The following is a 62974-nucleotide window of genomic DNA, read 5'->3' as shown; positions in this document are numbered from 1 at the left end:
CACTAGATCGCGTGTTGGCCATGACTGCGGAGCTCTGGAAGCGCAGGTCGGTCTTGAAGTCCTGGGCGATCTCGCGCACTAGGCGCTGGAATGGCAGCTTGCGGATGAGCAGCTCTGTGCTCTTCTGGTAGCGCCTGATTTCTCGCAGGGCGACGGTGCCCGGCCTGTAGCGGTGGGGCTTCTTGACGCCGCCGGTGGCGGGCGCGCTCTTCCTCGCCGCCTTGGTGGCGAGCTGTTTGCGCGGCGCCTTTCCGCCGGTGGACTTGCGGGCCGTTTGCTTTGTCCGGGCCATGGCTACTGCGGATGCGGATGCGGCGTGGAGGATATGCGTGCGCGACGGCGTCCGGTGCTGCCTTGACAACGGGCCCGCGCGCCCCGGGTGCTGCGCTTATATGCCCTCGGTGCGCGGTGGTGGGGGGAGGGGAGGGCGGGCCGCGGGGCCCCAGAGTCTATATAGGGGGGCGGCGCGCGCGCTGGGCGCCACAACCGTAGCCGACTCGCTAGCGCCGGGTGAGGAGCTTGCCTTGCTTTCTGTTTTTTATATTATTGTGGTTGAGACGCTTGAAGAAGAAGAATGACAGGCCGCGGCAAGGGAGGAAAGGGGCTCGGCAAGGGTGGCGCCAAGCGGCACCGCAAGGTGTTGCGCGACAACATCCAGGGCATCACGAAGCCCGCGATCCGCCGCCTGGCGCGCAGGGGCGGCGTGAAGCGCATCTCTGGTCTGATCTACGAGGAGACGCGCGGAGTGCTGAAGGTGTTCCTGGAGAACGTGATCCGCGACGCGGTGACGTACACTGAGCACGCCAAGCGCAAGACTGTGACGGCCATGGACGTGGTGTACGCCCTGAAGAGGCAGGGGCGCACCCTGTACGGTTTCGGCGGTTAGGCGGTGTGAGACCGAAGGAAGGAAAGAGAGATAGATTGAAAAACGGCCCTTTTCAGGGCCACCACAGTGTTCGGAAGTTGAAAAGTGCGAAAGAGTCTGTGTTGCTGGTTTTTCTTTTCCTTTTTAGTCTACTTGGCCTTTTAGTTTTGTTTGGAGTTTTTTTTGACGTGGTGTGCGGTGCGGTTGGGAGGGAAGGAAGCGTGCCCTTGCGTTGTGTGAGCTCCTTCCTTCCTTCCTTCCCCTCCCTCTTTGCTTGTATGCTTCTTGTCGGTGGATGGGCTGTGTGTTGCGGCGCGGCTGAGCGCCGAGGGGTTATTTTTGAGGTGTGTTGTTGTGCGCCACGTGTGCTGGTTAATGGTCGCGAGACTGTGCGTGCGTGGAGTTGAGTGGAGGAGGTGGCCAAGTACGTGTGTACAAGATGGCGGCGCCTGTGTGTGTAAGAAGGAAAAAAAAACCGTACACAGAGAGAGAGAGAGAGAGAGAGAGAGAGAGAGAGAGAGAGAGAAAAGTGGTGCGACGAACGACTGGAATTCTGCTTTGGACGTAGGTTTGTGTGGTGGCCCTGAAAAGGGCCGATTGTGTTTTGTTTTTTGAGCCGAGGCGGCAAATGGCGCGCTGCGTGCCAAGGGAGCACGCGGCGGTTGCCGATTGCGCTGTCTCTCTTTTAGGCCTTCTTCTCGGTCTTCTTTGGCAGCAGGACGGCCTGGATGTTGGGCAGGACACCTCCCTGTGCGATGGTGACGCCCGACAAGAGCTTGTTGAGCTCCTCGTCGTTGCGTATGGCGAGCTGCAGGTGGCGCGGGATGATGCGCGTCTTCTTGTTGTCGCGGGCCGCGTTTCCGGCCAGCTCGAGCACCTCAGCCGCGAGGTACTCCATGACGGCGGCGAGGTAGACGGGCGCCCCGGCGCCGACGCGCTCGGCGTAGTTTCCCTTGCGCAGGAGGCGGTGGATTCTGCCGACCGGGAACTGGAGCCCAGCCCTGCTTGAGCGGGACTTTGACTTGCCCTTGACTTTGCCTCCCTTTCCGCGTCCGGACATGGCGATGGGCTAGTTTGGAAAGAAGCGAGAAAGAAAAAGCACAACGCCCCAAACGGTGCGAGCCGCAGCGAGTCGAGCAGCGGAGTGCGTGCCGGCGCCGGCGGGGTGGGGGTCCTTTATGGGCTCGGGTGCGGCGGCCGGTTGCGCGCGCGCCCCATTGGTCGGCGGCCGCAGCAGGGCGAGCTGGTAAAGGTGCGGCGGCGGCGTGCGGCGGGTGCCACTGTGTGGGGAGACGCTGACTGGAGCGGAGCGCCTGACTGACTGACTGACTGCGCGTGCCTGCCTGCCTGCCTGCCTGCCTGCCTGTTTGTTCGTGATGCCGCCCAAGACTAGCGGGAAAGCCGCCAAGAAGGCTGGCAAGGCGCAGAAGAACATTTCGAAGGGCGACAAGAAGAAGAAGCGCAAGAGGAAGGAGAGCTATGCCATCTACATCTACAAGGTGCTGAAGCAGGTGCACCCTGACACGGGCATCTCTTCGAAGGCGATGAGCATCATGAACAGCTTCGTGAACGACATTTTCGAGCGCATTGCGGCCGAGGCTTCTCGCCTGGCGCACTACAACAAGCGCTCGACCATCACGTCCCGCGAGATCCAGACCGCTGTGCGGCTCTTGCTGCCTGGCGAGCTGGCCAAGCACGCGGTGAGCGAGGGCACGAAGGCGGTGACCAAGTACACGAGCTCCAAGTAAGGAGGTGGCTCTTGGAAATAGGAGGCTCGTCCGCGGCGCGGCGAAGAAAAGAAAAAACGGCCCTTTTCAGGGCCACCAAAATGCCTTTGCGGGAAGGGCGGAATTGTTGTTGTTGTTGTTGTTGTTGTTGTGAGCGGGTGGACGGGCGGCACAGCTGTAGCTGTAGCTTGTGGTGTGGTGTGGTGCGGCGCCGGCGCCTTTGGTTTTGGTGTGACGTTGGGATACGCACTTTAGGCCACAGCCGGGTCGTGGGCGTGGGTGTTTCGAGACGTGTTGGTGTTAGGGGGGCGGATCGCTGGAGTTGGCTTGTTTGATATATATATTTTTTTTTTTTTTTTTGTCCCCTTTGTATGGTATGGCCGGAGGTGTGGAACGGAAAGCAAACCGCGATTGTCGGATGTCACACCGTTGGTGGCGAGGGTGAGAAACACGTTGCCGCCTACAGCTGCTTCTACGCCGAGCGGGTGGGTTAAGTTAGTAGTTGGTTGGTTGGGCGACGTAAAAGTGGAGCGTGGAGGTGTGTGTGAACGTGAGGAGACACGCATTGCATTGTATTTGTACGCGCGAGGTGAGTTAGGAGACCACGCGCCACGACGTACGGTGCCCTCTTTCGACCTGACGTCTGACGTCTGGAGGCGGTGTCGTCATTCTGGATGTACGTGTATTTTCCGCTCAGTTGAGTGAGGTGACGCGAGACGACGGCGTCGGTGGTGTTTTTGTTTTGTTGTTGGCGCCCCGGGGATGAAGAGGGGCACCCGACGGTAACGAGAGGTTGCACTTTGTGATCGGTCGAATGTCCGGGGAGCGAGGAATAGGGTGGGGGGTTGAAAAGAAACGCCAGTGTAGGGCAACGGGACGGTGAACGTTCCCGTGGTGTCGGAGGTGTGCAGTGGGGGGGAGGAAAAAAAAAAAGCGCGTAACGGCGCGGCTGCCGTGGTGGAAACGTTCTCTCCAACTGTGGTGGTGTCCCCTGTGTGTTTTGTTGTTCTCTATATCGTGTGTCCCCTCGCACAAGACGCTCTCTGGGCGGGTTTGATTCATTCATTTTTGCATAGTCACGTAGCGTAGAATGGAATGCGCAAGAGTTGAGTGAGACTGGCGACGGTATATGGTCTGAGCAGCGTCAGCTGCACTGCACTCCCCGGAAAAGAATCTTGGATGCCGTGCTAACTGAAATTTGGTGGACGGGGTTCTCAAGGCTGTTTTGCTATTTTCTTGTTTGTTTGTCTCTAGTTAAGATGGTGAAATGACGTCGAAGAAGCAGTATTGCAAATACTGTTATGGAAATGCCCTAGTTTGATGAAAGGAAATGTGTGTTGAATATACAGGATGGTAAAGACCAAGTGCGTTGAAAGAAACGTTGTGAAGGAACGAACGTTCCCTGAATTGGTTTCTTTTTGTTCCCGAGTTGTGTACAATGGACGACGGTTGTGCCATATCGCAGCATTGCATCATCCCCAGGTTTGATTTCAATTGAGCGATAAAAAAAGGAAAAAGAGAAGAACAAGAACACTATCGAAATGGTCTATGGTGTGTGACCCACAATTGTTGTCTTTAAATCACTTACCCAACCATGTCGTAAAAATATTTTTTTTTTTTTTTTTTTTTTTTTTTTTTTTTTACAGTGGCTGCCGAATGACCTAGATGTAACAGAGAGAGAGAGAAACACATGGCGTGTCAGATGTTTGTTTTCTTTTCCCCCCCCCCCCCCCCCCTCTCGTCAAGTGGCAAATGCGAACACCGTCAGCTGTAATTGACGATCGACACTAGTATGGCGCGAAAAGGGGGTGCGACCTGTGCAGTTGTGGGTGAAACTTTGGGTGATGGGCTGTCATGCGGCATCGCGTGCGTTCATTACCCCTCGGCGGCGGCGGCGGCGGCGGCGGCGGCGCCGCAGCTCCGTCCAGCTCGCGCTCTCGGAAACAACCCTCTCGTAATGCCGCGTCTCCTCCGTCACTGCAATTTTCAAAGGGAAACCTGTGTGGCCGGTGGGGGTGTGTCAACCGTTGGCCCTCAAGCTCCGCCGACAAAAAGTGTTGAGTGTATCCAGTGTGAGAGAGGTTGACGCTTTTCGTGGTGTGTGTGTGTGTGTGTGTGTGTGTGTGTGTGGCAATGTTTTGAAAAGTTTGCAACGTACGTTAAGAAGTGTTGACGCTGAAACTTGCGGGCTGTGTGGCCCTGGTGGTTGGCTGGCTGGAGACGCGGGCGTGTCCAGTCGGTCGGTTGTTGTGGCTGAAAGGTACGTATACGGTTCCGCCGTCCCGTCGGAACTGCGTCTGTCTGGAAGGTATGACGTGACGTGCAGTTTTTATTAGGTCAGCCCTTGTTGTGTATTGTTCCATTTGTTGCTCACTCGTCACCCGTATTTGGTGTGGCGATGTATGTGGACGTACTGCTGGATCAGTGTCAGGGTTTCCGTGGGAGGTGTTGGTTGGGTTGGATTTGCCTGACACGGCTGAGTCCGCAATTGGCCTGCCGTTCGTTGATGCGATATGTGGGTTCTGAGGAAGAATGTGTACGAGATAGTTGCCCCTGCCCTGCCCTTTCTTTCGCGTTCGTGTGTGCCCCCCTTGTTGTGTAGTGTGGGTTGAACATGGTTCTTTACCGAGTGGGGGGGAATGGGATGGACGGATCCGTTGCTGTTGCTGTCACCGTCAAGACAACGCACGCACGCACGCACGCACCCCTGTCCTACGAGAAGGTGTGTCAACCGGGGTTTCGGTAGTCGTGTGTGTAGGGGACGGGGAGAAGCAAAGTGGAGAGTGCGGCACGGGCAGAGAGTGGAATTGGGGCGCGTTGATGTTGGGAAACATGCCCCAAGGGTTGCGGGATGATGTGGCGGTGAGAGCGGGGGGCGGGGGAGAAAAGAAAAGCGAAAAAGAACTAAGGAAGAGGAGGAGGCGTGCGTGTGCGCAGTGGCGGGGCCCCAAAGACCTGTCGTGTGGTGTCGGCCGAACGCGAGCGCGAACGCGAACGCGAACGCGTGTGCGGGGCAGCGTCGGCACGGAGAAGCGAGGAGGAGAGAGAGAGAGAGAGCTGGTCTGATGGGTATTTTTTACCCCCTGTACTCGAAGGACCGGATCTGTCCTTGATCCCTGCCTTCTGTCTGATTATGTTGGGTAACAAAATGATGGGATGATAGGGTCTCTTGGGTGTGTGTAGATGTTTGTTTGTTTGAGTGAGTGTTATGGTGTTTGTATTTTATTTTTGTTTATCATGGTATGTTGTAGTTTGTGGTGTTTTGTCGTGATGGGAAATGTCGTTCTTGGGTCGGGTGGATTTTGGTCCCAGATTTCTGATGAGTGGGTGGTTCGAATCCGTGGTTTGGTGGAAAAAAAACAAAAAAAAAAAAAAAAAAAAACTTTATGGATTTTTCTTTGGATGATTTCCGGGATTTTGATTGAGTATGTTATGGTTTGTGTATATGTCTCGGTTTGTCTGGTACCGGCCGGCATCAGCAGTAATTCTGAAGTATTTGTTCTGCACCCTTTTTTACTCTTGTTATGTTTGGTGTCTGCGGCCATTGACGAGATTTTTCAGAGCCGTAAGTGATGGCTGGTTCCTATGACGGTTTTGAAGATTTTCTTTTTGGCGCGCATATTTATTCTGTTTCCTTTGATGATTGGGTACAGTCTGAATATTGCTGCTGCAGCCTTGTTACAAACGTGTGTAACATGGTCTCTAAATGTCAACCTCTTGTCCAGCTTGATGCCTAGATACTTTATTGTGCCTGACCATGGAAGATTGTTATTTCTGAGGCGTATATGCAGGTTAGGAGGTATTCTTTTTGAATGTGAATCGTATTGTATTGCTTGGGTTTTCTCCGCGTTTATTGTTTTTTTGGTTAGCCCATTTCTGGATGGATTGTAGGTGTTGCTCTATTTTTGTGACTCTATATTGCAGGTTAGAACTGCTGCGGTAGACTGCAGTGTCGTCTGCAAATAGTGACAAGTGTCCTCCCAGCTGTTTGTTTGTGTATATTGAGTAGAGAATGGGCCCCAGCACTGAGCCTTGCGGGACTCCAGCCTCTATGGATCTAGTGTTACTTGCCGCTCCTGGTACATGGACATAGAATGCTCTGTTGCGGAGAAAAGAAGCAATAATGTGGATGGGGCAGTTGTACTGGTGGAGCTTGTAGATAAGGCGTTATCCGAATGCTTTTCCAATGTCAAGCAGGACTGCTCCAGTACTGTGTCTAATGTTTCTGGCCTGACATATGTGCTCGACTAGTCTGGTCACCTGGTGGGTGGTGCTGTGTTCTTCGCGGAATCGGAATTGTTGTGGGATGATTATGTTGTTATCCTTTAAGAATTGAATTTCTTCAGTTCAGTTTGAATGAGCTTTCCGAGAACCTTTCCAAGGAAGTTGGCCTATAGTTTTGCGGAAATAATAAGTCCTTGTTTGGCTTTGGTAATGTGATGACTCGGGCCTGTTTCCAAGTAGTTTAGTCTGAAGCAAGCATTATATATTGATGTTAGATAGATAATTGATAGTTGCTGGAGGTAGGTGATGTAGTAGTTGCGGTTTGATGGAATCTGGGCCTGATGCCTTCTTAGGATGTGTGTATGTTTGTGATGTGATAAGATACGGGGTTTCTGCGTTTATTGGATTGTGAAAGATGTTCTGATCGGGGCACTTAGGATGCGGTTTTACCCTTCTGAGTACCATTTCCTGGTGGTCATCAGTTTCGTCATCTACCGCTTCTGGTGCTTGGAATTGCCTTTCTAGTGAATCCGCCAGTGCTTCAGCTCGGTCTGTGGGGTCGTTCCTTCCCCATGTAGATGTAGATGTTTCGTGTCTAGTTTACGAGTTTTAAGAAATTTCCAGAATTTTTCCTGGTCCCTTCCTGCTTCTCGTAACGTTTCCTCCCACGCCTCGCTACGGTGGTTTTCGGAGCTCTCTTTTTGATCCTCCCGGCCAATTGCTCTGATTTTCGTCGGTCGGCTGGGTCCCTGTAGTTTTGCCATCTCTTTCTGGCGCGCGCGGGCTGCGGTTGGCGCCTTTGGTGGCAACGGCCGGGGCAAGCAGCGGTGTGTGGTGTGGTGCGGGGCGGGCAGGGGCAGTGGTGGTTGACGGATGGCCTGGGGGCCGAAAAACGGGCCGGCCGGCGGACGGATGTTGAGAGAGGCGGCGCGCACGCGTCTCGCGCGGACACAGGCGCCACAGCGTTGATGATTGGAAGGAGGTGCGGTGCGGGGATGGGCCCAGGAAAAAAGACGGTCGTGGCCCCTGTCTTGGGTGCGTGTCGACGTCAGCACCGTCGGTGTGGTGTGGTGTGGTGTGGTGTGGTGTGGTGTGGTGTGGTGTGGTGTGGGCAGGGAGGGGGGAAAAGCGGGCTGCGGGCTGCGGGCTGCGGGCTGCGGGCTGCGGAGGGAATGGTGGTGGGGAGTAGGCACACATGTGGGCGGGCGCAAAATCGGCCGGTGCCCGTAAACCGCGGCGGGATATTGGGTGGAAAAGAGGGAAATTGTAGAAAGGAAAACAAGCGGAGGGGGCGAATGTGGTGGGGTGGGGGGACGGGCGGGGGCGAGGCGACAGCTTGCTTTTTCTTTTTCATTTTATTTTATTTTGTTGTAGTGTTTTTGTTTTTTTTTGTTTTTTTGCGTGTGTGTGGCCTTGGAGAGGCTGGTCTTGTCTGGCTTACGCTTTGGGTGCGTGTGTTGGTACTTTTTCGTTTTTTCTTGTTCTGCAGAGCAGGGGCGGGGCGGTGGGAACGGCTGGCTGGCTGTGCCCAGAGGAGGAGGAGACGCTGGCGGCGGGCCCGGCTCCTGGGGCTGCTGTTGCATGCGCTGTGCAAAGAAAGGAAGAGTGGGTTTGTTTGGCTGGTGAAGTGCATTATTTAAGTGTGGGCTTGCCGGCCTGGCTCCGATGCGCAGGTAGATAGATGCCGGCGGCGACCGCAGGCAGGCGCGTTGTGTGTACAGAGGGACGAGCCATGTGTTTTGCAAGCAGGACGTGGCGTGCCGAGTGGAGAGGAGGCGGCGGCTCGGCTCGGTTCGGCCCGGTCCGGCGGTGCCGCGCTGTTGTCGCGGACGTGAGCGCCCCCTGGCGGGCGGGTGGTTGGCGGCGGCGTGGTGGACGCGTGTGGCAGTTGTGTGCACGGGTTGCTTGGGCGAGTGAGCAGTGGCTGGCGGTGTTGGCGCGTCGTCGGGGAGGTATGTGTTGCGGCCGCGTCTGCTGCGCGCTGCGTCGTTGTGTCGACTGTGTGTGGGCGTGGGCACGTGTGCTCTGGCGAGGGCGTCGTAAAAAAGTGGGTCGCGGTGTGCGTGCGTAGCCCGTGATGATGTATTGTGCGTCGCGTCGTTGTGTGCGAAACGGATGCCGAGAGGTGTGTGGTGAGTGCGAAGCGCGAATGTGCGGCGTTTGGCGGTTTCGGTGTGTTTTCTGTTTTTGCGGCGTGAGAGTGGGGCTGGCTGGCTGGCTGGCTGGCTGGCTGTTTGTTGTTGGTGTTGCCTTGTGTGTGTAGGTTGATGGCGCGACGCGGAGGGGACGCCGTTTGCTGCGTGCCTTGCCTCGCGTGTGTTGGCGCGCCGTGCATGTGTTTGGGTCGTGGGGGCGGTGTTTTTGTTTGTATTTGGATTTTCATTTTTTGGCGTGTTGTGTCGTGTATGGCAAGGGCGAGAGGAGTAGTGCGGTAGTGTCGTTGCGGCACGGGCGTCTGGTGGGGCTGTGCGTCGTGGCGGGGAAGGTGTGTAGGTTGCGGCGATGCGGCGAGCCCAGCCCGTCGTTTGACGGTGTGCCGGGTGAGTTGCGCTGCGAATCGAGTGTGGCGGGAAGGGAGCTGCGTGGCGCCTGCGTCCGTTGGCAGCAGGGGCTGTGCCTTTTGAGAGTTTGTTTGATTTCGGGACGACGACGACGACGACTGGTTGGTTGGTGGGTGGGGTGGCGTGCACGTTTGTCGTACTGGGCGAGTCGATTGCCTGCCGGCTGGCGAAAGGTGCGCCGCCGCCCGTCTCTCGCGCTCTGTGTTGTTTTTTTTTTTTTTCTGTGTGTGTCGGCTGCGTTTTTGTTTGCGGTGCGCGCGAAGACGGTGGTGCCGAAAGTGTGCCGGCGTGGCGTTGCGACCGCGACGAGCCGCGGGCGCGCCATTTGGCTGGTGTTGCGTGAAGAGCGGCTGTGTACGGGTAGTGGCTGTAGCCGTACGTGTACGTGCACGTGCATCCGGCCCGGCCGCCAGCCCAGCCCAGCCCAGCCCAGCCCAGCCCAGCCCAGCCCAGCCCAGCCGAGTCGGGTGAGCGGAGGCCGACACGTGGTGGTGCTGTGCTCTCTCGGCTCGGGGGGGTTTGTGTGTGTGTGTGTGTGTGTGCGTGCGTGCGTGTGTGTCTCGTTCGCTCTCCGGAATCTGCTCGTTCTGCTGATCCCCGCCTGTCGGCGTCGTTTATTTTTACTTATTTATTTTTTACCTGTTGTTTGTTTTTCGACGTCGTCTTGCAGTTTTGTCCTTTGCGGCGTGCCGACGACCCGCCGCGCGACCTTATGAAACCCCAAAGCGTGGCGTGGCGTGGCGTGGCGTGGCCGAGCCGCAGCAGCTAAGGGGGTGCGGCCGCCTCGACGCCTTAACCTCCTAAACTTCTTTAAGCCGTTAACGCAGCCACCTAAACTAACGTAACCTAACGTAAGCCCTTAGGCCAACCCCCAAGTCGCCTTAACCTAACGTACGTGACCGCAACCTTAGCTTAACGCCTACGTTAAGACGTGACGTCACGTCAACGCTTAACCTAACCCTGACGCCTTCTTAGCCTAACCTGACGTAACCTAAGGTAAGGTAACCGTTGAAAGAAAGAAACCACCTTTGTTTTGACGTTGAGGCGTGTAAGGTCGGCTGTGAGGGCAGATTCGGTGTGTCTGTAGTTGGGGCTGGCTGGTAATTTATTTTGTTTGTTTGTTTATCGTTGTCTTGTTTTCGCCTGTGGCGGGGGGGTTGGCGCTCCGTCGGCCGGTGCCATGTTGCGCAGGCGGCGATCGTAAAAAAGTAGAAAAAAAAAAAGAAAAAAGAAAAAAAAAATGTGTTGGAAGGGCTGTGGGTGTTGGCGGGCGAGGCGAGAGGAGGAGGACGGCCCGCGGCCGTGGCCCGACGGCTGCGGGCCGATCGGGAAAACGGCGGAAGGCGATGGGGCGGCGGAGGTGCGTTTGTGCACGGCCGTCATCGCCGCACGACTCGGCTCGTGTGGCTGTGGCGCCGGCCGCGGTGGCCGGGCTGCCGCGGCGACGGTGTGGGAGTTTTGACGAAGGTTTGGCCATTGTGGCGGGTCGTCGGCTGGGGCTGTGGGGGCGGCATTTGGGCGGGGGCGGCGATTCTCGGCGGGCCGACCCAGGCTGTGGCGCGCGGTGGCTGCAGTTTGGCCGTGGTTTGCGGCGCCGCCGCGGCGACTGGTTGGCGACCGTGGTGTCGGTGTGTGTAGCCCCATCCTCGGTGGTTTGAATGGCGCGGGTGGTTGCGGCGCAGGTTGGGGGCTGCTCCGCGCAGGCTGTCGGACGTTGGGCGGTAGCAAGCGCGGGAGGCGCGGCGCGGCGGCGCGGCGGCGCGCCGAGTGGCGGCCGCTCTCTCGGCCGTCCGCGCCCGCCCGCGACACTGGCTGGGCCAGGCGCGTGCGCGGCTATTCTCTGCTGCGCGCCCCTCGCTGTTGTGCGTCGTCGAAGGAGAGAAGGAAGCGAAAGCAAGGGGAAAAAAGAAAAGAGAACAGGCAAAAGATGGCAGACCAGGCGGCTACGAACGAGACTGCCGCGGCACCCGCCGCCACCGGCACTACGAAGAAGGCCAAGTCTGCGTCGTCTGCGAAGAAGCCGCGCGCCAAGCCTGCGCACCCGCGCACCTCTGAGATGGTGACGGCCGCCATCAAGAGTCTGAAGGAGCGCGGCGGGTCGTCGCTGCAGGCGATCAAGAAGTACATTGCCGCGCACTACAAGCTGGACGCGGAGAAGCTGGCGCCCTTTATCAAGAAGTACCTCAAGTCGGCCGTCGTGGCTGGCGAGCTGGTGCAGACGAAGGGGAAGGGCGCGTCGGGCTCTTTCAAGCTTGCCGGCGCCGGCGGCGGGGCGGCCGAGGGCGGCAAGGCTCGTGGTGGCGGCGGTGGTGCGAAGAAGAAGCGCGCCGCTCCGGCCAGCAAGGAGAAGAAGGGGGCCCGTGCGGCCGGCGCAAAGAAGGCTGGCGGCGTGAAGGCGGCGACCGGTCGGAAGGCGGGCGCCGCCAAGAAGGCGTCTGCGGCGTCGGCCGCTCCCGCGGGTGCGAAGAAGGCGGCTGCGGCCAAGCCGGCCAAGGCCAAGTCGCCGTCGAAGGCGAAGAAGGCCGCCAAGGTTCCGACGAAGAAGCCGAAGGCGCCGCGCCCGAAGAAGGCGACGGCGACGCCGTCTAAGGCGAAGGCTTCGCCCAAGAAGAAGAAGTAAAAAGGGCAGGGAAGGGTTGGCGGTTGACACCGTCGCCTGGAGGCCGGCGCGCAACCAGAGGCTGTCGCGCGGTCCCGGACAAAAACAAAAACGGCCCTTCTCAGGGCCATCAAAGCACGTCGGGAAGGTGTTGATTGTCGTGTCGTGTCGTGGTCGGTCGGTTGCCTTGTTGTCTGTCTGTCTGTCTTGCTTGCTGGCGTTTGTTTGTTTCATGTGTGGATGGTGGTTGGATTGTGGGGTCGTTGGCGGGCGTGGGCGGCGGCGCCGCGGTTGGTGTTACACAAAGTGTATTTTACTTTTATTATTTTTTACCTATTTATTTTGCGCCGCGTTTGTTTGTTTGTTTGTCTTGGTGGTGGTTTTGGAATAGTCTTTTTTGCTTTGCTTTGCTTTCCGGGCGTCACGTTTTGTGCCGTGGCCTGTGTGGGTGGCGCTATTGACGCTTGCGACTTGGTTCGGCCGGTGCGGTGCTTTTTTCTTTTTTTTGGAAACGGCGGCGCCGGGCCGGGCCGGGGGTGGGACGACTGGACTGGAGAGTGAGTGGGGAACTAGTCGTTGCGACCGACAAAGTTTTGCTCGCGACGGAGAGACGTTAGTGGCCCTGAAAAGGGCCGTTTTGTTTGTTTGGCGGTGTGCGGGTTTAGGCGCGCTCGCCGCGGATGCGGCGCGCGAGCTGGATGTCCTTGGGCATGATGGTGACTCGCTTGGCGTGGATTGCGCACAGGTTGGTGTCTTCGAAGAGGCCGACGAGGTAGGCCTCGCTGGCCTCCTGCAGGGCCATGACTGCGGAGCTCTGGAAGCGCAGGTCGGTCTTGAAGTCCTGGGCGATCTCGCGCACTAGGCGCTGGAATGGCAGCTTGCGGATGAGCAGCTCTGTGCTCTTCTGGTAGCGCCTGATTTCTCGCAGGGCGACGGTGCCCGGCCTGTAGCGGTGGGGCTTCTTGACGCCGCCGGTGGCGGGCGCGCTCTTCCTCGCCGCCTTGGTGGCGAGCTGTTTGCGCGGCGCCTTTCCGCCGGTGGACTTGCGGGCCGTTTGCTTTGTCCGGGCCATGGCTGATGCGGATGCGGCGTGGAGGATATGCGTGCGCGACGGCGTCCGGTGCTGCCTTGACAACGGGCCCGCGCGCCCCGGGTGCTGCGCTTATATGCCCTCGGTGCGCGGTGGTGGGGGGAGGGGAGGGCGGGCCGCGGGGCCCCAGAGTCTATATAGGGGGGCGGCGCGCGCGCTGGGCGCCACAACCGTAGCCGACTCGCTAGCGCCGGGTGAGGAGCTTGCCTTGCTTTCTGTTTTTTATATTATTGTGGTTGAGACGCTTGAAGAAGAAGAATGACAGGCCGCGGCAAGGGAGGAAAGGGGCTCGGCAAGGGTGGCGCCAAGCGGCACCGCAAGGTGTTGCGCGACAACATCCAGGGCATCACGAAGCCCGCGATCCGCCGCCTGGCGCGCAGGGGCGGCGTGAAGCGCATCTCTGGTCTGATCTACGAGGAGACGCGCGGAGTGCTGAAGGTGTTCCTGGAGAACGTGATCCGCGACGCGGTGACGTACACTGAGCACGCCAAGCGCAAGACTGTGACGGCCATGGACGTGGTGTACGCCCTGAAGAGGCAGGGGCGCACCCTGTACGGTTTCGGCGGTTAGGCGGTGTGAGACCGAAGGAAGGAAAGAGAGATAGATTGAAAAACGGCCCTTTTCAGGGCCACCACAGTGTTCGGAAGTTGAAAAGTGCGAAAGAGTCTGTGTTGCTGGTTTTTCTTTTCCTTTTTAGTCTACTTGGCCTTTTAGTTTTGTTTGGAGTTTTTTTTGACGTGGTGTGCGGTGCGGTTGGGAGGGAAGGAAGCGTGCCCTTGCGTTGTGTGAGCTCCTTCCTTCCTTCCTTCCCCTCCCTCTTTGCTTGTATGCTTCTTGTCGGTGGATGGGCTGTGTGTTGCGGCGCGGCTGAGCGCCGAGGGGTTATTTTTGAGGTGTGTTGTTGTGCGCCACGTGTGCTGGTTAATGGTCGCGAGACTGTGCGTGCGTGGAGTTGAGTGGAGGAGGTGGCCAAGTACGTGTGTACAAGATGGCGGCGCCTGTGTGTGTAAGAAGGAAAAAAAAACCGTACACAGAGAGAGAGAGAGAGAGAGAGAGAGAGAGAGAGAGAGAGAGAAAAGTGGTGCGACGAACGACTGGAATTCTGCTTTGGACGTAGGTTTGTGTGGTGGCCCTGAAAAGGGCCGATTGTGTTTTGTTTTTTGAGCCGAGGCGGCAAATGGCGCGCTGCGTGCCAAGGGAGCACGCGGCGGTTGCCGATTGCGCTGTCTCTCTTTTAGGCCTTCTTCTCGGTCTTCTTTGGCAGCAGGACGGCCTGGATGTTGGGCAGGACACCTCCCTGTGCGATGGTGACGCCCGACAAGAGCTTGTTGAGCTCCTCGTCGTTGCGTATGGCGAGCTGCAGGTGGCGCGGGATGATGCGCGTCTTCTTGTTGTCGCGGGCCGCGTTTCCGGCCAGCTCGAGCACCTCAGCCGCGAGGTACTCCATGACGGCGGCGAGGTAGACGGGCGCCCCGGCGCCGACGCGCTCGGCGTAGTTTCCCTTGCGCAGGAGGCGGTGGATTCTGCCGACCGGGAACTGGAGCCCAGCCCTGCTTGAGCGGGACTTTGACTTGCCCTTGACTTTGCCTCCCTTTCCGCGTCCGGACATGGCGATGGGCTAGTTTGGAAAGAAGCGAGAAAGAAAAAGCACAACGCCCCAAACGGTGCGAGCCGCAGCGAGTCGAGCAGCGGAGTGCGTGCCGGCGCCGGCGGGGTGGGGGTCCTTTATGGGCTCGGGTGCGGCGGCCGGTTGCGCGCGCGCCCCATTGGTCGGCGGCCGCAGCAGGGCGAGCTGGTAAAGGTGCGGCGGCGGCGTGCGGCGGGTGCCAGGCCATTCCGAGGTGGGACTGCTAAGCGGACGGACGTGCGTCTACCTGTGCTCCGCGCCGCTATTGTGCTCCCAGCCCTGGAAATACCCACCGCGCGCTCTCGCCGCCTTTGTGCAGAGCTCGCCTCGTTGCTTGCTTCTCGTGTGCTTGGTCGCCGCCTTGCGTGCTCGCGCAATAGCTTCGTGCTTGGTCGTATCGTCGGTGCTGGCGGTCCGCGCTGTGTTCTGGATTTCCGGACGTGGTCGGGTGTGCGTTATCGGTAAAAAGCAAAATTGTCGTTTCTGAGAAGCAAAAGTCGTCTTGCACACTCGGCGCGGACGGGGCTCTAGACCACGTGGGCGCTCGCTCTGACATGGGATAGACCGTGAAGAAAGAGGAACATCACGCCTCGAGTAGGTGAATATAAATAGTCGAAATTGTTCGAGAATTTCTGTGCCATAGGTGTTAGGGAAGCTGCAGTCCAGGGACCCGCCGAGCCACATAGTCAAACAGACTGACTGTGAGGCCCTTGGTGGTATCCCGCGCCTGCTAGGTGTAGGGAAATTTTTCCACTGGCGCGGAAATTGTCGAAATATAGGCTTCCCTATCTGAAACCTTATAACATCGAGTAGGTGCCCGCCATGGCGGACACACGTGATCCAACCTCTGTCAGCGTCCCTCATGGAGTGCAGCCACACGACAGTTCACTTCCACCATCGTCATCATCACATTCACATACTTCAATTCATCCCCCCTCATCACCTTCCTCGTCAGACACTAGCTGTGACTCTGACCAGCTTGTCATAGCCACAGACAGCGACTCGGGCTCGGTCTCCTCATTGACCGACCCTGAAGTCAGACGTAGCGAAAGGCTACGTAAGATCAACTCTGGGCAGCCCCCGCAACCCGCAGCCGCGGAGAAACTCCGGGCGCGCGAAAACCAGAGCGTGGTTTCAAATGCGCAAGACGCAAAAGTACGACAACCACCACTAGACCAGCAGAAGCAACATCAACAAAAGCAGGTGGATCACTCAACTGCGACCGCAGATGCGTCCAATAATCAAAAGCAAAATCAAATTGCAGGCGTCGGAACGGTGCAAGGCGCTCAAAACACAACGGTGCCCCCAGCAATGACACAAACTCAGCGCCAGCCCAGAGGCAGAAGGGTGCCCCCGATAACGGTTTTTGAGACCAAAGGGTACACTACCCTAATCGGTCAGATACAAGGGAAGCTGAAAGGAGCACTAAGCACATCCTACAAGGGTGACAGCATCGTATACCAGGCAACAAATCCCGAGGACTTCCATTTCCTCAAAGAAGAATTTCGAAAACGGAAGATTGAATTCTTCACATACAGTGACGACCCGAAGGGGACACTTAAGGTCGTCATTAAAAAGCTCACTCCATACTGGACCACAGACGATGTCAAAAACGCCCTAATTGAGAAAGGGTTTCAAGTGCAGGACGTGTTTCAGCAAACGAAACCGCAGACCATTGTAAACGAATACGGCGAAACAGTCTCGGCTCCCAGAATAAAAACGGCCAATTTTCAAGTGAATCTCCTGAACACTGCTGAGGCTCGCAAAATATTCAAAGTTACACATCTGCTACACATGCAGGTCACGGTGGAGCTATACAAAAGACCAAACGGTCCGACGCAATGTTATCTGTGTCAACGCTTTGGGCATGGGGCGTCTCAGTGTGAACTTAGACCCCGCTGCGTGAAATGCGCCGGGCCACACCTTTCTGGGGCCTGCACTAAAAAGCCCGACGCGCCAGCAACGTGCGCAAACTGCGGGGGCAACCATCCAGCCTCCTTCAGGGGCTGCTCAGAGCGAGAGCGGATCGTCCAGGCCTGGGAACGAAGACGAGCACCCCCAACCAGCAGACATGTCCCACCAACCACCACACCGCGAACAGCAGCGGCAACAAAACCACCCCCGCCACCACCTGCGGATACACCACACTCCTCCCCTCCACCAAAACAAACTCAGGTGGGAACAAATACATTAGAAACTCCCTCAACACCACAGGAAGCAGTTGCATCCTGTTCCCCACCACCGGAGCGATCTCCGCCCCAAGCACAGCCCACGCTCGCCGAAATAGTGAGAACAGGGCGCACCCCACCAAACTCCCCTAAAACAAAGCCCACAATCCCGAAACAACAACCTGGCAGAATCCTGCCCTCCAAGGTGACTCTACATCCGCCGCTAACCGCACCTCCCCCCAGCACCTGTGTTCTAAAGGAACAGACAAGTGCGACACCTCTCCCCTCAACCTCTGCAGCGACTGAGGCTGCCCCCCCACTAGCCAGTCATTCAATGGCAACCGCCACAGAGCCCCCAACTGCTCCTGCGGTGACAATTCAAACCAACATCGCCAGTGACAACACCACTGCCCAGCAAAGCATCACAGAGGACTCACAGGTACAAACACCTCAAATTTTATCACAAATCTGGCAGTTTGTCAAAAACCTTCTCCCTCAAAATTTTGTTACCAAAATCACACAGATTATCAATCAGTTCTTAGCAGCCCCAGATCTTCTCAGTAAAGTGACACTAATTATCACAAACATCTTGCCCCTGCTCCTAAATGGCAAATGAAAACCAGCACATCACTATCGCCATCTGGAACGCTGACGGTGTTTCCCACGATCGATTCGAGCTCGAGATGTTCCTCGATGACCATGGGGTGGATGTGGCACTCCTAAACGAGACCCACCTAACCCCTGATGAGAGCTTTCGAGTCCGAAATTATGTGTTGGCCAGAAATGACCGCCCTAACAGACCAGGTGGCGGTACAGCCATTCTCATTAAAAATCGAATATGCCACAGGGTAATACAAACGCCACCACTCATAAACACAGAGGCAACAGCAGTCGAAGTTATTCTTAACAACCACCCCACACTTCTGGTGGCGGCATACCACCCACCCCAAGCCAGACTGTTTCCCAGTGACCTGGACGATCTCTTGGACATAAACCACAGAACCATAATAGGAGGGGACCTGAATGCCAAGCACAGGGCATGGGGATGTCGTACTACAAACACAAGTGGCAACAAACTACTGAGATACCTTGATAACCATCAGCAGTAAGGGTTGTCTCAACTGATGAGCCTACTCATGTTCCCTATGACTCCAGGTGCCTGCCTGACAAATTGGACATATTCCTCTTAAAAAACGTTAACCTCAACACAACGACAGAGGTAATCAACAGCCTAAATTCAGACCATAGCCCTGTTATTCTAAGATTTCAGGGTGACCAAGACATTCCAAGTAACAGAATAATTACAACTTACAACACAAATTGGGCGAGGTACAAGGAACTGGTCACTCTACACATACCTGACCAGGCTCCTGACATGCAGACCCCAGAAGAAATCGACCAGGCTATAGCAGAATTAACCCAAATCATCACGACGTGTGGGGAAGCATCAACCATCAAAATAACGCACAACAGCGGACGGAGCAACCTGCCCCCAGACCTTGCGCAACTAATTACGGACAAGAACAGAACGCGCAAGAGATGGCAAACTTTTCGTGACCCCCAAGACAGGAGACGCATGTTTAGGATGGCCAGGGAAATCCAGACCAGACTTAAACTGCTACGAAGTGCTAGATGGGAACAAAGCCTGCAAACAGCAGAGCAAAATCCCGAAAAATTCTGGGGAATCATCAGATCCAGACGACAACCCCAAAAAGCCAGCAGACCACTTCATGGGCAAAACGGTTTAGTCTATACCCCACACGACAAAGCAACCGCCATGGCAAACACGCTCGAGCTGCAGTTCCAAGAGAATATAATCGATGAAGACGAGGAAGAAGCAGAAGCCCTGGAGCGCAGAGTTGAGCGTCACCTACATCGAACACTTCGTGCCAGACCAGTCACCAACTTTGTGCCGACCACTGAACGTGCAGTCTCTGTTCTCATCAGGCGAATCGGCAATGCAAAAGCCCCCGGTCCCGATAACATCAAACCCCCCTTTCTTAGAAACCTTCCTCAACCTGCTATCTCTCACCTTACAGCCATCCTAAACAGTTGCCTCTCCATACAATACTTCCCTTCAGCCTGGAAGGTTGCAAAAGTTATTTCCATTCCAAAGCCCAATAAAGATCAGTTATTCCCGCAAAACCACCGCCCTATCTCCCTACTATGTCATCTCTCCAAACTTCTCGAAATTCTTATACAAAACTCCCTACTCCAGTTTCTATCCATAAACAACATCATCATCCCTGAACAATTTGGTTTTCGTGCTGGACATAGCACTGTACAGCAAGCCATTCGCCTGGTGGAGCATGTCTGCACGGAGAAGAGCCAGGGCAACAGCACCGCAGCTATTTTCTTGGATATTGAAAAGGCTTTTGATCGTGTTTGGCATGACGGCTTGCTATATAAGATCTCCAAACTCAACTGCCCTCTCCACCTGCTGAAAATCATTCAGTCTTTCCTCTCTGACAGGAAATTTTACTCATACATAGAAAAGGCAAAAAGTGGCATGAAACTCATAGAAGCAGGTGTCCCACAGGGATCTGTGCTTGGCCCCCTCCTATATCTTCTGTATACAAATGACATCCCGAAAGAGCCGGGTGGCAACATAGCCTTATATGCTGATGACACAGCACTCTATCTCAGTGGCAGAAACATTAATTACCTAGCCTACAGCCTACAACGACATCTCAACAAAGTTGCAAACTGGTGCAACATCTGGAAAATAAAAATAAATGCTGACAAATGTCAAACAATCCTATTTTCTCATAAAATCAAGAAACCCATAATAAACATCACTTACAATGAACAAATACTCCCATGGAAAAATGAAATCACATACTTAGGACTAAAATTGGACAAAAACCTAACATTCAAGCATCACATAAGAGAGGCTAGGAACAAAGGCTCCGCCCGGCTCTACCAACTATACCCATTATTAAAGGGAATGGGATTGTCCATATCAGCAAAGCTCAGAATCTGGAAAACAATAGTCCTGCCTGTCATCCTCTACGGCTCTGAAGTGTGGAGCATGGCAGCAGACACTAATCTAGCCCAATTGGAGGTCGTCCAAAATAAAACCCTAAGAATTATTGCAGACGTACCAAGACTGACTAGCAATGAGGAAATCAGGGCAATGCTAGGGCAACCCTCTTTCTACCACATAATCAAACAAAAATCACAAACATTCTACGAATCATCTCATTCATCACCGTACCAGCTCATCAGTACACTGGGACGGAACCCTCACCCTCAACTCAGAGCTCCTATCAACACACTCCATCGCCACTACAGGCGGTAACCATCTTCTCATCCTCATGAAACAGGATACTCATCTCCACTTCTATCAACATCATCATCACTAACGCCATCCACCCGGGGGGAAAATCCCCAAGCCATTACTGCACACAAGCCACATACGAACCCACAGGATCATTTCGTGAGACAGAGCGTTGAAAGAACGCTGGCTCTCCAGAACTAGCATGGGTGCAAACCCAGCCATCTCATGTCCGGCGGGTGCCCCTGTGTTCGAAGGACCGGATCTGTCTTGATCCCTGCCTTCTGTCTGATGATATTGGGTAACAAAATGATGGGATGATAGGGTCATGAGTGTGTGTAGATGTTTGTTTTTGAAGTTTAAGTGAGTGTTATGATGTTTTTATTTTTATTTTATTTTTGTTATGTATACTGTTTATCATGGTATGTTGTAGTTTCTGGTGTTAGTCGTGATGGGAAATCTCGTTCTTGGGTCGGGTGGATTTTGTCCCAGATTTCTGATGAGTGGGTGGTTCGAATTCGTGGTTTGGTGGAAAAACTTTATGGATTTTCTTTGGATGATTTCGGGGATTTTGAGTATGTTATGATTTGTGTATATGTCTCGGTTTGTCTGGTACCGGCTAGCATTAGCAGCAATTCTGTAGTATTTGTTCTGCACCCTTTGTACTTTTGTTATGTTGGAGTCTGCGGCCATTGACCAGATTTCAGAGCCGTAAGTGATGGCTGGTTCTATGATGGTTTTAAAGATTTTCTTTTTGGCGCGCATATTTATTCTGTTTCCTTTGATGATTGGGTACAGTCTGAATATTGCTGCTGCAGCCTTGTTACAAACGTGTGTAACATGGTCTCTAAATGTCAACCTCTTGTCCAGCTTGATGCCTAGATACTTTATTGTGCCTGACCATGGAAGATTGTTATTTCTGAGGCGTATATGCAGGTTAGGAGGTATTCTTTTTGAATGTGAATCGTATTGTATTGCTTGGGTTTTCTCCGCGTTTATTGTTTTTTTGGTTAGCCCATTTCTGGATGGATTGTAGGTGTTGCTCTATTTTTGTGACTCTATATTGCAGGTTAGAACTGCTGCGGTAGACTGCAGTGTCGTCTGCAAATAGTGACAAGTGTCCTCCCAGCTGTTTGTTTGTGTATATTGAGTAGAGAATGGGCCCCAGCACTGAGCCTTGCGGGACTCCAGCCTCTATGGATCTAGTGTTACTTGCCGCTCCTGGTACATGGACATAGAATGCTCTGTTGCGGAGAAAAGAAGCAATAATGTGGATGGGGCAGTTGTACTGGTGGAGCTTGTAGATAAGGCGTTATCCGAATGCTTTTCCAATGTCAAGCAGGACTGCTCCAGTACTGTGTCTAATGTTTCTGGCCTGACATATGTGCTCGACTAGTCTGGTCACCTGGTGGGTGGTGCTGTGTTCTTCGCGGAATCGGAATTGTTGTGGGATGATTATGTTGTTATCCTTTAAGAATTGAATTTCTTCAGTTCAGTTTGAATGAGCTTTCCGAGAACCTTTCCAAGGAAGTTGGCCTATAGTTTTGCGGAAATAATAAGTCCTTGTTTGGCTTTGGTAATGTGATGACTCGGGCCTGTTTCCAAGTAGTTTAGTCTGAAGCAAGCATTATATATTGATGTTAGATAGATAATTGATAGTTGCTGGAGGTAGGTGATGTAGTAGTTGCGGTTTGATGGAATCTGGGCCTGATGCCTTCTTAGGATGTGTGTATGTTTGTGATGTGATAAGATACGGGGTTTCTGCGTTTATTGGATTGTGAAAGATGTTCTGATCGGGGCACTTAGGATGCGGTTTTACCCTTCTGAGTACCATTTCCTGGTGGTCATCAGTTTCGTCATCTACCGCTTCTGGTGCTTGGAATTGCCTTTCTAGTGAATCCGCCAGTGCTTCAGCTCGGTCTGTGGGGTCGTTCCTTCCCCATGTAGATGTAGATGTTTCGTGTCTAGTTTACGAGTTTTAAGAAATTTCCAGAATTTTTCCTGGTCCCTTCCTGCTTCTCGTAACGTTTCCTCCCACGCCTCGCTACGGTGGTTTTCGGAGCTCTCTTTTTGATCCTCCCGGCCAATTGCTCTGATTTTCGTCGGTCGGCTGGGTCCCTGTAGTTTTGCCATCTCTTTCTGGCGCGCGCGGGCTGCGGTTGGCGCCTTTGGTGGCAACGGCCGGGGCAAGCAGCGGTGTGTGGTGTGGTGCGGGGCGGGCAGGGGCAGTGGTGGTTGACGGATGGCCTGGGGGCCGAAAAACGGGCCGGCCGGCGGACGGCGGACGGCGGACGGCGGACGGATGTTGAGAGAGGCGGCGCGCACGCGTCTCGCGCGGACACAGGCGCCACAGCGTTGATGATTGGAAGGAGGTGCGGTGCGGGGATGGGCCCAGGAAAAAAGACGGTCGTGGCCCCTGTCTTGGGTGCGTGTCGACGTCAGCACCGTCGGTGTGGTGTGGTGTGGTGTGGTGTGGTGTGGTGTGGTGTGGTGTGGGCAGGGAGGGGGGAAAAGCGGGCTGCGGGCTGCGGGCTGCGGGCTGCGGGCTGCGGAGGGAATGGTGGTGGGGAGTAGGCACACATGTGGGCGGGCGCAAAATCGGCCGGTGCCCGTAAACCGCGGCGGGATATTGGGTGGAAAAGAGGGAAATTGTAGAAAGGAAAACAAGCGGAGGGGGCGAATGTGGTGGGGTGGGGGGACGGGCGGGGGCGAGGCGACAGCTTGCTTTTTCTTTTTCATTTTATTTTATTTTGTTGTAGTGTTTTTGTTTTTTTTTGTTTTTTTGCGTGTGTGTGGCCTTGGAGAGGCTGGTCTTGTCTGGCTTACGCTTTGGGTGCGTGTGTTGGTACTTTTTCGTTTTTTCTTGTTCTGCAGAGCAGGGGCGGGGCGGTGGGAACGGCTGGCTGGCTGTGCCCAGAGGAGGAGGAGACGCTGGCGGCGGGCCCGGCTCCTGGGGCTGCTGTTGCATGCGCTGTGCAAAGAAAGGAAGAGTGGGTTTGTTTGGCTGGTGAAGTGCATTATTTAAGTGTGGGCTTGCCGGCCTGGCTCCGATGCGCAGGTAGATAGATGCCGGCGGCGACCGCAGGCAGGCGCGTTGTGTGTACAGAGGGACGAGCCATGTGTTTTGCAAGCAGGACGTGGCGTGCCGAGTGGAGAGGAGGCGGCGGCTCGGCTCGGTTCGGCCCGGTCCGGCGGTGCCGCGCTGTTGTCGCGGACGTGAGCGCCCCCTGGCGGGCGGGTGGTTGGCGGCGGCGTGGTGGACGCGTGTGGCAGTTGTGTGCACGGGTTGCTTGGGCGAGTGAGCAGTGGCTGGCGGTGTTGGCGCGTCGTCGGGGAGGTATGTGTTGCGGCCGCGTCTGCTGCGCGCTGCGTCGTTGTGTCGACTGTGTGTGGGCGTGGGCACGTGTGCTCTGGCGAGGGCGTCGTAAAAAAGTGGGTCGCGGTGTGCGTGCGTAGCCCGTGATGATGTATTGTGCGTCGCGTCGTTGTGTGCGAAACGGATGCCGAGAGGTGTGTGGTGAGTGCGAAGCGCGAATGTGCGGCGTTTGGCGGTTTCGGTGTGTTTTCTGTTTTTGCGGCGTGAGAGTGGGGCTGGCTGGCTGGCTGGCTGGCTGGCTGTTTGTTGTTGGTGTTGCCTTGTGTGTGTAGGTTGATGGCGCGACGCGGAGGGGACGCCGTTTGCTGCGTGCCTTGCCTCGCGTGTGTTGGCGCGCCGTGCATGTGTTTGGGTCGTGGGGGCGGTGTTTTTGTTTGTATTTGGATTTTCATTTTTTGGCGTGTTGTGTCGTGTATGGCAAGGGCGAGAGGAGTAGTGCGGTAGTGTCGTTGCGGCACGGGCGTCTGGTGGGGCTGTGCGTCGTGGCGGGGAAGGTGTGTAGGTTGCGGCGATGCGGCGAGCCCAGCCCGTCGTTTGACGGTGTGCCGGGTGAGTTGCACTGCGAATCGAGTGTGGCGGGAAGGGAGCTGCGTGGCGCCTGCGTCCGTTGGCAGCAGGGGCTGTGCCTTTTGAGAGTTTGTTTGATTTCGGGACGACGACGACGACGACTGGTTGGTTGGTGGGTGGGGTGGCGTGCACGTTTGTCGTACTGGGCGAGTCGATTGCCTGCCGGCTGGCGAAAGGTGCGCCGCCGCCCGTCTCTCGCGCTCTGTGTTGTTTTTTTTTTTTTTCTGTGTGTGTCGGCTGCGTTTTTGTTTGCGGTGCGCGCGAAGACGGTGGTGCCGAAAGTGTGCCGGCGTGGCGTTGCGACCGCGACGAGCCGCGGGCGCGCCATTTGGCTGGTGTTGCGTGAAGAGCGGCTGTGTACGGGTAGTGGCTGTAGCCGTACGTGTACGTGCACGTGCATCCGGCCCGGCCGCCAGCCCAGCCCAGCCCAGCCCAGCCCAGCCCAGCCCAGCCCAGCCCAGCCGAGTCGGGTGAGCGGAGGCCGACACGTGGTGGTGCTGTGCTCTCTCGGCTCGGGGGGGTTTGTGTGTGTGTGTGTGTGTGTGCGTGCGTGCGTGTGTGTCTCGTTCGCTCTCCGGAATCTGCTCGTTCTGCTGATCCCCGCCTGTCGGCGTCGTTTATTTTTACTTATTTATTTTTTACCTGTTGTTTGTTTTTCGACGTCGTCTTGCAGTTTTGTCCTTTGCGGCGTGCCGACGACCCGCCGCGCGACCTTATGAAACCCCAAAGCGTGGCGTGGCGTGGCGTGGCGTGGCCGAGCCGCAGCAGCTAAGGGGGTGCGGCCGCCTCGACGCCTTAACCTCCTAAACTTCTTTAAGCCGTTAACGCAGCCACCTAAACTAACGTAACCTAACGTAAGCCCTTAGGCCAACCCCCAAGTCGCCTTAACCTAACGTACGTGACCGCAACCTTAGCTTAACGCCTACGTTAAGACGTGACGTCACGTCAACGCTTAACCTAACCCTGACGCCTTCTTAGCCTAACCTGACGTAACCTAAGGTAAGGTAACCGTTGAAAGAAAGAAACCACCTTTGTTTTGACGTTGAGGCGTGTAAGGTCGGCTGTGAGGGCAGATTCGGTGTGTCTGTAGTTGGGGCTGGCTGGTAATTTATTTTGTTTGTTTGTTTATCGTTGTCTTGTTTTCGCCTGTGGCGGGGGGGTTGGCGCTCCGTCGGCCGGTGCCATGTTGCGCAGGCGGCGATCGTAAAAAAGTAGAAAAAAAAAAAGAAAAAAGAAAAAAAAAATGTGTTGGAAGGGCTGTGGGTGTTGGCGGGCGAGGCGAGAGGAGGAGGACGGCCCGCGGCCGTGGCCCGACGGCTGCGGGCCGATCGGGAAAACGGCGGAAGGCGATGGGGCGGCGGAGGTGCGTTTGTGCACGGCCGTCATCGCCGCACGACTCGGCTCGTGTGGCTGTGGCGCCGGCCGCGGTGGCCGGGCTGCCGCGGCGACGGTGTGGGAGTTTTGACGAAGGTTTGGCCATTGTGGCGGGTCGTCGGCTGGGGCTGTGGGGGCGGCATTTGGGCGGGGGCGGCGATTCTCGGCGGGCCGACCCAGGCTGTGGCGCGCGGTGGCTGCAGTTTGGCCGTGGTTTGCGGCGCCGCCGCGGCGACTGGTTGGCGACCGTGGTGTCGGTGTGTGTAGCCCCATCCTCGGTGGTTTGAATGGCGCGGGTGGTTGCGGCGCAGGTTGGGGGCTGCTCCGCGCAGGCTGTCGGACGTTGGGCGGTAGCAAGCGCGGGAGGCGCGGCGCGGCGGCGCGGCGGCGCGCCGAGTGGCGGCCGCTCTCTCGGCCGTCCGCGCCCGCCCGCGACACTGGCTGGGCCAGGCGCGTGCGCGGCTATTCTCTGCTGCGCGCCCCTCGCTGTTGTGCGTCGTCGAAGGAGAGAAGGAAGCGAAAGCAAGGGGAAAAAAGAAAAGAGAACAGGCAAAAGATGGCAGACCAGGCGGCTACGAACGAGACTGCCGCGGCACCCGCCGCCACCGGCACTACGAAGAAGGCCAAGTCTGCGTCGTCTGCGAAGAAGCCGCGCGCCAAGCCTGCGCACCCGCGCACCTCTGAGATGGTGACGGCCGCCATCAAGAGTCTGAAGGAGCGCGGCGGGTCGTCGCTGCAGGCGATCAAGAAGTACATTGCCGCGCACTACAAGCTGGACGCGGAGAAGCTGGCGCCCTTTATCAAGAAGTACCTCAAGTCGGCCGTCGTGGCTGGCGAGCTGGTGCAGACGAAGGGGAAGGGCGCGTCGGGCTCTTTCAAGCTTGCCGGCGCCGGCGGCGGGGCGGCCGAGGGCGGCAAGGCTCGTGGTGGCGGCGGTGGTGCGAAGAAGAAGCGCGCCGCTCCGGCCAGCAAGGAGAAGAAGGGGGCCCGTGCGGCCGGCGCAAAGAAGGCTGGCGGCGTGAAGGCGGCGACCGGTCGGAAGGCGGGCGCCGCCAAGAAGGCGTCTGCGGCGTCGGCCGCTCCCGCGGGTGCGAAGAAGGCGGCTGCGGCCAAGCCGGCCAAGGCCAAGTCGCCGTCGAAGGCGAAGAAGGCCGCCAAGGTTCCGACGAAGAAGCCGAAGGCGCCGCGCCCGAAGAAGGCGACGGCGACGCCGTCTAAGGCGAAGGCTTCGCCCAAGAAGAAGAAGTAAAAAGGGCAGGGAAGGGTTGGCGGTTGACACCGTCGCCTGGTGGCCGGCGCGCAACCAGAGGCTGTCGCGCGGTCCCGGACAAAAACAAAAACGGCCCTTCTCAGGGCCATCAAAGCACGTCGGGAAGGTGTTGATTGTCGTGTCGTGTCGTGGTCGGTCGGTTGCCTTGTTGTCTGTCTGTCTTGCTTGCTGGCGTTTGTTTGTTTCATGTGTGGATGGTGGTTGGATTGTGGGGTCGTTGGCGGGCGTGGGCGGCGGCGCCGCGGTTGGTGTTACATAAAGTGTATTTTACTTTTATTATTTCTACCTATTTATTTTGCGCCGCGTTTGTTTGTTTGTCTTGGTGGTGGTTTTGGAATAGTCTTTTTTGGCTTTGCTTTCCGGGCGTCACGTTTTGTGCCGTGGCCTGTGTGGGTGGCGCTATTGACGCTTGCGACTTGGCTCGGCCGGTGCGGTGCTTTTTTTTTTCTTTTGGAAACGGCGGCGCCGGGCCGGGCCGGGGGTGGGACGACTGGACTGGAGAGTGAGTGGGGAACTAGTCGTTGCGACCGACAAAGTTTTGCTCGCGACGGAGAGACGTTAGTGGCCCTGAAAAGGGCCGTTTTGTTTGTTTGGCGGTGTGCGGGTTTAGGCGCGCTCGCCGCGGATGCGGCGCGCGAGCTGGATGTCCTTGGGCATGATGGTGACTCGCTTGGCGTGGATTGCGCACAGGTTGGTGTCTTCGAAGAGGCCGACGAGGTAGGCCTCGCTGGCCTCCTGCAGGGCCATGACTGCGGAGCTCTGGAAGCGCAGGTCGGTCTTGAAGTCCTGGGCGATCTCGCGCACTAGGCGCTGGAATGGCAGCTTGCGGATGAGCAGCTCTGTGCTCTTCTGGTAGCGCCTGATTTCTCGCAGGGCGACGGTGCCCGGCCTGTAGCGGTGGGGCTTCTTGACGCCGCCGGTGGCGGGCGCGCTCTTCCTCGCCGCCTTGGTGGCGAGCTGTTTGCGCGGCGCCTTTCCGCCGGTGGACTTGCGGGCCGTTTGCTTTGTCCGGGCCATGGCTACTGCGGATGCGGATGCGGATGCGGATGCGGCGTGGAGGATATGCGTGCGCGACGGCGTCCGGTGCTGCCTTGACAACGGGCCCGCGCGCCCCGGGTGCTGCGCTTATATGCCCTCGGTGCGCGGTGGTGGGGGGAGGGGAGGGCGGGCCGCGGGGCCCCAGAGTCTATATAGGGGGGCGGCGCGCGCGCTGGGCGCCACAACCGTAGCCGACTCGCTAGCGCCGGGTGAGGAGCTTGCCTTGCTTTCTGTTTTTTATATTATTGTGGTTGAGACGCTTGAAGAAGAAGAATGACAGGCCGCGGCAAGGGAGGAAAGGGGCTCGGCAAGGGTGGCGCCAAGCGGCACCGCAAGGTGTTGCGCGACAACATCCAGGGCATCACGAAGCCCGCGATCCGCCGCCTGGCGCGCAGGGGCGGCGTGAAGCGCATCTCTGGTCTGATCTACGAGGAGACGCGCGGAGTGCTGAAGGTGTTCCTGGAGAACGTGATCCGCGACGCGGTGACGTACACTGAGCACGCCAAGCGCAAGACTGTGACGGCCATGGACGTGGTGTACGCCCTGAAGAGGCAGGGGCGCACCCTGTACGGTTTCGGCGGTTAGGCGGTGTGAGACCGAAGGAAGGAAAGAGAGATAGATTGAAAAACGGCCCTTTTCAGGGCCACCACAGTGTTCGGAAGTTGAAAAGTGCGAAAGAGTCTGTGTTGCTGGTTTTTCTTTTCCTTTTTAGTCTACTTGGCCTTTTAGTTTTGTTTGGAGTTTTTTTTGACGTGGTGTGCGGTGCGGTTGGGAGGGAAGGAAGCGTGCCCTTGCGTTGTGTGAGCTCCTTCCTTCCTTCCTTCCCCTCCCTCTTTGCTTGTATGCTTCTTGTCGGTGGATGGGCTGTGTGTTGCGGCGCGGCTGAGCGCCGAGGGGTTATTTTTGAGGTGTGTTGTTGTGCGCCACGTGTGCTGGTTAATGGTCGCGAGACTGTGCGTGCGTGGAGTTGAGTGGAGGAGGTGGCCAAGTACGTGTGTACAAGATGGCGGCGCCTGTGTGTGTAAGAAGGAAAAAAAAACCGTACACAGAGAGAGAGAGAGAGAGAGAGAGAGAGAGAGAGAGAGAGAAAAGTGGTGCGACGAACGACTGGAATTCTGCTTTGGACGTAGGTTTGTGTGGTGGCCCTGAAAAGGGCCGATTGTGTTTTGTTTTTTGAGCCGAGGCGGCAAATGGCGCGCTGCGTGCCAAGGGAGCACGCGGCGGTTGCCGATTGCGCTGTCTCTCTTTTAGGCCTTCTTCTCGGTCTTCTTTGGCAGCAGGACGGCCTGGATGTTGGGCAGGACACCTCCCTGTGCGATGGTGACGCCCGACAAGAGCTTGTTGAGCTCCTCGTCGTTGCGTATGGCGAGCTGCAGGTGGCGCGGGATGATGCGCGTCTTCTTGTTGTCGCGGGCCGCGTTTCCGGCCAGCTCGAGCACCTCAGCCGCGAGGTACTCCATGACGGCGGCGAGGTAGACGGGCGCCCCGGCGCCGACGCGCTCGGCGTAGTTTCCCTTGCGCAGGAGGCGGTGGATTCTGCCGACCGGGAACTGGAGCCCAGCCCTGCTTGAGCGGGACTTTGACTTGCCCTTGACTTTGCCTCCCTTTCCGCGTCCGGACATGGCGATGGGCTAGTTTGGAAAGAAGCGAGAAAGAAAAAGCACAACGCCCCAAACGGTGCGAGCCGCAGCGAGTCGAGCAGCGGAGTGCGTGCCGGCGCCGGCGGGGTGGGGGTCCTTTATGGGCTCGGGTGCGGCGGCCGGTTGCGCGCGCGCCCCATTGGTCGGCGGCCGCAGCAGGGCGAGCTGGTAAAGGTGCGGCGGCGGCGTGCGGCGGGTGCCACTGTGTGGGGAGACGCTGACTGGAGCGGAGCGCCTGACTGACTGACTGACTGCGCGTGCCTGCCTGCCTGCCTGCCTGCCTGTTTGTTCGTGATGCCGCCCAAGACTAGCGGGAAAGCCGCCAAGAAGGCTGGCAAGGCGCAGAAGAACATTTCGAAGGGCGACAAGAAGAAGAAGCGCAAGAGGAAGGAGAGCTATGCCATCTACATCTACAAGGTGCTGAAGCAGGTGCACCCTGACACGGGCATCTCTTCGAAGGCGATGAGCATCATGAACAGCTTCGTGAACGACATTTTCGAGCGCATTGCGGCCGAGGCTTCTCGCCTGGCGCACTACAACAAGCGCTCGACCATCACGTCCCGCGAGATCCAGACCGCTGTGCGGCTCTTGCTGCCTGGCGAGCTGGCCAAGCACGCGGTGAGCGAGGGCACGAAGGCGGTGACCAAGTACACGAGCTCCAAGTAAGGAGGTGGCTCTTGGAAATAGGAGGCTCGTCCGCGGCGCGGCGAAGAAAAGAAAAAACGGCCCTTTTCAGGGCCACCAAAATGCCTTTGCGGGAAGGGCGGAATTGTTGTTGTTGTTGTTGTTGTTGTTGTGAGCGGGTGGACGGGCGGCACAGCTGTAGCTGTAGCTTGTGGTGTGGTGTGGTGCGGCGCCGGCGCCTTTGGTTTTGGTGTGACGTTGGGATACGCACTTTAGGCCACAGCCGGGTCGTGGGCGTGGGTGTTTCGAGACGTGTTGGTGTTAGGGGGGCGGATCGCTGGAGTTGGCTTGTTTGATATATATATTTTTTTTTTTTTTTTTGTCCCCTTTGTATGGTATGGCCGGAGGTGTGGAACGGAAAGCAAACCGCGATTGTCGGATGTCACACCGTTGGTGGCGAGGGTGAGAAACACGTTGCCGCCTACAGCTGCTTCTACGCCGAGCGGGTGGGTTAAGTTAGTAGTTGGTTGGTTGGGCGACGTAAAAGTGGAGCGTGGAGGTGTGTGTGAACGTGAGGAGACACGCATTGCATTGTATTTGTACGCGCGAGGTGAGTTAGGAGACCACGCGCCACGACGTACGGTGCCCTCTTTCGACCTGACGTCTGACGTCTGGAGGCGGTGTCGTCATTCTGGATGTACGTGTATTTTCCGCTCAGTTGAGTGAGGTGACGCGAGACGACGGCGTCGGTGGTGTTTTTGTTTTGTTGTTGGCGCCCCGGGGATGAAGAGGGGCACCCGACGGTAACGAGAGGTTGCACTTTGTGATCGGTCGAATGTCCGGGGAGCGAGGAATAGGGTGGGGGGTTGAAAAGAAACGCCAGTGTAGGGCAACGGGACGGTGAACGTTCCCGTGGTGTCGGAGGTGTGCAGTGGGGGGGAGGAAAAAAAAAAAGCGCGTAACGGCGCGGCTGCCGTGGTGGAAACGTTCTCTCCAACTGTGGTGGTGTCCCCTGTGTGTTTTGTTGTTCTCTATATCGTGTGTCCCCTCGCACAAGACGCTCTCTGGGCGGGTTTGATTCATTCATTTTTGCATAGTCACGTAGCGTAGAATGGAATGCGCAAGAGTTGAGTGAGACTGGCGACGGTATATGGTCTGAGCAGCGTCAGCTGCACTGCACTCCCCGGAAAAGAATCTTGGATGCCGTGCTAACTGAAATTTGGTGGACGGGGTTCTCAAGGCTGTTTTGCTATTTTCTTGTTTGTTTGTCTCTAGTTAAGATGGTGAAATGACGTCGAAGAAGCAGTATTGCAAATACTGTTATGGAAATGCCCTAGTTTGATGAAAGGAAATGTGTGTTGAATATACAGGATGGTAAAGACCAAGTGCGTTGAAAGAAACGTTGTGAAGGAACGAACGTTCCCTGAATTGGTTTCTTTTTGTTCCCGAGTTGTGTACAATGGACGACGGTTGTGCCATATCGCAGCATTGCATCATCCCCAGGTTTGATTTCAATTGAGCGATAAAAAAAGGAAAAAGAGAAGAACAAGAACACTATCGAAATGGTCTATGGTGTGTGACCCACAATTGTTGTCTTTAAATCACTTACCCAACCATGTCGTAAAAATATTTTTTTTTTTTTTTTTTTTTTTTTTTTTTTTTACAGTGGCTGCCGAATGACCTAGATGTAACAGAGAGAGAGAGAAACACATGGCGTGTCAGATGTTTGTTTTCTTTTCCCCCCCCCCCCCCCCCTCTCGTCAAGTGGCAAATGCGAACACCGTCAGCTGTAATTGACGATCGACACTAGTATGGCGCGAAAAGGGGGTGCGACCTGTGCAGTTGTGGGTGAAACTTTGGGTGATGGGCTGTCATGCGGCATCGCGTGCGTTCATTACCCCTCGGCGGCGGCGGCGGCGGCGGCGGCGGCGCCGCAGCTCCGTCCAGCTCGCGCTCTCGGAAACAACCCTCTCGTAATGCCGCGTCTCCTCCGTCACTGCAATTTTCAAAGGGAAACCTGTGTGGCCGGTGGGGGTGTGTCAACCGTTGGCCCTCAAGCTCCGCCGACAAAAAGTGTTGAGTGTATCCAGTGTGAGAGAGGTTGACGCTTTTCGTGGTGTGTGTGTGTGTGTGTGTGTGTGTGTGTGTGGCAATGTTTTGAAAAGTTTGCAACGTACGTTAAGAAGTGTTGACGCTGAAACTTGCGGGCTGTGTGGCCCTGGTGGTTGGCTGGCTGGAGACGCGGGCGTGTCCAGTCGGTCGGTTGTTGTGGCTGAAAGGTACGTATACGGTTCCGCCGTCCCGTCGGAACTGCGTCTGTCTGGAAGGTATGACGTGACGTGCAGTTTTTATTAGGTCAGCCCTTGTTGTGTATTGTTCCATTTGTTGCTCACTCGTCACCCGTATTTGGTGTGGCGATGTATGTGGACGTACTGCTGGATCAGTGTCAGGGTTTCCGTGGGAGGTGTTGGTTGGGTTGGATTTGCCTGACACGGCTGAGTCCGCAATTGGCCTGCCGTTCGTTGATGCGATATGTGGGTTCTGAGGAAGAATGTGTACGAGATAGTTGCCCCTGCCCTGCCCTTTCTTTCGCGTTCGTGTGTGCCCCCCTTGTTGTGTAGTGTGGGTTGAACATGGTTCTTTACCGAGTGGGGGGGAATGGGATGGACGGATCCGTTGCTGTTGCTGTCACCGTCAAGACAACGCACGCACGCACGCACGCACCCCTGTCCTACGAGAAGGTGTGTCAACCGGGGTTTCGGTAGTCGTGTGTGTAGGGGACGGGGAGAAGCAAAGTGGAGAGTGCGGCACGGGCAGAGAGTGGAATTGGGGCGCGTTGATGTTGGGAAACATGCCCCAAGGGTTGCGGGATGATGTGGCGGTGAGAGCGGGGGGCGGGGGAGAAAAGAAAAGCGAAAAAGAACTAAGGAAGAGGAGGAGGCGTGCGTGTGCGCAGTGGCGGGGCCCCAAAGACCTGTCGTGTGGTGTCGGCCGAACGCGAGCGCGAACGCGAACGCGAACGCGTGTGCGGGGCAGCGTCGGCACGGAGAAGCGAGGAGGAGAGAGAGAGAGAGAGCTGGTCTGATGGGTATTTTTTACCCCCTGTACTCGAAGGACCGGATCTGTCCTTGATCCCTGCCTTCTGTCTGATTATGTTGGGTAACAAAATGATGGGATGATAGGGTCTCTTGGGTGTGTGTAGATGTTTGTTTGTTTGAGTGAGTGTTATGGTGTTTGTATTTTATTTTTGTTTATCATGGTATGTTGTAGTTTGTGGTGTTTTGTCGTGATGGGAAATGTCGTTCTTGGGTCGGGTGGATTTTGGTCCCAGATTTCTGATGAGTGGGTGGTTCGAATCCGTGGTTTGGTGGAAAAAAAACAAAAAAAAAAAAAAAAAAAAAACTTTATGGATTTTTCTTTGGATGATTTCCGGGATTTTGATTGAGTATGTTATGGTTTGTGTATATGTCTCGGTTTGTCTGGTACCGGCCGGCATCAGCAGTAATTCTGAAGTATTTGTTCTGCACCCTTTTTTACTCTTGTTATGTTTGGTGTCTGCGGCCATTGACGAGATTTTTCAGAGCCGTAAGTGATGGCTGGTTCCTATGACGGTTTTGAAGATTTTCTTTTTGGCGCGCATATTTATTCTGTTTCCTTTGATGATTGGGTACAGTCTGAATATTGCTGCTGCAGCCTTGTTACAAACGTGTGTAACATGGTCTCTAAATGTCAACCTCTTGTCCAGCTTGATGCCTAGATACTTTATTGTGCCTGACCATGGAAGATTGTTATTTCTGAGGCGTATATGCAGGTTAGGAGGTATTCTTTTTGAATGTGAATCGTATTGTATTGCTTGGGTTTTCTCCGCGTTTATTGTTTTTTTGGTTAGCCCATTTCTGGATGGATTGTAGGTGTTGCTCTATTTTTGTGACTCTATATTGCAGGTTAGAACTGCTGCGGTAGACTGCAGTGTCGTCTGCAAATAGTGACAAGTGTCCTCCCAGCTGTTTGTTTGTGTATATTGAGTAGAGAATGGGCCCCAGCACTGAGCCTTGCGGGACTCCAGCCTCTATGGATCTAGTGTTACTTGCCGCTCCTGGTACATGGACATAGAATGCTCTGTTGCGGAGAAAAGAAGCAATAATGTGGATGGGGCAGTTGTACTGGTGGAGCTTGTAGATAAGGCGTTATCCGAATGCTTTTCCAATGTAAGCAGGACTGCTCCAGTACTGTGTCTAATGTTTCTGGCCTGACATATGTGCTCGACTAGTCTGGTCACCTGGTGGGTGGTGCTGTGTTCTTCGCGGAATCGGAATTGTTGTGGGATGATTATGTTGTTATCCTTTAAGAATTGAATTTCTTCAGTTCAGTTTGAATGAGCTTTCCGAGAACCTTTCCAAGGAAGTTGGCCTATAGTTTTGCGGAAATAATAAGTCCTTGTTTGGCTTTGGTAATGTGATGACTCGGGCCTGTTTCCAAGTAGTTTAGTCTGAAGCAAGCATTATATATTGATGTTAGATAGATAATTGATAGTTGCTGGAGGTAGGTGATGTAGTAGTTGCGGTTTGATGGAATCTGGGCCTGATGCCTTCTTAGGATGTGTGTATGTTTGTGATGTGATAAGATACGGGGTTTCTGCGTTTATTGGATTGTGAAAGATGTTCTGATCGGGGCACTTAGGATGCGGTTTTACCCTTCTGAGTACCATTTCCTGGTGGTCATCAGTTTCGTCATCTACCGCTTCTGGTGCTTGGAATTGCCTTTCTAGTGAATCCGCCAGTGCTTCAGCTCGGTCTGTGGGGTCGTTCCTTCCCCATGTAGATGTAGATGTTTCGTGTCTAGTTTACGAGTTTTAAGAAATTTCCAGAATTTTTCCTGGTCCCTTCCTGCTTCTCGTAACGTTTCCTCCCACGCCTCGCTACGGTGGTTTTCGGAGCTCTCTTTTTGATCCTCCCGGCCAATTGCTCTGATTTTCGTCGGTCGGCTGGGTCCCTGTAGTTTTGCCATCTCTTTCTGGCGCGCGCGGGCTGCGGTTGGCGCCTTTGGTGGCAACGGCCGGGGCAAGCAGCGGTGTGTGGTGTGGTGCGGGGCGGGCAGGGGCAGTGGTGGTTGACGGATGGCCTGGGGGCCGAAAAACGGGCCGGCCGGCGGACGGCGGACGGCGGACGGCGGACGGATGTTGAGAGAGGCGGCGCGCACGCGTCTCGCGCGGACACAGGCGCCACAGCGTTGATGATTGGAAGGAGGTGCGGTGCGGGGATGGGCCCAGGAAAAAAGACGGTCGTGGCCCCTGTCTTGGGTGCGTGTCGACGTCAGCACCGTCGGTGTGGTGTGGTGTGGTGTGGTGTGGTGTGGTGTGGTGTGGTGTGGGCAGGGAGGGGGGAAAAGCGGGCTGCGGGCTGCGGGCTGCGGGCTGCGGGCTGCGGAGGGAATGGTGGTGGGGAGTAGGCACACATGTGGGCGGGCGCAAAATCGGCCGGTGCCCGTAAACCGCGGCGGGATATTGGGTGGAAAAGAGGGAAATTGTAGAAAGGAAAACAAGCGGAGGGGGCGAATGTGGTGGGGTGGGGGGACGGGCGGGGGCGAGGCGACAGCTTGCTTTTTCTTTTTCATTTTATTTTATTTTGTTGTAGTGTTTTTGTTTTTTTTTGTTTTTTTGCGTGTGTGTGGCCTTGGAGAGGCTGGTCTTGTCTGGCTTACGCTTTGGGTGCGTGTGTTGGTACTTTTTCGTTTTTTCTTGTTCTGCAGAGCAGGGGCGGGGCGGTGGGAACGGCTGGCTGGCTGTGCCCAGAGGAGGAGGAGACGCTGGCGGCGGGCCCGGCTCCTGGGGCTGCTGTTGCATGCGCTGTGCAAAGAAAGGAAGAGTGGGTTTGTTTGGCTGGTGAAGTGCATTATTTAAGTGTGGGCTTGCCGGCCTGGCTCCGATGCGCAGGTAGATAGATGCCGGCGGCGACCGCAGGCAGGCGCGTTGTGTGTACAGAGGGACGAGCCATGTGTTTTGCAAGCAGGACGTGGCGTGCCGAGTGGAGAGGAGGCGGCGGCTCGGCTCGGTTCGGCCCGGTCCGGCGGTGCCGCGCTGTTGTCGCGGACGTGAGCGCCCCCTGGCGGGCGGGTGGTTGGCGGCGGCGTGGTGGACGCGTGTGGCAGTTGTGTGCACGGGTTGCTTGGGCGAGTGAGCAGTGGCTGGCGGTGTTGGCGCGTCGTCGGGGAGGTATGTGTTGCGGCCGCGTCTGCTGCGCGCTGCGTCGTTGTGTCGACTGTGTGTGGGCGTGGGCACGTGTGCTCTGGCGAGGGCGTCGTAAAAAAGTGGGTCGCGGTGTGCGTGCGTAGCCCGTGATGATGTATTGTGCGTCGCGTCGTTGTGTGCGAAACGGATGCCGAGAGGTGTGTGGTGAGTGCGAAGCGCGAATGTGCGGCGTTTGGCGGTTTCGGTGTGTTTTCTGTTTTTGCGGCGTGAGAGTGGGGCTGGCTGGCTGGCTGGCTGGCTGGCTGTTTGTTGTTGGTGTTGCCTTGTGTGTGTAGGTTGATGGCGCGACGCGGAGGGGACGCCGTTTGCTGCGTGCCTTGCCTCGCGTGTGTTGGCGCGCCGTGCATGTGTTTGGGTCGTGGGGGCGGTGTTTTTGTTTGTATTTGGATTTTCATTTTTTGGCGTGTTGTGTCGTGTATGGCAAGGGCGAGAGGAGTAGTGCGGTAGTGTCGTTGCGGCACGGGCGTCTGGTGGGGCTGTGCGTCGTGGCGGGGAAGGTGTGTAGGTTGCGGCGATGCGGCGAGCCCAGCCCGTCGTTTGACGGTGTGCCGGGTGAGTTGCGCTGCGAATCGAGTGTGGCGGGAAGGGAGCTGCGTGGCGCCTGCGTCCGTTGGCAGCAGGGGCTGTGCCTTTTGAGAGTTTGTTTGATTTCGGGACGACGACGACGACGACTGGTTGGTTGGTGGGTGGGGTGGCGTGCACGTTTGTCGTACTGGGCGAGTCGATTGCCTGCCGGCTGGCGAAAGGTGCGCCGCCGCCCGTCTCTCGCGCTCTGTGTTGTTTTTTTTTTTTTTCTGTGTGTGTCGGCTGCGTTTTTGTTTGCGGTGCGCGCGAAGACGGTGGTGCCGAAAGTGTGCCGGCGTGGCGTTGCGACCGCGACGAGCCGCGGGCGCGCCATTTGGCTGGTGTTGCGTGAAGAGCGGCTGTGTACGGGTAGTGGCTGTAGCCGTACGTGTACGTGCACGTGCATCCGGCCCGGCCGCCAGCCCAGCCCAGCCCAGCCCAGCCCAGCCCAGCCCAGCCCAGCCCAGCCGAGTCGGGTGAGCGGAGGCCGACACGTGGTGGTGCTGTGCTCTCTCGGCTCGGGGGGGTTTGTGTGTGTGTGTGTGTGTGTGCGTGCGTGCGTGTGTGTCTCGTTCGCTCTCCGGAATCTGCTCGTTCTGCTGATCCCCGCCTGTCGGCGTCGTTTATTTTTACTTATTTATTTTTTACCTGTTGTTTGTTTTTCGACGTCGTCTTGCAGTTTTGTCCTTTGCGGCGTGCCGACGACCCGCCGCGCGACCTTATGAAACCCCAAAGCGTGGCGTGGCGTGGCGTGGCGTGGCCGAGCCGCAGCAGCTAAGGGGGTGCGGCCGCCTCGACGCCTTAACCTCCTAAACTTCTTTAAGCCGTTAACGCAGCCACCTAAACTAACGTAACCTAACGTAAGCCCTTAGGCCAACCCCCAAGTCGCCTTAACCTAACGTACGTGACCGCAACCTTAGCTTAACGCCTACGTTAAGACGTGACGTCACGTCAACGCTTAACCTAACCCTGACGCCTTCTTAGCCTAACCTGACGTAACCTAAGGTAAGGTAACCGTTGAAAGAAAGAAACCACCTTTGTTTTGACGTTGAGGCGTGTAAGGTCGGCTGTGAGGGCAGATTCGGTGTGTCTGTAGTTGGGGCTGGCTGGTAATTTATTTTGTTTGTTTGTTTATCGTTGTCTTGTTTTCGCCTGTGGCGGGGGGGTTGGCGCTCCGTCGGCCGGTGCCATGTTGCGCAGGCGGCGATCGTAAAAAAGTAGAAAAAAAAAAAGAAAAAAGAAAAAAAAAATGTGTTGGAAGGGCTGTGGGTGTTGGCGGGCGAGGCGAGAGGAGGAGGACGGCCCGCGGCCGTGGCCCGACGGCTGCGGGCCGATCGGGAAAACGGCGGAAGGCGATGGGGCGGCGGAGGTGCGTTTGTGCACGGCCGTCATCGCCGCACGACTCGGCTCGTGTGGCTGTGGCGCCGGCCGCGGTGGCCGGGCTGCCGCGGCGACGGTGTGGGAGTTTTGACGAAGGTTTGGCCATTGTGGCGGGTCGTCGGCTGGGGCTGTGGGGGCGGCATTTGGGCGGGGGCGGCGATTCTCGGCGGGCCGACCCAGGCTGTGGCGCGCGGTGGCTGCAGTTTGGCCGTGGTTTGCGGCGCCGCCGCGGCGACTGGTTGGCGACCGTGGTGTCGGTGTGTGTAGCCCCATCCTCGGTGGTTTGAATGGCGCGGGTGGTTGCGGCGCAGGTTGGGGGCTGCTCCGCGCAGGCTGTCGGACGTTGGGCGGTAGCAAGCGCGGGAGGCGCGGCGCGGCGGCGCGGCGGCGCGCCGAGTGGCGGCCGCTCTCTCGGCCGTCCGCGCCCGCCCGCGACACTGGCTGGGCCAGGCGCGTGCGCGGCACTCGAGTCAGCGATGCCGTGCGAGACGGACGTACGCGCCGAGCGCTCCGCCACGCCGCAAGCTGAAGCGACAGTGCCGACTCCCGCGGGCAGGGCCGCGTCCCTGCACGCAAGGGGCGAGTCGAGTACGTCGATGGCACAACCGTGTGCCTCCGATAGTACTCCTCCCCTAAGGAGTGACACTAGTTTGTGTGAACTAACCGGTGTGTCCGCGTCATACAGTGGTAGTGCCGTTACCACCGTGTCGTGTGCTACCTCTACTGTGCCGCCGGCAACCGTGATTATGTCGCAGCCACGTGAGCCATTCACGTCGAGTGACACCGACTCAGCCCTTCAGCTGCTTGTGGGGATGCTGCCCCACGCCCTGGCCACTCCACTTCCGGATAGCGACGAGGAGGAGGAGGCTATGGAGCACGACGCACCGCAACACAAGCAGCCTACCTCCAGGAAACGCGCCCTGACTGGCGACATACCGTCAGTCAACAAATACAGGAGGGAAAGCATCACCCCACCGCTTCCCTCCAAGCCGAACCGCAGGCGCGGCCGCAACAACGCGACCGACAAAGACGGCTTCACCACTGCGAGAAGAACGGCGAAGGCAGTGCTCACAAAGGACACCACACCTGTAAATGTGAGTAACAGCTTTGGCGCTCTTAGTGACGCGGAGGAGGAGGACATTGAAATGCCCAAGGCGCAACAGCGTCGCAAACCGCCGCCAATTGTTATTAAATTTGGCGAGCATTTTAGGGAGCTTCAAAACGCCATCAGTCTGTGCATTGGCAAAGACAACTATTCAGTGCGCGTGACTGGTGACGAATTGTTCAAAATATGCACCAAAACCACTGAGGACTACCAAAAAGTGTCTCAGCTGGTGCAGGACAAGAAGTGGTCCCACTATACGTTCAGCCCCCTAAGAACGAAGCCGCTCAAGGTAGTGTTTAGGCACTTGCCTCGCACAATCCTGCCTTCGGAAGTAAAGGAGGACCTTGAGAATATGGGATTCGTTACAGAAGAGGTCGTAAGAATGCGCCCCTTTCGCACACGCAGGCGTGGCCCACTTATGCTGGTAATAGCCAGCAACACCACACACAACAGGCAGCTCTTCAGCCTCACAAAAATAGGCAATGTGGAAGTGAAGGCCGAAGAACTGCGGAACAAGGCGGCATACGCACAGTGCTACCGCTGCCTGGAACCTGGCCACGTCAGCAAGTACTGTGCAATGCCAGACTTTTGCGTGAAATGCGGCGAGCAACACTCAACAGAGTCATGCGCGCTTAAAGGGGTGCCACACAAGGATTTCACCCCGAAATGCAAGCTCTGCCAAGGCAAACACGTGGCTAGTTACCGTGGCTGCCCAGTGCTCCTCGATTTCGCCGACCGCGCGCGCGGAAACGAAGACAAGGGAACACAAAGGCAGAGTTCCCGCCAACGCTCTACCCAGCCCCGGAAGAAGCGGAACAACAGGAGAGGAGGCCGCCGAGGCAGGGCAACGACCGCAAAAGCGCGCCAAATTCCAGACAACACGGCGCCACAAAATGGAGTCCCCGCTACACACGCATCGGTGAGCAATGGCGGACGGACTCCACCTACCGCAGCCCAGCCGGCAGCTGGCCCAACTGCAGGACAGGGCTCCGTAGCCCCGCCCACAGCGCTGCCGCGCAGGCAGGTAGCCCCGACCGCTGCACCCCCGCAGCGCCTGGCTTACCAACCCGCAGCGACCCAGCGTGCAGCGGACCAATCAGCGCGAGCCGTCCCGGCTCCACCGGCACGCGCAGCGCACCAACCAGCGGCAGCCGCTCCTAACCTGGGGAGCCCCAAGGACTTCCCGGAGCCAAGATGGCGGCGCCCCACAGCGCCCCGCCATACTGTCGGAGCCCGACAAGATGGCGGACAAGTGGAGAGCAACGCGACGGACGCGCGCCATGTTGTCGGCGGAAACGCGGACAATCACGACCGCGTAGAACGAATGCTCAGCTGCATGGAGACGATGATGCAGCAGATGTCTGAGCTCCTGGCCGTGGTGCAGAAAGTTGCATCCGCCATTCAACCATGCAGCCATCATGCCTGAAGCTCTAAGGGGTATAAAAGCCTGCGTCTTCAACGCCGAGGGGCTCCTTAAGCAAGCAGGCGAATTCAGGCAACTTATTCGTGACGAGAATATCGACATATGTCTCGTCACCGAAACGTGGCTTAAGCCTGGCGTCCGAGTAGGCGTAGCAAATTACGAATGCTACAGGGACGACAGGCCAACACATGGAGGCGGCACTGCAGTATATGTTCGGAGGACACTACGGCACCACCGCGTCCAAAAACCAGAAATGGCGACGACAGAAGCAACTGCCGTATCAGTGGAAACGGCACACGGCACTATAACGTTCGTCGCTGTCTACAGACCGCCCAGAGGAGCGCTCCTACCGGGAGATTACAACAAGTTGCTGGCTCTCCCCGGAAAAATCATACTGGGGGGAGACTTCAACGCAAAGCACGCGGTCTGGAACAGCAGGACGACCAACACAAGCGGGCGGCGCCTGCTCCGTGTCGCAGAACGCCACGAAGCTGTCGTCATCGGTCCCCACGAGCCGACAATATATCCACGAAACCGGGGCCACCCGGATATCCTGGATATAATGATCGTCAAGGGCGCCCGCCTCCACGTCACGGCCGGCACGCGGCCAAAGATGTCCTCAGACCACGTACCGGTCATATTTGACCTCGACGCCGACGCTCTCCCAAGACAGCGTAGAGGTCTCGACGTACGCAGCATCAGCTGGGACGAGTTCCGAAACTCCGTCACCGATTCCCTTGAGGCCACACCGGACGCGGCGGAACACGGGGCAGACGCAGCACTACAGCACATCCGACAGTCGATCGTTGACGCCGTGGCTGCGGCCACGCCTGTCAGAGACGACGCCAACATTGACTGCCGGCCTCATCCTCTGCCACGACAAATCCGTGAGGATATCGTGGAGAAGAACCGCCTACAGCGGGAGTGGCAGAGGACCAGGAATCCAGCCACCAAGAGAGAACTAAACAGACTGTGCCGTCATATCAAGGCTGATGTAGACGCACATCGAAATCAGGAGTGGGCGCGCAAGATGGGACAACTACACATTGAAGACGGCTCGGCCTGGAGAGCCGTAAAAGGTTACCTGCGCCGCATTCAAAAGATTCCGCCGCTGCAAGTGGGAGCCGAAATCGTGAGCGAGCCGAACGCGAAGGCTGAAGCCCTAGCGGACGCGTTCGCCGCGAATTTCACGCCAGTCAACGACCCGATAGACGCCGCCCACATCCAGTTAGTAGATGAACGCCTCACCGTCTTCCTTGATGCTGAATACGACGAGGTAGAAGACGCCATCGAGCCGATCTCACCGGAAGAAGTCAAACTGCAACTTCGCCACCTAAACTGTAAAAAAGCAGGCGGACCAGACGACGTAACGAACGTTATGCTGAAGCAGCTACCGGACATGGCAGCAGACGTCCTCGCGTCAGTCTTCAACCAGGTGCTGCTCAGCAAAAATTTCCCATCATGCTGGAAGCATGCCGAAATAGTAGCCCTCCCCAAACCTGGGAAGGACATCAGAAGGGCAAAAAACTATAGGCCAATCAGCCTGCTTCCGGCATTATCGAAATTATTCGAACGCCTGTATCTGGTCCGCCTGCGGGCGCTCATCGAGGCAGAACAACTCCTGCCAAATGAACAGTTTGGCTTCAGGAGTCAACACGCCACGACGCACCAGCTGCTACGCCTAACAGAGGAGGCGTTCGGTGCCATCGACCGACGCGAGTATTTCGGCGCTCTCCTGCTCGACGTGTCGCGTGCCTTCGACTCCGTGTGGCATCGGGGCCTCCTGTTCAAGCTATTTGACCTGGGCGTCCCGGTGTCGCACGTGAAGCTCTTACAGAGCTACCTCGAGGGCAGAACGTTCCACGTCAGGGCGGACAGTGGAATCTCCACGGAGCGTCGAATACTCGCGGGTGTACCTCAAGGCTCGGTCGTTGGGCCGACGCTATACTCGCTGTACACGGCCGATCCACCGCGCACAGATCACGTCAACCTGGCGCTGTATGCGGACGACACAGCCGTTTACAGCCGCAGCAGATGTGTCGAGGCGTTGCAGCGGAAACTCCAGACGGCCACCGACGCCCTCACTGACTGGGCGAAAAAATGGCGCCTAGCCTACAATGGGGAAAAGTCGCAGGCTATAATTATTGCGACGAGGCACTTCAGGGACGACGCGCCTACAGTCTCGGTCCGAGGCATCCCGGTCCCTTGGAGCGGAACCGCAAAATACCTGGGCGTCACATTGGACCGTCACCTCACCTGGAGGCCACACGTGGAGAACATCAGGGGCAAAGCACTAGGTAGACTAAGACTCCTCTACCCACTGCTAAACCCCACTACGACACTGCCTACAAACGTCGGCCTCACACTATATAAGTCCGTAATTCGACCGCTCCTCGAATACGCGGCGGTAGTGTGGGGCAACACGGCGCAAACAAACCTGGAGCGGCTGCAAAAACTGCAGAACAGGGCGATCAGGTTAGCTCTGCACCTCCCACGGGACTTCCCCACGGAGGACACACACGTGGTCGCTGACATCGTACCGCTACGCAAACGGTTCGAAGAAGCGGCCACAAAATTTTACATCAAAGCGGGTACATCAAACAACCCGCTTGTAAGGAACCTCGGACAACGTCCACACTGGCGACGTACTCTTCGCTGGCCAGACCTCCTGAGACGGCCAGCAGACAATGCCGCCATGCATGAATAGAGCACACATCGCTACCTGACAAGTAGCACATAGAAACACCTGCTGCGGAAAAAAAAAAAAAAAAAAAAAAAAAAAAAAAAAAAAAAGGAACCGCAGCAATCTTCATAAACTACAACGCCCATGAAGCAGGGCAACATAGAAATCCGTAAGCTTTGCACTAAGAAGAAACTGAAAGGACAACACCGTTGTCCCACATGTTGAAGGAAGGGTAGAGAGATTCTACCAGAACTTCACCCACACAACAGTAGTGTCGACCTGTGAAGACACTACACCGTGATGCTAGAGCGTGCGCGGCTATTCTCTGCTGCGCGCCCCTCGCTGTTGTGCGTCGTCGAAGGAGAGAAGGAAGCGAAAGCAAGGGGAAAAAAGAAAAGAGAACAGGCAAAAGATGGCAGACCAGGCGGCTACGAACGAGACTGCCGCGGCACCCGCCGCCACCGGCACTACGAAGAAGGCCAAGTCTGCGTCGTCTGCGAAGAAGCCGCGCGCCAAGCCTGCGCACCCGCGCACCTCTGAGATGGTGACGGCCGCCATCAAGAGTCTGAAGGAGCGCGGCGGGTCGTCGCTGCAGGCGATCAAGAAGTACATTGCCGCGCACTACAAGCTGGACGCGGAGAAGCTGGCGCCCTTTATCAAGAAGTACCTCAAGTCGGCCGTCGTGGCTGGCGAGCTGGTGCAGACGAAGGGGAAGGGCGCGTCGGGCTCTTTCAAGCTTGCCGGCGCCGGCGGCGGGGCGGCCGAGGGCGGCAAGGCTCGTGGTGGCGGCGGTGGTGCGAAGAAGAAGCGCGCCGCTCCGGCCAGCAAGGAGAAGAAGGGGGCCCGTGCGGCCGGCGCAAAGAAGGCTGGCGGCGTGAAGGCGGCGACCGGTCGGAAGGCGGGCGCCGCCAAGAAGGCGTCTGCGGCGTCGGCCGCTCCCGCGGGTGCGAAGAAGGCGGCTGCGGCCAAGCCGGCCAAGGCCAAGTCGCCGTCGAAGGCGAAGAAGGCCGCCAAGGTTCCGACGAAGAAGCCGAAGGCGCCGCGCCCGAAGAAGGCGACGGCGACGCCGTCTAAGGCGAAGGCTTCGCCCAAGAAGAAGAAGTAAAAAGGGCAGGGAAGGGTTGGCGGTTGACACCGTCGCCTGGTGGCCGGCGCGCAACCAGAGGCTGTCGCGCGGTCCCGGACAAAAACAAAAACGGCCCTTCTCAGGGCCATCAAAGCACGTCGGGAAGGTGTTGATTGTCGTGTCGTGTCGTGGTCGGTCGGTTGCCTTGTTGTCTGTCTGTCTTGCTTGCTGGCGTTTGTTTGTTTCATGTGTGGATGGTGGTTGGATTGTGGGGTCGTTGGCGGGCGTGGGCGGCGGCGCCGCGGTTGGTGTTACATAAAGTGTATTTTACTTTTATTATTTCTACCTATTTATTTTGCGCCGCGTTTGTTTGTTTGTCTTGGTGGTGGTTTTGGAATAGTCTTTTTTGGCTTTGCTTTCCGGGCGTCACGTTTTGTGCCGTGGCCTGTGTGGGTGGCGCTATTGACGCTTGCGACTTGGCTCGGCCGGTGCGGTGCTTTTTTTTTTCTTTTGGAAACGGCGGCGCCGGGCCGGGGGTGGGACGACTGGACTGGAGAGTGAGTGGGGAACTAGTCGTTGCGACCGACAAAGTTTTGCTCGCGACGGAGAGACGTTAGTGGCCCTGAAAAGGGCCGTTTTGTTTGTTTGGCGGTGTGCGGGTTTAGGCGCGCTCGCCGCGGATGCGGCGCGCGAGCTGGATGTCCTTGGGCATGATGGTGACTCGCTTGGCGTGGATTGCGCACAGGTTGGTGTCTTCGAAGAGGCCGACGAGGTAGGCCTCGCTGGCCTCCTGCAGGGCCATGACTGCGGAGCTCTGGAAGCGCAGGTCGGTCTTGAAGTCCTGGGCGATCTCGCGCACTAGGCGCTGGAATGGCAGCTTGCGGATGAGCAGCTCTGTGCTCTTCTGGTAGCGCCTGATTTCTCGCAGGGCGACGGTGCCCGGCCTGTAGCGGTGGGGCTTCTTGACGCCGCCGGTGGCGGGCGCGCTCTTCCTCGCCGCCTTGGTGGCGAGCTGTTTGCGCGGCGCCTTTCCGCCGGTGGACTTGCGGGCCGTTTGCTTTGTCCGGGCCATGGCTACTGCGGATGCGGATGCGGATGCGGATGCGGCGTGGAGGATATGCGTGCGCGACGGCGTCCGGTGCTGCCTTGACAACGGGCCCGCGCGCCCCGGGTGCTGCGCTTATATGCCCTCGGTGCGCGGTGGTGGGGGGAGGGGAGGGCGGGCCGCGGGGCCCCAGAGTCTATATAGGGGGGCGGCGCGCGCGCTGGGCGCCACAACCGTAGCCGACTCGCTAGCGCCGGGTGAGGAGCTTGCCTTGCTTTCTGTTTTTTATATTATTGTGGTTGAGACGCTTGAAGAAGAAGAATGACAGGCCGCGGCAAGGGAGGAAAGGGGCTCGGCAAGGGTGGCGCCAAGCGGCACCGCAAGGTGTTGCGCGACAACATCCAGGGCATCACGAAGCCCGCGATCCGCCGCCTGGCGCGCAGGGGCGGCGTGAAGCGCATCTCTGGTCTGATCTACGAGGAGACGCGCGGAGTGCTGAAGGTGTTCCTGGAGAACGTGATCCGCGACGCGGTGACGTACACTGAGCACGCCAAGCGCAAGACTGTGACGGCCATGGACGTGGTGTACGCCCTGAAGAGGCAGGGGCGCACCCTGTACGGTTTCGGCGGTTAGGCGGTGTGAGACCGAAGGAAGGAAAGAGAGATAGATTGAAAAACGGCCCTTTTCAGGGCCACCACAGTGTTCGGAAGTTGAAAAGTGCGAAAGAGTCTGTGTTGCTGGTTTTTCTTTTCCTTTTTAGTCTACTTGGCCTTTTAGTTTTGTTTGGAGTTTTTTTTGACGTGGTGTGCGGTGCGGTTGGGAGGGAAGGAAGCGTGCCCTTGCGTTGTGTGAGCTCCTTCCTTCCTTCCTTCCCCTCCCTCTTTGCTTGTATGCTTCTTGTCGGTGGATGGGCTGTGTGTTGCGGCGCGGCTGAGCGCCGAGGGGTTATTTTTGAGGTGTGTTGTTGTGCGCCACGTGTGCTGGTTAATGGTCGCGAGACTGTGCGTGCGTGGAGTTGAGTGGAGGAGGTGGCCAAGTACGTGTGTACAAGATGGCGGCGCCTGTGTGTGTAAGAAGGAAAAAAAAACCGTACACAGAGAGAGAGAGAGAGAGAGAGAGAGAGAGAGAGAGAGAGAAAAGTGGTGCGACGAACGACTGGAATTCTGCTTTGGACGTAGGTTTGTGTGGTGGCCCTGAAAAGGGCCGATTGTGTTTTGTTTTTTGAGCCGAGGCGGCAAATGGCGCGCTGCGTGCCAAGGGAGCACGCGGCGGTTGCCGATTGCGCTGTCTCTCTTTTAGGCCTTCTTCTCGGTCTTCTTTGGCAGCAGGACGGCCTGGATGTTGGGCAGGACACCTCCCTGTGCGATGGTGACGCCCGACAAGAGCTTGTTGAGCTCCTCGTCGTTGCGTATGGCGAGCTGCAGGTGGCGCGGGATGATGCGCGTCTTCTTGTTGTCGCGGGCCGCGTTTCCGGCCAGCTCGAGCACCTCAGCCGCGAGGTACTCCATGACGGCGGCGAGGTAGACGGGCGCCCCGGCGCCGACGCGCTCGGCGTAGTTTCCCTTGCGCAGGAGGCGGTGGATTCTGCCGACCGGGAACTGGAGCCCAGCCCTGCTTGAGCGGGACTTTGACTTGCCCTTGACTTTGCCTCCCTTTCCGCGTCCGGACATGGCGATGGGCTAGTTTGGAAAGAAGCGAGAAAGAAAAAGCACAACGCCCCAAACGGTGCGAGCCGCAGCGAGTCGAGCAGCGGAGTGCGTGCCGGCGCCGGCGGGGTGGGGGTCCTTTATGGGCTCGGGTGCGGCGGCCGGTTGCGCGCGCGCCCCATTGGTCGGCGGCCGCAGCAGGGCGAGCTGGTAAAGGTGCGGCGGCGGCGTGCGGCGGGTGCCACTGTGTGGGGAGACGCTGACTGGAGCGGAGCGCCTGACTGACTGACTGACTGCGCGTGCCTGCCTGCCTGCCTGCCTGCCTGTTTGTTCGTGATGCCGCCCAAGACTAGCGGGAAAGCCGCCAAGAAGGCTGGCAAGGCGCAGAAGAACATTTCGAAGGGCGACAAGAAGAAGAAGCGCAAGAGGAAGGAGAGCTATGCCATCTACATCTACAAGGTGCTGAAGCAGGTGCACCCTGACACGGGCATCTCTTCGAAGGCGATGAGCATCATGAACAGCTTCGTGAACGACATTTTCGAGCGCATTGCGGCCGAGGCTTCTCGCCTGGCGCACTACAACAAGCGCTCGACCATCACGTCCCGCGAGATCCAGACCGCTGTGCGGCTCTTGCTGCCTGGCGAGCTGGCCAAGCACGCGGTGAGCGAGGGCACGAAGGCGGTGACCAAGTACACGAGCTCCAAGTAAGGAGGTGGCTCTTGGAAATAGGAGGCTCGTCCGCGGCGCGGCGAAGAAAAGAAAAAACGGCCCTTTTCAGGGCCACCAAAATGCCTTTGCGGGAAGGGCGGAATTGTTGTTGTTGTTGTTGTTGTTGTTGTGAGCGGGTGGACGGGCGGCACAGCTGTAGCTGTAGCTTGTGGTGTGGTGTGGTGCGGCGCCGGCGCCTTTGGTTTTGGTGTGACGTTGGGATACGCACTTTAGGCCACAGCCGGGTCGTGGGCGTGGGTGTTTCGAGACGTGTTGGTGTTAGGGGGGCGGATCGCTGGAGTTGGCTTGTTTGATATATATATTTTTTTTTTTTTTTTTGTCCCCTTTGTATGGTATGGCCGGAGGTGTGGAACGGAAAGCAAACCGCGATTGTCGGATGTCACACCGTTGGTGGCGAGGGTGAGAAACACGTTGCCGCCTACAGCTGCTTCTACGCCGAGCGGGTGGGTTAAGTTAGTAGTTGGTTGGTTGGGCGACGTAAAAGTGGAGCGTGGAGGTGTGTGTGAACGTGAGGAGACACGCATTGCATTGTATTTGTACGCGCGAGGTGAGTTAGGAGACCACGCGCCACGACGTACGGTGCCCTCTTTCGACCTGACGTCTGACGTCTGGAGGCGGTGTCGTCATTCTGGATGTACGTGTATTTTCCGCTCAGTTGAGTGAGGTGACGCGAGACGACGGCGTCGGTGGTGTTTTTGTTTTGTTGTTGGCGCCCCGGGGATGAAGAGGGGCACCCGACGGTAACGAGAGGTTGCACTTTGTGATCGGTCGAATGTCCGGGGAGCGAGGAATAGGGTGGGGGGTTGAAAAGAAACGCCAGTGTAGGGCAACGGGACGGTGAACGTTCCCGTGGTGTCGGAGGTGTGCAGTGGGGGGGAGGAAAAAAAAAAAGCGCGTAACGGCGCGGCTGCCGTGGTGGAAACGTTCTCTCCAACTGTGGTGGTGTCCCCTGTGTGTTTTGTTGTTCTCTATATCGTGTGTCCCCTCGCACAAGACGCTCTCTGGGCGGGTTTGATTCATTCATTTTTGCATAGTCACGTAGCGTAGAATGGAATGCGCAAGAGTTGAGTGAGACTGGCGACGGTATATGGTCTGAGCAGCGTCAGCTGCACTGCACTCCCCGGAAAAGAATCTTGGATGCCGTGCTAACTGAAATTTGGTGGACGGGGTTCTCAAGGCTGTTTTGCTATTTTCTTGTTTGTTTGTCTCTAGTTAAGATGGTGAAATGACGTCGAAGAAGCAGTATTGCAAATACTGTTATGGAAATGCCCTAGTTTGATGAAAGGAAATGTGTGTTGAATATACAGGATGGTAAAGACCAAGTGCGTTGAAAGAAACGTTGTGAAGGAACGAACGTTCCCTGAATTGGTTTCTTTTTGTTCCCGAGTTGTGTACAATGGACGACGGTTGTGCCATATCGCAGCATTGCATCATCCCCAGGTTTGATTTCAATTGAGCGATAAAAAAAGGAAAAAGAGAAGAACAAGAACACTATCGAAATGGTCTATGGTGTGTGACCCACAATTGTTGTCTTTAAATCACTTACCCAACCATGTCGTAAAAATATTTTTTTTTTTTTTTTTTTTTTTTTTTTTTTACAGTGGCTGCCGAATGACCTAGATGTAACAGAGAGAGAGAGAAACACATGGCGTGTCAGATGTTTGTTTTCTTTCCCCCCCCCCCCCCCCCCTCTCGTCAAGTGGCAAATGCGAACACCGTCAGCTGTAATTGACGATCGACACTAGTATGGCGCGAAAAGGGGGTGCGACCTGTGCAGTTGTGGGTGAAACTTTGGGTGATGGGCTGTCATGCGGCATCGCGTGCGTTCATTACCCCTCGGCGGCGGCGGCGGCGGCGGCGGCGGCGCCGCAGCTCCGTCCAGCTCGCGCTCTCGGAAACAACCCTCTCGTAATGCCGCGTCTCCTCCGTCACTGCAATTTTCAAAGGGAAACCTGTGTGGCCGGTGGGGGTGTGTCAACCGTTGGCCCTCAAGCTCCGCCGACAAAAAGTGTTGAGTGTATCCAGTGTGAGAGAGGTTGACGCTTTTCGTGGTGTGTGTGTGTGTGTGTGTGTGTGTGTGTGTGGCAATGTTTTGAAAAGTTTGCAACGTACGTTAAGAAGTGTTGACGCTGAAACTTGCGGGCTGTGTGGCCCTGGTGGTTGGCTGGCTGGAGACGCGGGCGTGTCCAGTCGGTCGGTTGTTGTGGCTGAAAGGTACGTATACGGTTCCGCCGTCCCGTCGGAACTGCGTCTGTCTGGAAGGTATGACGTGACGTGCAGTTTTTATTAGGTCAGCCCTTGTTGTGTATTGTTCCATTTGTTGCTCACTCGTCACCCGTATTTGGTGTGGCGATGTATGTGGACGTACTGCTGGATCAGTGTCAGGGTTTCCGTGGGAGGTGTTGGTTGGGTTGGATTTGCCTGACACGGCTGAGTCCGCAATTGGCCTGCCGTTCGTTGATGCGATATGTGGGTTCTGAGGAAGAATGTGTACGAGATAGTTGCCCCTGCCCTGCCCTTTCTTTCGCGTTCGTGTGTGCCCCCCTTGTTGTGTAGTGTGGGTTGAACATGGTTCTTTACCGAGTGGGGGGGAATGGGATGGACGGATCCGTTGCTGTTGCTGTCACCGTCAAGACAACGCACGCACGCACGCACGCACCCCTGTCCTACGAGAAGGTGTGTCAACCGGGGTTTCGGTAGTCGTGTGTGTAGGGGACGGGGAGAAGCAAAGTGGAGAGTGCGGCACGGGCAGAGAGTGGAATTGGGGCGCGTTGATGTTGGGAAACATGCCCCAAGGGTTGCGGGATGATGTGGCGGTGAGAGCGGGGGGCGGGGGAGAAAAGAAAAGCGAAAAAGAACTAAGGAAGAGGAGGAGGCGTGCGTGTGCGCAGTGGCGGGGCCCCAAAGACCTGTCGTGTGGTGTCGGCCGAACGCGAGCGCGAACGCGAACGCGAACGCGTGTGCGGGGCAGCGTCGGCACGGAGAAGCGAGGAGGAGAGAGAGAGAGAGAGCTGGTCTGATGGGTATTTTTTACCCCCTGTACTCGAAGGACCGGATCTGTCCTTGATCCCTGCCTTCTGTCTGATTATGTTGGGTAACAAAATGATGGGATGATAGGGTCTCTTGGGTGTGTGTAGATGTTTGTTTGTTTGAGTGAGTGTTATGGTGTTTGTATTTTATTTTTGTTTATCATGGTATGTTGTAGTTTGTGGTGTTTTGTCGTGATGGGAAATGTCGTTCTTGGGTCGGGTGGATTTTGGTCCCAGATTTCTGATGAGTGGGTGGTTCGAATCCGTGGTTTGGTGGAAAAAAAACAAAAAAAAAAAAAAAAAAAAACTTTATGGATTTTTCTTTGGATGATTTCCGGGATTTTGATTGAGTATGTTATGGTTTGTGTATATGTCTCGGTTTGTCTGGTACCGGCCGGCATCAGCAGTAATTCTGAAGTATTTGTTCTGCACCCTTTTTTACTCTTGTTATGTTTGGTGTCTGCGGCCATTGACGAGATTTTTCAGAGCCGTAAGTGATGGCTGGTTCCTATGACGGTTTTGAAGATTTTCTTTTTGGCGCGCATATTTATTCTGTTTCCTTTGATGATTGGGTACAGTCTGAATATTGCTGCTGCAGCCTTGTTACAAACGTGTGTAACATGGTCTCTAAATGTCAACCTCTTGTCCAGCTTGATGCCTAGATACTTTATTGTGCCTGACCATGGAAGATTGTTATTTCTGAGGCGTATATGCAGGTTAGGAGGTATTCTTTTTGAATGTGAATCGTATTGTATTGCTTGGGTTTTCTCCGCGTTTATTGTTTTTTTGGTTAGCCCATTTCTGGATGGATTGTAGGTGTTGCTCTATTTTTGTGACTCTATATTGCAGGTTAGAACTGCTGCGGTAGACTGCAGTGTCGTCTGCAAATAGTGACAAGTGTCCTCCCAGCTGTTTGTTTGTGTATATTGAGTAGAGAATGGGCCCCAGCACTGAGCCTTGCGGGACTCCAGCCTCTATGGATCTAGTGTTACTTGCCGCTCCTGGTACATGGACATAGAATGCTCTGTTGCGGAGAAAAGAAGCAATAATGTGGATGGGGCAGTTGTACTGGTGGAGCTTGTAGATAAGGCGTTATCCGAATGCTTTTCCAATGTCAAGCAGGACTGCTCCAGTACTGTGTCTAATGTTTCTGGCCTGACATATGTGCTCGACTAGTCTGGTCACCTGGTGGGTGGTGCTGTGTTCTTCGCGGAATCGGAATTGTTGTGGGATGATTATGTTGTTATCCTTTAAGAATTGAATTTCTTCAGTTCAGTTTGAATGAGCTTTCCGAGAACCTTTCCAAGGAAGTTGGCCTATAGTTTTGCGGAAATAATAAGTCCTTGTTTGGCTTTGGTAATGTGATGACTCGGGCCTGTTTCCAAGTAGTTTAGTCTGAAGCAAGCATTATATATTGATGTTAGATAGATAATTGATAGTTGCTGGAGGTAGGTGATGTAGTAGTTGCGGTTTGATGGAATCTGGGCCTGATGCCTTCTTAGGATGTGTGTATGTTTGTGATGTGATAAGATACGGGGTTTCTGCGTTTATTGGATTGTGAAAGATGTTCTGATCGGGGCACTTAGGATGCGGTTTTACCCTTCTGAGTACCATTTCCTGGTGGTCATCAGTTTCGTCATCTACCGCTTCTGGTGCTTGGAATTGCCTTTCTAGTGAATCCGCCAGTGCTTCAGCTCGGTCTGTGGGGTCGTTCCTTCCCCATGTAGATGTAGATGTTTCGTGTCTAGTTTACGAGTTTTAAGAAATTTCCAGAATTTTTCCTGGTCCCTTCCTGCTTCTCGTAACGTTTCCTCCCACGCCTCGCTACGGTGGTTTTCGGAGCTCTCTTTTTGATCCTCCCGGCCAATTGCTCTGATTTTCGTCGGTCGGCTGGGTCCCTGTAGTTTTGCCATCTCTTTCTGGCGCGCGCGGGCTGCGGTTGGCGCCTTTGGTGGCAACGGCCGGGGCAAGCAGCGGTGTGTGGTGTGGTGCGGGGCGGGCAGGGGCAGTGGTGGTTGACGGATGGCCTGGGGGCCGAAAAACGGGCCGGCCGGCGGACGGATGTTGAGAGAGGCGGCGCGCACGCGTCTCGCGCGGACACAGGCGCCACAGCGTTGATGATTGGAAGGAGGTGCGGTGCGGGGATGGGCCCAGGAAAAAAGACGGTCGTGGCCCCTGTCTTGGGTGCGTGTCGACGTCAGCACCGTCGGTGTGGTGTGGTGTGGTGTGGTGTGGTGTGGTGTGGTGTGGTGTGGTGTGGGCAGGGAGGGGGGAAAAGCGGGCTGCGGGCTGCGGGCTGCGGGCTGCGGGCTGCGGAGGGAATGGTGGTGGGGAGTAGGCACACATGTGGGCGGGCGCAAAATCGGCCGGTGCCCGTAAACCGCGGCGGGATATTGGGTGGAAAAGAGGGAAATTGTAGAAAGGAAAACAAGCGGAGGGGGCGAATGTGGTGGGGTGGGGGGACGGGCGGGGGCGAGGCGACAGCTTGCTTTTTCTTTTTCATTTTATTTTATTTTGTTGTAGTGTTTTTGTTTTTTTTTGTTTTTTTGCGTGTGTGTGGCCTTGGAGAGGCTGGTCTTGTCTGGCTTACGCTTTGGGTGCGTGTGTTGGTACTTTTTCGTTTTTTCTTGTTCTGCAGAGCAGGGGCGGGGCGGTGGGAACGGCTGGCTGGCTGTGCCCAGAGGAGGAGGAGACGCTGGCGGCGGGCCCGGCTCCTGGGGCTGCTGTTGCATGCGCTGTGCAAAGAAAGGAAGAGTGGGTTTGTTTGGCTGGTGAAGTGCATTATTTAAGTGTGGGCTTGCCGGCCTGGCTCCGATGCGCAGGTAGATAGATGCCGGCGGCGACCGCAGGCAGGCGCGTTGTGTGTACAGAGGGACGAGCCATGTGTTTTGCAAGCAGGACGTGGCGTGCCGAGTGGAGAGGAGGCGGCGGCTCGGCTCGGTTCGGCCCGGTCCGGCGGTGCCGCGCTGTTGTCGCGGACGTGAGCGCCCCCTGGCGGGCGGGTGGTTGGCGGCGGCGTGGTGGACGCGTGTGGCAGTTGTGTGCACGGGTTGCTTGGGCGAGTGAGCAGTGGCTGGCGGTGTTGGCGCGTCGTCGGGGAGGTATGTGTTGCGGCCGCGTCTGCTGCGCGCTGCGTCGTTGTGTCGACTGTGTGTGGGCGTGGGCACGTGTGCTCTGGCGAGGGCGTCGTAAAAAAGTGGGTCGCGGTGTGCGTGCGTAGCCCGTGATGATGTATTGTGCGTCGCGTCGTTGTGTGCGAAACGGATGCCGAGAGGTGTGTGGTGAGTGCGAAGCGCGAATGTGCGGCGTTTGGCGGTTTCGGTGTGTTTTCTGTTTTTGCGGCGTGAGAGTGGGGCTGGCTGGCTGGCTGGCTGGCTGGCTGTTTGTTGTTGGTGTTGCCTTGTGTGTGTAGGTTGATGGCGCGACGCGGAGGGGACGCCGTTTGCTGCGTGCCTTGCCTCGCGTGTGTTGGCGCGCCGTGCATGTGTTTGGGTCGTGGGGGCGGTGTTTTTGTTTGTATTTGGATTTTCATTTTTTGGCGTGTTGTGTCGTGTATGGCAAGGGCGAGAGGAGTAGTGCGGTAGTGTCGTTGCGGCACGGGCGTCTGGTGGGGCTGTGCGTCGTGGCGGGGAAGGTGTGTAGGTTGCGGCGATGCGGCGAGCCCAGCCCGTCGTTTGACGGTGTGCCGGGTGAGTTGCGCTGCGAATCGAGTGTGGCGGGAAGGGAGCTGCGTGGCGCCTGCGTCCGTTGGCAGCAGGGGCTGTGCCTTTTGAGAGTTTGTTTGATTTCGGGACGACGACGACGACGACTGGTTGGTTGGTGGGTGGGGTGGCGTGCACGTTTGTCGTACTGGGCGAGTCGATTGCCTGCCGGCTGGCGAAAGGTGCGCCGCCGCCCGTCTCTCGCGCTCTGTGTTGTTTTTTTTTTTTTTCTGTGTGTGTCGGCTGCGTTTTTGTTTGCGGTGCGCGCGAAGACGGTGGTGCCGAAAGTGTGCCGGCGTGGCGTTGCGACCGCGACGAGCCGCGGGCGCGCCATTTGGCTGGTGTTGCGTGAAGAGCGGCTGTGTACGGGTAGTGGCTGTAGCCGTACGTGTACGTGCACGTGCATCCGGCCCGGCCGCCAGCCCAGCCCAGCCCAGCCCAGCCCAGCCCAGCCCAGCCCAGCCCAGCCGAGTCGGGTGAGCGGAGGCCGACACGTGGTGGTGCTGTGCTCTCTCGGCTCGGGGGGGTTTGTGTGTGTGTGTGTGTGTGTGCGTGCGTGCGTGTGTGTCTCGTTCGCTCTCCGGAATCTGCTCGTTCTGCTGATCCCCGCCTGTCGGCGTCGTTTATTTTTACTTATTTATTTTTTACCTGTTGTTTGTTTTTCGACGTCGTCTTGCAGTTTTGTCCTTTGCGGCGTGCCGACGACCCGCCGCGCGACCTTATGAAACCCCAAAGCGTGGCGTGGCGTGGCGTGGCGTGGCCGAGCCGCAGCAGCTAAGGGGGTGCGGCCGCCTCGACGCCTTAACCTCCTAAACTTCTTTAAGCCGTTAACGCAGCCACCTAAACTAACGTAACCTAACGTAAGCCCTTAGGCCAACCCCCAAGTCGCCTTAACCTAACGTACGTGACCGCAACCTTAGCTTAACGCCTACGTTAAGACGTGACGTCACGTCAACGCTTAACCTAACCCTGACGCCTTCTTAGCCTAACCTGACGTAACCTAAGGTAAGGTAACCGTTGAAAGAAAGAAACCACCTTTGTTTTGACGTTGAGGCGTGTAAGGTCGGCTGTGAGGGCAGATTCGGTGTGTCTGTAGTTGGGGCTGGCTGGTAATTTATTTTGTTTGTTTGTTTATCGTTGTCTTGTTTTCGCCTGTGGCGGGGGGGTTGGCGCTCCGTCGGCCGGTGCCATGTTGCGCAGGCGGCGATCGTAAAAAAGTAGAAAAAAAAAAAGAAAAAAGAAAAAAAAAATGTGTTGGAAGGGCTGTGGGTGTTGGCGGGCGAGGCGAGAGGAGGAGGACGGCCCGCGGCCGTGGCCCGACGGCTGCGGGCCGATCGGGAAAACGGCGGAAGGCGATGGGGCGGCGGAGGTGCGTTTGTGCACGGCCGTCATCGCCGCACGACTCGGCTCGTGTGGCTGTGGCGCCGGCCGCGGTGGCCGGGCTGCCGCGGCGACGGTGTGGGAGTTTTGACGAAGGTTTGGCCATTGTGGCGGGTCGTCGGCTGGGGCTGTGGGGGCGGCATTTGGGCGGGGGCGGCGATTCTCGGCGGGCCGACCCAGGCTGTGGCGCGCGGTGGCTGCAGTTTGGCCGTGGTTTGCGGCGCCGCCGCGGCGACTGGTTGGCGACCGTGGTGTCGGTGTGTGTAGCCCCATCCTCGGTGGTTTGAATGGCGCGGGTGGTTGCGGCGCAGGTTGGGGGCTGCTCCGCGCAGGCTGTCGGACGTTGGGCGGTAGCAAGCGCGGGAGGCGCGGCGCGGCGGCGCGGCGGCGCGCCGAGTGGCGGCCGCTCTCTCGGCCGTCCGCGCCCGCCCGCGACACTGGCTGGGCCAGGCGCGTGCGCGGCTATTCTCTGCTGCGCGCCCCTCGCTGTTGTGCGTCGTCGAAGGAGAGAAGGAAGCGAAAGCAAGGGGAAAAAAGAAAAGAGAACAGGCAAAAGATGGCAGACCAGGCGGCTACGAACGAGACTGCCGCGGCACCCGCCGCCACCGGCACTACGAAGAAGGCCAAGTCTGCGTCGTCTGCGAAGAAGCCGCGCGCCAAGCCTGCGCACCCGCGCACCTCTGAGATGGTGACGGCCGCCATCAAGAGTCTGAAGGAGCGCGGCGGGTCGTCGCTGCAGGCGATCAAGAAGTACATTGCCGCGCACTACAAGCTGGACGCGGAGAAGCTGGCGCCCTTTATCAAGAAGTACCTCAAGTCGGCCGTCGTGGCTGGCGAGCTGGTGCAGACGAAGGGGAAGGGCGCGTCGGGCTCTTTCAAGCTTGCCGGCGCCGGCGGCGGGGCGGCCGAGGGCGGCAAGGCTCGTGGTGGCGGCGGTGGTGCGAAGAAGAAGCGCGCCGCTCCGGCCAGCAAGGAGAAGAAGGGGGCCCGTGCGGCCGGCGCAAAGAAGGCTGGCGGCGTGAAGGCGGCGACCGGTCGGAAGGCGGGCGCCGCCAAGAAGGCGTCTGCGGCGTCGGCCGCTCCCGCGGGTGCGAAGAAGGCGGCTGCGGCCAAGCCGGCCAAGGCCAAGTCGCCGTCGAAGGCGAAGAAGGCCGCCAAGGTTCCGACGAAGAAGCCGAAGGCGCCGCGCCCGAAGAAGGCGACGGCGACGCCGTCTAAGGCGAAGGCTTCGCCCAAGAAGAAGAAGTAAAAAGGGCAGGGAAGGGTTGGCGGTTGACACCGTCGCCTGGTGGCCGGCGCGCAACCAGAGGCTGTCGCGCGGTCCCGGACAAAAACAAAAACGGCCCTTCTCAGGGCCATCAAAGCACGTCGGGAAGGTGTTGATTGTCGTGTCGTGTCGTGGTCGGTCGGTTGCCTTGTTGTCTGTCTGTCTTGCTTGCTGGCGTTTGTTTGTTTCATGTGTGGATGGTGGTTGGATTGTGGGGTCGTTGGCGGGCGTGGGCGGCGGCGCCGCGGTTGGTGTTACATAAAGTGTATTTTACTTTTATTATTTCTACCTATTTATTTTGCGCCGCGTTTGTTTGTTTGTCTTGGTGGTGGTTTTGGAATAGTCTTTTTTGGCTTTGCTTTCCGGGCGTCACGTTTTGTGCCGTGGCCTGTGTGGGTGGCGCTATTGACGCTTGCGACTTGGCTCGGCCGGTGCGGTGCTTTTTTTTTTCTTTTGGAAACGGCGGCGCCGGGCCGGGCCGGGGGTGGGACGACTGGACTGGAGAGTGAGTGGGGAACTAGTCGTTGCGACCGACAAAGTTTTGCTCGCGACGGAGAGACGTTAGTGGCCCTGAAAAGGGCCGTTTTGTTTGTTTGGCGGTGTGCGGGTTTAGGCGCGCTCGCCGCGGATGCGGCGCGCGAGCTGGATGTCCTTGGGCATGATGGTGACTCGCTTGGCGTGGATTGCGCACAGGTTGGTGTCTTCGAAGAGGCCGACGAGGTAGGCCTCGCTGGCCTCCTGCAGGGCCATGACTGCGGAGCTCTGGAAGCGCAGGTCGGTCTTGAAGTCCTGGGCGATCTCGCGCACTAGGCGCTGGAATGGCAGCTTGCGGATGAGCAGCTCTGTGCTCTTCTGGTAGCGCCTGATTTCTCGCAGGGCGACGGTGCCCGGCCTGTAGCGGTGGGGCTTCTTGACGCCGCCGGTGGCGGGCGCGCTCTTCCTCGCCGCCTTGGTGGCGAGCTGTTTGCGCGGCGCCTTTCCGCCGGTGGACTTGCGGGCCGTTTGCTTTGTCCGGGCCATGGCTACTGCGGATGCGGATGCGGATGCGGATGCGGCGTGGAGGATATGCGTGCGCGACGGCGTCCGGTGCTGCCTTGACAACGGGCCCGCGCGCCCCGGGTGCTGCGCTTATATGCCCTCGGTGCGCGGTGGTGGGGGGAGGGGAGGGCGGGCCGCGGGGCCCCAGAGTCTATATAGGGGGGCGGCGCGCGCGCTGGGCGCCACAACCGTAGCCGACTCGCTAGCGCCGGGTGAGGAGCTTGCCTTGCTTTCTGTTTTTTATATTATTGTGGTTGAGACGCTTGAAGAAGAAGAATGACAGGCCGCGGCAAGGGAGGAAAGGGGCTCGGCAAGGGTGGCGCCAAGCGGCACCGCAAGGTGTTGCGCGACAACATCCAGGGCATCACGAAGCCCGCGATCCGCCGCCTGGCGCGCAGGGGCGGCGTGAAGCGCATCTCTGGTCTGATCTACGAGGAGACGCGCGGAGTGCTGAAGGTGTTCCTGGAGAACGTGATCCGCGACGCGGTGACGTACACTGAGCACGCCAAGCGCAAGACTGTGACGGCCATGGACGTGGTGTACGCCCTGAAGAGGCAGGGGCGCACCCTGTACGGTTTCGGCGGTTAGGCGGTGTGAGACCGAAGGAAGGAAAGAGAGATAGATTGAAAAACGGCCCTTTTCAGGGCCACCACAGTGTTCGGAAGTTGAAAAGTGCGAAAGAGTCTGTGTTGCTGGTTTTTCTTTTCCTTTTTAGTCTACTTGGCCTTTTAGTTTTGTTTGGAGTTTTTTTTGACGTGGTGTGCGGTGCGGTTGGGAGGGAAGGAAGCGTGCCCTTGCGTTGTGTGAGCTCCTTCCTTCCTTCCTTCCCCTCCCTCTTTGCTTGTATGCTTCTTGTCGGTGGATGGGCTGTGTGTTGCGGCGCGGCTGAGCGCCGAGGGGTTATTTTTGAGGTGTGTTAACACGCGATCTAGTGTTTTGAGGTGTGTTGTTGTGCGCCACGTGTGCTGGTTAATGGTCGCGAGACTGTGCGTGCGTGGAGTTGAGTGGAGGAGGTGGCCAAGTACGTGTGTACAAGATGGCGGCGCCTGTGTGTGTAAGAAGGAAAAAAAACCGTACACAGAGAGAGAGAGAGAGAGAGAGAGAGAGAGAGAGAGAGAGAGAGAAAAGTGGTGCGACGAACGACTGGAATTCTGCTTTGGACGTAGGTTTGTGTGGTGGCCCTGAAAAGGGCCGATTGTGTTTTTGTATTTTGAGCCGAGGCGGCAAATGGCGCGCTGCGTGCCAAGGGAGCACGCGGCGGTTGCCGATTGCGCTGTCTCTCTTTAGGCCTTCTTCTCGGTCTTCTTTGGCAGCAGGACGGCCTGGATGTTGGGCAGGACACCTCCCTGTGCGATGGTGACGCCCGACAAGAGCTTGTTGAGCTCCTCGTCGTTGCGTATGGCGAGCTGCAGGTGGCGCGGGATGATGCGCGTCTTCTTGTTGTCGCGGGCCGCGTTTCCGGCCAGCTCGAGCACCTCAGCCGCGAGGTACTCCATGACGGCGGCGAGGTAGACGGGCGCCCCGGCGCCGACGCGCTCGGCGTAGTTTCCCTTGCGCAGGAGGCGGTGGATTCTGCCGACCGGGAAACTGGAGCCAGCCCTGCTTGAGCGGGACTTTGACTTGCCCTTGACTTTGCCTCCCTTTCCGCGTCCGGACATGGCGATGGGCTAGTTTGGAAAGAAGCGAGAAAAGAAAAAGCACAACGCCCCAAACGGTGCGAGCCGCAGCGAGTCGAGCAGCGGAGTGCGTGCCGGCGCCGGCGGGGGTGGGGGTCCTTTATGGGCTCGGGTGCGGCGGGCCGGTTGGCGCGCGCGCCCCATTGGTCGGCGGCCGCAGCAGGGCGAGCTGGTAAAGGTGCGGCGGCGGCGTGCGGCGGGTGCCACTGTGGTGGGAGACGCTGACTGGAGCGGAGCGCCATGACTGACTGACTGACTGCGCGTGCCTGCCTGCCTGCCTGCCTGCCTGCCTGTTTGTTCGTGATGCCGCCCAAGACTAGCGGGAAAGCCGCCAAGAAGGCTGGCAAGGCGCAGAAGAACATTCGAAGGGCGACAAGAAAGAAGAAGCGCAAGAGGAAGGAGAGCTATGCCATCTACATCTACAAGGTGCTGAAGCAGGTGCACCCTGACACGGGCATCTCTTCGAAGGCGATGAGCATCATGAACAGCTTCGTGAACGACATTTTCGAGCGCATTGCGGCCGAGGCTTCTCGCCTGGCGCACTACAACAAGCGCTCGACCATCACGTCCCGCGAGATCCAGACCGCTGTGCGGCTCTTGCTGCCTGGCGAGCTGGCCAAGCACGCGGTTGAGCGAGGGCACGAAGGCGGGTGACCAAGTACACGAGCTCCAAGTAAGGAGTGGCTCTTGGAAATAGGAGGCTCGTCCGCGGCGCGGCGAAGAAGAAAAGAAAAAACGGCCCTTTTCAGGGCCACCAAAATGCCTTTGCGGGAAGGGCGGAATTGTTTGTTGTTGTTGTTGTTGTTGTTGTGAGCGGGTGGACGGGCGGCACAGCTGTAGCTGTAGCTTGTGGTGTGGTGTGGTGCGGCGCGGCGCCTTTGGTTTTGGTGGTGACGTTGGGATACGCACTTTAGGCCACAGCCGGGTCGTGGGGCGTGGGTGTTTCGAGGACGTGTTGGTGTTAGGGGGGCGGATCGCTGGAGTTGGCTTGTTTGATATATATATTTTTTTTTTTTTTTTTTGTCCCCTTTGTATGGTATGGCCGGAGGTGTGGAACGGAATGCAAACCGCGATTGTCGGATGTCACACCGTTGGTGGCGAGGGTGAGAAACACGTTGCCGCCTACAGCTGCTTCTACGCCGAGCGGGTGGGTTAAGTTAGTAGTTGGTTGGTTGGGCGACGTAAAAGTGGAGCGTGGAGGTGTGTGTGAACGTGAGGAGACACGCATTGCATTGTATTTGTACGCGCGAGGTGAGTTAGGAGACCACGCGCCACGACGTACGGTGCCCTCTTTCGACCTGACGTCTGACGTCTGGAGGCGGTGTCGTCATTCTGGATGTCGTGTATTTTCCGCTCAGTTGAGTGAGGGTGACGCGAGACGACGGCGTCGGTGGTGTTTTTGTTTTGTTGTTGGCGCCCCGGGGATGAAGAGGGGCACCCGACGGTTAACGAGAGGTTGCACTTTGTGATCGGTCGAATGTCCGGGGAGCGAGGAATAGGGTGGGGGTTGAAAAGAAACGCCAGTGTAGGGCAACGGGACGGTGAACGTTCCCGTGGTGTCGGAGGTGTGCAGTGGGGGGAGAAAAAAAAAAAGCGCGTAACGGCGCGGCTGCCGTGGTGGAAACGTTCTCTCCAACTGTGGTGGTGTCCCCTGTGTGTTTTGTTGTTCTCTATATCGTGTGTCCCCTCGCACAAGACGCTCTCTGGCGGGTTTGATCATTCATTTTTGCATAGTCACGTAGCGTAGAATGGAATGCGCAAGAGTTGAGTGAGACTGGCGACGGTATATGGTCTGAGCAGCGTCAGCTGCACTGCACTCCCCGGAAAAGAATCTTGGATGCCGTGCTAACTGAAATTGGTGGACGGGGTTCTCAAGGCTGTTTGCTATTTTCTTGTTTGTTTGTCTCTAGTTAAGATGGTGAAATGACGTCGAAGAAGCAGTATTGCAAATACTGTTATGGAAATGCCCTAGTTTGATGAAAGGAAATGTGTGTTGAATATACAGGATGGTAAAGACCAAGTGCGTTGAAAGAAACGTTGTGAAGGAACGAACGTTCCCTGAATTGGTTTCTTTTTGTTCCCGAGTTGTGTACAATGGACGACGGTTGTGCCATATCGCAGCATTGCATCATCCCCAGGTTTGATTCAATTGAGCGATAAAAAAGGAAAAAGAGAAGAACAAGAACACTATCGAAATGGTCTATGGTGTGTGACCCACAATTGTTGTCTTTAAATCACTTACCCAACCATGTCGTAAAAATATTTTTTTTTTTTTTTTTTTTTTTTTTTTTTTTACAGTGGCTGCCGAATGACCTAGATGTAACAGAGAGAGAGAGAAACACATGGCGTGTCAGATGTTTGTTTTCTTTTCCCCCCCCCCCCCCCTCTCGTCAAGTGGCAAATGCGAACACCGTCAGCTGTAATTGACGATCGACACTAGTATGGCGCGAAAAGGGGGTGCGACCTGTGCAGTTGTGGGTGAAACTTTGGGTGATGGGCTGTCATGCGGCATCGCGTGCGTTCATTACCCCTCGGCGGCGGCGGCGGCGGCGGCGGCGGCGCCGCAGCTCCGTCCAGCTCGCGCTCTCGGAAACAACCCTCTCGTAATGCCGCGTCTCCTCCGTCACTGCAATTTTCAAAGGGAAACCTGTGTGGCCGGTGGGGGTGTGTCAACCGTTGGCCCTCAAGCTCCGCCGACAAAAAGTGTTGAGTGTATCCAGTGTGAGAGAGGTTGACGCTTTTCGTGGTGTGTGTGTGTGTGTGTGTGTGTGTGTGTGGCAATGTTTGAAAAGTTTGCTAACGTACGTTAAGAAGTGTTGACGCTGAAACTTGCGGGCTGTGTGGCCCTGGTGGTTGGCTGGCTGGAGACGCGGGCGTGATCTGTCTCGCGTGTGTAAAGGTACGTATACGGTTCCGCCGTCCCGTCGGAACTGCGTCTGTCTGGAAGGTATGACGTGACGTGCAGTTT

The 62974-nt window shown here is 57.0% G+C and overlaps 3 protein-coding genes and 1 pseudogene across 3 annotated transcripts; all 4 read left to right on the top strand.

Annotated features, from left to right (window-relative positions):
• Positions 1–2236: 2236 nt before the first annotated feature.
• Positions 2237–2668, top strand: LOC126329394 (histone H2B). The gene has a single exon (XM_049996153.1). It carries the CDS (start codon positions 2242–2244, stop codon positions 2611–2613), a length of 372 nt encoding a protein of 123 aa, XP_049852110.1. The 5' UTR covers positions 2237–2241; the 3' UTR covers positions 2614–2668.
• Positions 2669–29692: 27024 nt separating this feature from the next.
• On the top strand, positions 29693–30124 carry LOC126329393 (histone H2B). Its single transcript, XM_049996152.1, has one exon. The coding sequence runs from the start codon at positions 29698–29700 to the stop codon at positions 30067–30069; it is 372 nt and encodes a 123-aa protein (XP_049852109.1). The 5' UTR covers positions 29693–29697; the 3' UTR covers positions 30070–30124.
• A 17393-nt stretch (positions 30125–47517) lies between these two features.
• On the top strand, positions 47518–47949 carry LOC126329392 (histone H2B). The gene has a single exon (XM_049996151.1). The coding sequence runs from the start codon at positions 47523–47525 to the stop codon at positions 47892–47894; it is 372 nt and encodes a 123-aa protein (XP_049852108.1). The 5' UTR covers positions 47518–47522; the 3' UTR covers positions 47895–47949.
• A 12356-nt stretch (positions 47950–60305) lies between these two features.
• On the top strand, positions 60306–60683 carry LOC126329391 (histone H2B-like; annotated as a pseudogene).
• Positions 60684–62974: the final 2291 nt, after the last annotated feature.

The sequence above is a fragment of the Schistocerca gregaria genome, unplaced genomic scaffold, assembly GCF_023897955.1.
Source record: "Schistocerca gregaria isolate iqSchGreg1 unplaced genomic scaffold, iqSchGreg1.2 ptg001178l, whole genome shotgun sequence".
Taxonomy (NCBI): domain Eukaryota; kingdom Metazoa; phylum Arthropoda; class Insecta; order Orthoptera; family Acrididae; genus Schistocerca; species Schistocerca gregaria.
This window is presented reverse-complemented; position numbering and strand designations above follow the sequence as displayed.

What these genes read in the sequence shown, in the direction of transcription:
- LOC126329392 (XM_049996151.1), top strand. Translation starts at nt 47,523, where the DNA reads ATGCCGCCCAAGACTAGCGGGAAAGCCGCCAAGAAGGCTGGCAAGGCG.
- LOC126329394 (XM_049996153.1), top strand. Translation starts at nt 2,242, where the DNA reads ATGCCGCCCAAGACTAGCGGGAAAGCCGCCAAGAAGGCTGGCAAGGCG.
- LOC126329393 (XM_049996152.1), top strand. Translation starts at nt 29,698, where the DNA reads ATGCCGCCCAAGACTAGCGGGAAAGCCGCCAAGAAGGCTGGCAAGGCG.